This window comes from Platalea leucorodia, assembly GCF_965183815.1.
Source record: "Platalea leucorodia genome assembly, chromosome: 8".
NCBI classification, from domain to species: Eukaryota; Metazoa; Chordata; class Aves; order Pelecaniformes; family Threskiornithidae; genus Platalea; species Platalea leucorodia.
Window position 1 is genome coordinate 45,159,714 of NC_138830.1, and position 60,948 is coordinate 45,220,661.

Here is a 60,948-nt window from a genome sequence, read left to right on the forward strand (position 1 = left end):
TTTTCAAAAAATTAATTATATAGTGGAATTGTAATTCTAATTCCAACAAACCGTAAGAACTGTCATTCTGGAATTCTATTCAGGGCCATATTTTCCATAGAACAGTCATTTATTTTTGTACATGGGATGCAGTTTGCATTTGCAAATCAAATAGTATAGTATGCATGTGATTACTTAATCAAAACCACATACAAAACCACTGTGCCTGGTGATATAATGGAACTTAACCCTGTTTTTAGCATACATATTTCTCACATTGTCTGCAAGTCTTCCTACTTTCCCATTAACATGCTCATGAGTACTTTCTATTTCTCTTTCCTTGCTTAGCATGGTCTACATCACTTGTGGATCTGCTACATTTTCATTCATCTGAATTACAAAATAACACAATCATTTGGAATTTATAATATACACATGAAGTGTGTTTACATCTAGGATAGTCCTGGTCAATCAAACATTGCAATTAGCTCCCACCGCATTTTTAAATATACCAAAATTGTACAGAACAGTGATAAAGAAAGCTGATGTTTAATACCATGGTCCTATTAAGTAGTATCAATCAAGCATACTAACAAAAGAAAGCTCTCAAAACCTAACACATACTCTACCTTAAAAAAAAGCAAGACTACAGAGGAAACAAGATAAGAATAATGCCTACAACTAGTAGAAATTTGTTATGAAATTGTTTCTGGGAAAATATTTTGAATTGTGCTCATGATGTTTGGCTAGAAGAATAAGATCTTTATTCAAGATTGCCATTAATTTTTTAGCATTATCCTTCTCTCATGCGTACATCAACATCACTGCAAAATTTCACAAGGCTCACTGTCTCCACTTAACAAAGGCCAATATATCTTTTGATGTCAGGGAGACCTGCTAACAACACTCTGTATCTCTTCACATTGTTCACCCAATTCTAATAAATATTGGCAGTTCTTCTATTATACTTCACACATCTCCCCCCATGAATACACACATGAGATATGGGAGGAAAACTGGTAATGTTTAATGTATTAAGATCACTTTTTAGAAAACATCTGTACCCCAAAAGGACTATACCCCCAATAAAGCTGCTTCGCCTTGAGTTTCTCTTTGATGCATATTATTGCAAAAGAGGTACAAAGGCAGCCTTATCTTTGAGGTTTGGGACAACTGCTTCCTTTCTCCTTCGATACCAAATCTACCCTACCTGTTTTGACATTTTCACACTGCTTTCTGTCTTGAAGGAAAGAGGAGGAGGTATAAAATTTGCAAAGATTCTAGAAGTCCTTTCAAATAAAGATATTAAAACCTAAATATTAGACATTTTTGTAGAGGGCTTTAACCAACATCATCACAAGCCTTAAGATAGGAAGGTATCATTTTCAGACTCCTTAAGAATAAATCTGTCAAATATGAACTTTATGTTGCAAAAAATTAGCAAAAAGTTAGTCGTGTGCATTTGTTGGTGAAGGTAGGGTGACCAGAATCTATTGGTATATTTAAATAGTGAGTCACTTTGATATTACACTTCAACAGTAAACTAATTTAGCCAACTAATCTTGTTTATTTCCTAAATATTGTTAGTTTCTATCAGTCAGATGATTTTTCCAGACACTTACATAACAAGCATTAAAAAGATACATTTAGCAGCTACAATTGTTAACATAACAAAGGCTACAGAATCCAGAGGTTATTGCATTCTCCCAAAAGTACTTAAATAATAGCCTAAAATCTGAAGAATTACTTTAATACTTCAATAAAAATAACCCAATTCAAAACATTTTCAAGGAAACAGAGCTCCTTGCTCTAGGCTACCGAATAATGGCTGAAAGAAAGTATATAGCTTGTCACTTCTGATTAGAGAACTGTGCCTCTGTGCTTTGAATGAGAGGCATGTCTGGTAATAGGAAGTGCAGATATTAAATTTAATAAAATAACATGGAATACGATATATATGAAACTTGACCAAGTATAGCACAAAATGTAACATACATTACCCTGCTCAGTCAACTACTGTGGCCTAGCATCTAATGACAGACTTAATTTCTATTTTCCAAGGAGAGTACTACAAAAATATAATTTTCAGATTATACAAATATTTTATCAGACTACACAAAAAAAGTAACCAAAATTGCCTTACATATCTACATGAATACATAACAATAGCAGAAAATTGCTAGACTACAAAATGCTCAGCCTTAAAAGTCCACAGAAAGACATCAGGTCTTGTAAATAATTAGTTACAAAGACACTGATGCTAATACATCATGGCATCATATGACCCACAGAATATTTGTGTCTTTCCAGGTTTGAGGATTCATTCATTTTGGGGGTTTATTTGTTGGGTTTGGTTTGGTTTTCTTTTTAAGCACAATCAGGATACAGCATTTACATATCATTTATGAAGAAGGAAGTGCCTTATCTCTGTTTATGTCTTAATTCTGGCAGTCCAAAGCAAATCATAACAGCTTTGTCTTTCAATACAGTAACCCTCAGCATGTATTTTCACAATTAAATAACAAGCTTCATATAGTACTTTCCATTCCCTTTCTAACACGGAACTATGCTACCTGTGATATGACACATAAGGGATTTTAAAACAATTCCAAGAGCTAATCCCAGTAAACCCAGAATTAAAGTTCTTGTTTTCATATTTCACTTTCAAAATATTTAGAACTTTGACAGATATGACATTATGTTTTCATTAAAACAGCTGATTTCAAAATGCTGCACTGTGCAAAAACACCATAAACAGTTTATGATGAACTGCCACACTCTTAATTAAAACAATAAATCCAGTACACAATATTTGTGCAGCCTCTGGTTTGACCTTTGCCTCTTGCTATCCACTACCAAAGCTGCTGCCTCATTCTGTGCACCAGATGTAGAAGGTTTTAAACCATGATCTGAAAGGCAGTAAAGATAAAATAAGAGAAAATGTGCCATTACTCTTTGCAGTTATGATTAATTCAGTTCATATTTTACAATCTGGTTATGGAGTAAAACTGCAGACTTTACATCAAGTATTTGCCATTCAATATACCAAATGTATAAAAATGCCTGATACTTTAGAAAATGGCACAAAGCTAATTCACAACCACCACATGAAGGACAGAAATAGGAATAATAAAAAAGGGACAGTAATTAGCTATCCATCTAAAATAATGAAGCTATCTCAGCCACTTGATGGTCAGTCTTGGCAACAAATGCATCTGTTACAACAAAACAAACGAATGCTTTTCCTTATCTCTCTACCACTTGATTTCAGATTAAAATATCCTTTAAAACTATCAGGTCTGCTCCACGAACAGAAACCAAAGGTTATTAATTACTACAGCATGCTGTAATGATCACAGATTTGTTATGTTTTCCTGGAAACGAAGTCAAATGCAGAAACAACTCAAAGACCTACGTACAGGAAATGAGCTAGGATCGTGGAACACAGGCTGGTGTAGGCAGAAATCTTGCAGAAAAGAAGATTAATTGAAAAGTTCTCATTCTGAAAATGCTTATACACTTATCAATTCATTACTTTAGTCCTGCAGGCTTTACTGTATATGAAGCTAGTGGATTAAACATCATGGTCTGCTTGGTAGATTCATATGTGACACTATTTGTTGCATACTTAATATTATCCCTTTTTGTCAAAGGGAATCACTTTACCAAATGAAGCTAATATAGTTCATGATCACTTTTATGGAAAATTGACATCATTTTTTTTTTCCTGAGCATGAAAGAGGGAAAACTCTGTATGTTCCCAAATGAACAAATTCGGTATTCAAATGCAAGTCCACTCATGCCCTAAGAAGTTAGGACTTCCTTTCCTATAACAATTCCCCACACAGAGCTCTAGAGAATGAGAACCTTATTTTGCTAGTTCTTTGGTTTGCCCACAGTCAGGAACAAAAAATCTCTCCTCAAGGTTAACTTACAGAAACACGTCATTCTGCAGCTGACAAGACACTAGGTGTTTGAGGAGGCAGGGGGTGATTAGTTGTTTAGTTTTGTTTTGAAATTTTTTCTTTTTACTCTCCTATTTCAGTTACAAATTAAGAAAGAAAAAAAAAATAGGAACACACACACATAAAGCTTTCCCCAGGTTTGGTTCCTTACACAGTATTCATTATGCATTCAAAATCAAGGTGCATTGCTGCACAAAGCAATGTATCACTTTTCTACACCATTCACAGACAACATGGAAGTTCAAATTCAATGAATGAGTTCTGCAGGGACACAAAAGGGAAAAACAAACGTATATCTAGTTTCCGGCCCACTGAGAAAGTGGAAAGTATATCAAAAAAGTCAAGACATACAAGAAGAGATCCACTGCATTAAAAACTATTATCTTTGTTAATACAGGCAATTATTCCTTGGTTTTCTTTGTAAAAAGACTATAATCAGTGAGAATTAAGTGACCAGGGTAAAAAAATAAACAAACTCAACACAAAAACAATTTCAACTCCTCAAAAATAGCTTCCAAACATTTCTTCAGAAGAAAAATAGGAAACATGCAGTTATTGGAGACCAATATTTGTGTCTTTCTGTGACATCCCCCCCACCTACATGTAGGGAGAAAACTATAAAAAAAGTTCACCGTGAATAAGATCTTTTAAACTAAAAATGGATTAAACTTATGAAGAGGTATTTTACTTTTAGAGCTTCACTTATTTTATTTGCATTATCACAGGACCCACAGAAGTAAATCTAAAAAACTTGTGGAAAATGAATGACATGAATTATGGAAAGAGCTAAGAATCTCTGAATTTTAAACCTAACTCAGGCAAATTATTCGTCCAGCAACTTTTCCAGACTCTGAGATTTTCCTGCTTTCCATATTTCAAAAAAGATGGTGCGGGAAGCTACCATGCTTGTACCACCTTTGAATTTGTTAGCATGGGTAACAAATTTCATGCCTTGTTCTGCAAGGCATAAAATATTCTTACAGACTAAGTATGCAATAGGAAAAATTTTACAGATGTCCCTTTGTGATATACACAATGCCATACTTCACAAAAATAGTAACCAAGGAGGGAAGTATTTGCACACTTTCACATTTACCTGAATTCTACTGCATAAATATGAAGTCTATTTTAAGTGCTGCAAATTCCTCTTCATTTTCTTGGGTTGCTTCATATGAATATACACCATGTTTTAATCACGCATTGCTAGCTAAAAATTCGAGATTCTTGCTAGCTCATTGCTTTACAAATACACGTACTCTGAATACTGCAGATGTGAAATTTGGTGTGAAGAACCCTGACTGCTAAAACGTGTCCATCGTGACATGCCACAATTTAACCATAATAGAAGACGACCAAATCTGTTTGGAAAATATTACAGTTTTTTACATGCCAATCATAAAAGTTTTGATATTTCATTGAATGCTCAGCTCTTTACAACAAATTATTTCGAATGGCCAAACAAAAAAAAAATAAAAAACACCAAAAGTCCTTTCTTAAGCTTCTTGATTATAAAAGATATGCAAAAAATATAGTTCACCCTTACAAACACTGAACTCACAAAGAAAACAAAGAACAAGTATTTCCTACATTATAAAACCTCCATTTTTATGTCAGTCTCATAATTACAGTAGGCCCGATTCGTAACATAAAAATGTTTGAAGTTTGCCTACTTATCGCTTTTCTATAGCTTTCATGGAAACTTTCAAAGATAGGCAAAAGTCTAACTCATCATCAAATAACCACTATCATATCAAATAATCCTTTCTAAATCTCTCACACAAAATGCATGATTTTTGCACCAGATATACATATTCATAAACTCTATGCACATACCTCTTCTGTCAGAAAGGACTGGATATTTTCTTAACACAGGGAGGAAAACAGGCACACAGAGAATTCACTAGAATTGTTACAACTGCTGAGCAAGAAACACCCTTGTAAAATATTTCCCCCAGGTGGTTTGTGACTGTAGCACCAGTTGCACTCACTTAGTCTAACGAGGTTCTGTAGCAAGTGTTCGGATTGGGTGCAGAATAGAGAAATGTTGGGGGAAGAGGGAGTTGAGGTAAATGAAGATTGAAACTTTTGTCTTAGTATTAAAAAAAAAAAACACAACAACAAGCAAAACACGAAAAACATCAAAGAGTCTTTTTTACTCCTCCAAGTAATAAAGATTCTGTGAGTCTGGTTTGGTCCTCGGTTATGGTTATTTCACCTGCAACCTTTCAACTGTCCCTTATGACACAGCAGGATCCCATCAACCAGCTTGGTTACACAAGTGAAACCCATGTCAGAGTACCAGAACTCCTGCAGTGATTTAGCCAGTAAGGAACCTGCAGCCAGAATACTATGCAGTTGGTGGGACAACTTTCAAATAACTAACAAATCCTTAATGCTTTCCCAATACTGAAATTGCACTTACCAGTGTATCAACCATGACATTTCATGAACACTGCAGGAGAGCGCTTTCAAGATGTAATTACATTCTAACATAGCTTTTTCCAAAGCAGAAATCTTGACCCTGACTGCAGCAAACTTACCCACCAAGTTAAAACTTTCTAATGAACGCATATAAACACGTCCAAGTGATGACTTGTTTTTTTAAAGTGGACAACAAAATGCAAAACTGAAACAAATGTGCCCTCCTGCTATAGATCTATTGCAAAGAAAGCGAACATTAAAACTTCCAAAAAACGGGTGTAAGACTATTTGAACATCAGCCAATAATATATTTTGTGTCATATCGTTCTCAGAAACACCTAAAACTTTTTAGTTGAAACACGAAAACTTCAGGAACTTGCAAGTTTTAGCCCATAAAATGGGAGACATTTAACAAAGTTTCAAGACACTGTAAACCATTTTTTTTTTAATTGGAAAGGCTGGGCAAACTTAAATTAAGGGTGATGCATAGGCTGCTAGAACAATATTTGCATGCCTACAGCAAAAGAGTTCATCCTTTTAGAAGAAAACATTGTTCTACACAGCACATCACATAGGGCATAAAATTTAAATACGCTTTAAATGGGAATTTTGCCTCAAGATCCATTTCACTCCATCCTCTCATAGATGCTTTTCTGAATAATATTTTTTTATTCCTTGCAATGATTAATTTGCCTTCCTTTCTTCCTGGAGGAAGGAGTTGGTCAATTTTGATAAGATTCCTGGTGTAGGCACCCTCACATGAAATGGCTTTGCATAGCCAATTAAAGTGGTGGAGCTCTGATTCAGAAAGAATACTGAATACATAACAGAAATTAATACTGGCACATCTATATACAGCATACAGATTAACAAAGGAAAGTAAAAAAGCAGGCAGCAAAATCCTCCCCACCCCCCTTTTCAGCCATGAAACATCTGCATAGTTATCTTCTGCTGGATCACATTAACAGTGCATACACATGCAAAGAAAAGTTATGCCCAGAAGGATAAAAGAACCAAGACCAGCCATCAGGAGCCTGGCTGTATGACAAATCCAGAAGCAATCATGATTACTCCAAACTTAAAGCCACAACCACCTGAAGAGCTGAGTGAAGCCAGACAAAGGGTATAAAGTAACATCAGTCACTACAGGGAATTTCCATTAGGTCAACTGACAATCAACCAGCTGGAAATGATAATTATAGATTCAGCATGACGCAGAACCACAAGACCACATTCTTGTAACACTTTTAATGATCCTTTAAAAGGAAGAATGAAATGCATGGAGAGAAAAATACAAATTCACCTTCCCAGTCAAAATACTCATCTTACTTTTCTCCTTAGTATTATCTTTCCCATAGCACATTACTCCAACACTTCAATTAAGAGAAATTAAATTTCATTTTACAGAGAAAACTACAAAAAAAAAAATACCTGTAAAGAATTCACATCCAACAAAGGAACCAGTGAACTACCCAAAATTTTTAAACTAAACTTTGGATTTTCAGAGCTGCCCATCTCTTCAGGATTTCAACTCACTTCAGCGGACCGTGCAGATGCTTAGAACCCTGAAACAAACTCACTCTTCTCTTCATAATATATTGGAATTAGAGATGTAGTTTGGACTCCATAGTACCTGACTTTGCCTCTAAATCATAAGACCTTAAAGCAATCACTTATAGATCACTAAATTTAAAATAGTCATAATACCAACTGGCTGAATAAAACAGTTCACAAATGTTATTTCAGTCCATACATTCAGAAATACAACATCTGTTTGTCTTCAGCAGAGAGATATTCTGTGCTTGAAAAGTGCATACAATATACTATTAACGTTGCCAGAAACAAATCTATTACAACAAGAGGTCTATGTTTTCAAAGTTCTCCTGGAACTAAAAAGATGAAGCATTTTTCTTCAAAATAAAAATTAATTTCTGCAAAAAAAGTATTAGCAATTATATAAAACTTGTGGACAGATATTAAATGTGCCCAATAGCATAAAATTTCTGAATTATGTATTTCCAAAGTTCTCCTATGAGCTGAACTTTCATACTTTCTTCTTTATCCTGACTTGAACAGCAAAAATTTAAAGAACCAGAGAAGAGTAGATTAAGAAAAATAAAATATATGCTTGAGCCACAATATTAACTTTCTATCAGGGACTCAACAAGAAAACTGGGCATGTGAAGATAGCATGTGAAAGATAGCATCCATTAAGGTTTATGCTGCAATGGCTTTAGGTTTCATAAATAACAATAAATGAGCTCAGTCAAGAGAAGTGGTTCAACAAAATTTAGAAGAAATACAGTATCCGCACATGGCCTAAGAAGTCCACCTTCCTGTGAACTCAGTTAATGCTGTTTTCCTATTATAAAAGTAAGAAATTACTATTATTTGTTTAATTTTAAAGCAGATAAGTGAGGAAAAATTAGTAAAAAGGCAGCTTGAGGAAAATCTGCATTTTCCAGACTATTCTAGTCAGGTAATGAGTCTTTTCGTACTGGGAAATGTATTTGAGGCATGGAATGGAAGAAAGAGGAATTAACTAGTATCTTCAATGAATTCTAGCACAGGAAACACACAAGTATTTGTTGGAATATATACATTATACACTGAAGCTACAGAAGTTATAAATAAGAAAACAAGAATCTTGTAGTAAGGTTGTGACTAAAATTCTCCCTGAATGAACAATCAATATCTTTATGATGCTGACCCAGGAAATCCAAAATATCATGCTTGGAACTAGAGAAGACCATTAATAAATATATTATCTTTGTAGGTAAAAGGAAACACTTTTTGTACCTCATGTGAAAGGGATTGATCCCACTCAATATTTATACATGAAACAAGTCATCATAGAGAATCACAATGACGTAAATAAATTTCACTCTGAATCCTGTTATTTTCTTCTTTAACAGCTCAATTTTTTCAATCATCTGATTTGAAATTTTTTTTTCATCAATGTGGAAAGTGGAAGTGCATAGCTGTTACCCAAAAGAACTATACAGAGAATGTTTAAAACAACGACAATTGGCTGAAACAAGGAAGGCTGAGGCACCAAATCTTTCCAATTGTGAGCCTGAATTTGTACTGCAGCACACATAAGCAGTGCCGAATGTGACCAATTCAATAAAAGTCACACTCAACTTCTGAAAATTTTGAATTCTTGCTTTGAATTCTGTGGGCAATATTCAAGAAAAAATCCAAATTTCATGGGGAATTCTTCTTGACTTATACCTGAAAAAATCTGTCTTTTTTTAGAATTAACAGAGGCTTTAAGACATCACTCCTAAACCAAATATACAGAAAAATCAGTGCCACTAGACATGGAAAAACACTGTTTAAAAAAACTCACAAAATGAGCTGTATTTCATCTTTATAAATGTGTCTTACTAAGTTCCACCACTGGGACAGTGGAAAAAAGAATATAGATACATCTCCATCTAATTTTTTATGTCTTTCTCAGTGCCACTGTAGGACTAACGTATTCTCCCTCTCAACTTTTTTTTTTTTTTTTTAATTGTGGTAGCACCACTGGGAGCAGGTGCCTTGAAGTGGGGGCACATACCGAGCCTGACCTCCCTATGAACAGCTCTGAATTCCCTGATCTTGTTATGAATATTTTTTCTTCAAATGCAAAGCTGCAAAATGCATGAAAACTAAAGTAATTCAATTAAGTATCTATTCTGAGCTGGAAGAGACCATTTTGTTAGAACCAGTGGAGCACTAGTTTAACCCTGGTGCTCAGAATTCCCAAGCAAGTCAGCACATTAAGCCAGCTCTTCAACTTAAGAACAATTACTGTCATTTATCAGCCTGAATAGCAATAATGCACAAATCGACAGCTTTCAAGAGGCAAAGAGCGAGCTAGGTGTAATGATATGCAAAGCCACAGCACTCTACATTTTGAACTGTCTTCAGCCCATCAATACATCTCCAAGTACCTACAATTTATCAATACAAATGTGGTACCCGATGAAGGCAGGACCAAAAAGATAAATATGAACAGGGTGGAATAAAAGGTTCAAGAATGTTTGAATTTTATAATGATGAAGTACAGATCACATTCTTATAGCATTTTACATGCAGTGACCTGATCACATCACATTTTATTCAGCAAGAGGAAACTAGAATAAGAGATAATCTTTCTTTCAGGTAGTTGTAAGCAGCTGCCTTGCCTCTTTTTGTTTCTCCTTTCTTTTCTATTCTTCTTTTTTTTCCCCTGCCATTTCTATTTCAGTCATGCATCTATGCAGTAGTTACACAGATATGATTACTTTTATTGAAATATATAATTAAAATATTACTTTTATCTCAAGAAAGCACAATATATACAGAAGGCATCATTTGAGTCTCACTACCTTATAAACTCATTTTAGTGGCAATTGAAGGATTAAAGGAACGCTTGAGATTATCTACTAGCATATACACCAAATGGCATTCTGCTGATGAAAGGCTCAAGAATACAGAACTGAATTCTTCTGTACCTGATCTAATTGTGTGGGTTTTTTTCCTTTTGGATTTTTTGGCTTTTTTAACATAAACAGCTTCTTTGTGAATGGAACCTTTCAGCAACTAGAGCTATTGCAATGGTCAGGCATTCAGGTTCCTTTTCTCATATAGGACCTATGCAGGCAGGTATTGGCATTTGGATTAGCAGTTAACACATACAGAGAATAAAGACACTTCTATGTTTTACCATGAGAAAAAAATATTAGGATAATCATTATTTCACCTGCAAGTCTGGCAGTTCTACCTAAAACTTCTAGTTTTATAATACCTTTTAATTTTCTATTCCTTACTTTCCAATTATTACAGCATGTAAACTGTTATATGTAGTCCTATCTTGATTCAAGATTTCAAGGTGTTCACTTGAGTTAAACACCTACTTTGAAATGTATTTTGCACGTGGGATCTTACCATGCAAGCTATTTTTCCTAAACTACTTCCGTCTTCAGAAACTTAACTATGTTACAGAAAGTACTAACACATCCAGATGGATGAGGTATGAGCAGAACTGAAAGCAGGTTTTGCCAAAGAGAAAACACAGTCTTGTAGTTAAAGAACAGAGATCAATTCTGGGGTTTATTCCTAGCTTTGCTACAAACTTCTCATATAATCTTGAACACACCACTAAAACGTGTGCTTCCTCAGTTCTCCCAGAGACAGCTCTTTCTCTAAACACAGAGGATAGCTTCTTCAGGGGACAGATGACAGTTATTGATCAATGGAAAATAGAACATCATGATCTTTGAACATCTGTGTGGTACTCCTCAGCAGAGGTCCGGAACAATATTGTCTTCAGCCTTCAGGAGACAGAATTTGCACAGAGACACAATTCATCATATGATATAGCTCAAAGTTGAGAGGATTTAACAGGAGCTTTCGCATTATTTAAAATACAATTTAAAAAAGAAATACCATGTCCTCCTGTTCTACTGTATTTCTAGAATTCATTCATCCTCCTCTAACGACTGGGGAGTGGGGGGGGATATATATTCCAATGCTCTATTTTTCACCTACCTTTTTATTCCCACAGACAGCTTCTTTTACCAACTTTTACCATCTTACTAAGTGGGCTTATTATATGTTTCTCTTTCAGACACCCTAGGTTGCCAGCTCCTGAAAATGGTGCAGAGATCAAGAGGATATCAACCCGTTGAAAATGCCTTAGAGACACCCAGATGTCTCAAATGGCAGAATATGTCAAAGTTTGGCATGAATTGAGTCTGAGGCATACTTTTCCTGTAGGCCTTCCTTATACTGCTGATAACGCTTGTTTACCAGTTTAGTAGGCTTACCAGTTAGTAATATGAATATTCAGCCAGAAGAAGTAACTCACTATCAAGAAGCCCAATGAACAGGTTCCTAAAGAAATAATGTAGGGTCATCTCATCTCAAGGGAAAAGCAGAAGAGAAACCCACCACTGATGAAGACAGCACAGTTTTGAGAACTTAAGAACTGCTGTTTTGTAACAAATGACTTCTGTATTTGGTCTAGTATTCTGATTTCAGTTCAGTTAGCAATGTAAATGGAAGAATCCACCATAATGGAAACATAATAGTATAATCTTCCAGGAAAGTGAATGGGAATATGTCTAAACAGAACACAAGGGATGCTTATTTTGATTTATATCTCTCTCTTACTTGTTACTGTGCTGGCAACACTCATGATTTCATCACAAGTCTCCTGTTACTTGGTATTCCTTCTCATCTAACCACTCCCACAGTTGTATTATTATATAAAAAAATCTCATTTTTCTTTTTTTAATTGTTTCTAACATTCAGTAATGATGAGAAAACACTGCAAGCTCAAACCCAAAAGTTTCAGAATACTAAAGGAAACAAAAAGAACTTGAAGTAAATTGTTTTAAAAAAATGTTTTAAACCGATAAAAAAGTGTTTTTTTATCTGAAATGCAGTGGTCATTGGTCTTTAATGCTCCTGTAAGTAATGGCTCTAAAGCTACAGTGACAGTAGAGAACTTTCATCTCTGTAACTTCTCCTTCCAACACGTTTGTGTCGACCTTGTTACTGTTACCAAACTCTATTGCTCCTGTCTAATAGCAGCATCAGAAATGCAAATGTACTATAAAAATCCAAGGCATAAAACATTACATTGATAAAAAATAAATAAATTATTCAGAAGAAGAGGAGAAAACTCTCAAATATATGTGTAACCTGAACAATCTAAATGACATGTTATTGTGTCAAATCCCTTTGTTCATTTCTTATGTCTAAACTGACTGAGAGTTTGTTATTGCTTCCTCTGAATTAAAAAAAAAAACTTCCATCTTTTCCTTTGAAAATGCACAGAAAGATATTCTGGAGTGAGATAGTATCCTCTACTCAAAAGCCTTCAGATTTATCTATTCCTTGGCTGAAGTAATAAGCAGGTAGCACAAAGCTCTTCATTGGAAATGTGGGTATTCTTTTAAAAGGAAGTATTCCTAAATATGGATATTTAATATAACATTTCATACTGACATGCGGATTTAAACTGGCAGGAAAGATGTTACAGCCATTTTATCCTTGTTTCTATTAACTGTATAACAAGCATGAAATATATACAGAAGATGACATGGAAGAAAAAGCAAACAATAAAATGGGAGTCAAACGCTCTCAAACTGAAGAAAACTTCTTGACTCTTGTTATTCTTCTCTTTGAAGTATCCATGCAATAATTTAGAAGAGAGTGCAGACTCACAAACTGAAAAGAATAGAGGGCAAATCAGGGCTATTTCAGGGATTCAGATCGAATGTTGATATATTTAATCACGCTATAACCCAAAGAGGAGGGTTTTCTTCAATGTCATCTTATTACACTGCAAGGGAGGAAAACAGACAGTTCAATCACAAAATCATAATGCTTAAGCAGCATGAAATCATAAAGCTAGCAACAAAACAGGTGAAGCATGCTACATTTATGATTCATATGCTTCCTTTCACCCTAGCACAGTATTGGTTTACTGATAGCCCTAAATGGCCAGTCCCTGCTGGTCTCTCCAGCACAAGAGGAGTGAGTAGTATTATCCTTTTGGGTGTACTTACTGTACTGCACTCCATCATATAAAAATAATGCACATGAATAGTTAAACTGTTTATCCAACTGTACACATAGGTTACAAGCTACCATAAATAGGGTTGTTGTTTAGACATGTACATAAAGCTCAATGCATACAAATAATCTTTACTGTCACATTCTAGATCCATTGATATTGGTATACTGCTACAATATAATTTGGTAATTTTACTTTGCTACAGACATCCCAATTCTCTTAAAAATTGATGTGAACTAAAATAACAAATTATTTGCAAAATCATCTCTATAAAAGAAAGTCTAAATGTGGACTTTCTTTGATCATTTATTTTTCTCATATTTTTTTCAAATCTTATGTGATTTTGAGATCACCAGTGTTGATTATCTCAAGCACTCAGGGGGCAAGCACATCTTGAAAGAGGTGTCTCCTTAAGATTTACTTGAGTATAAATCCAGAGTAAAAACAATTCAGAGAAAACTCTCAACTTCATGTTGTGCCTCCACATGGTGAAATAGGGACTTCCAGCGAAGATACTAAACTGAAGTTAGAACATCACAAAATAAACTGGGATGTTTCCTCTCTGCACTAAAGCTGGACTCAACAAAGAGATGAGGAAGGAATGGAAAGGACAGCTTTGCTTACCTCAGATAGACTGAAGGCTTCTTCATTCTCTGCAGCAACTCATTTGAGTGAGTACGGAATTAACTTGCAGAATTCAGCCCACCTTTTATTATCGCAGATCTTCCTGATACAAGTCAATTCCCAACAAAAGGATAATATTTTCTGGAGTGACTAAATAATCTAGAAGAAGTGAACTAGGCTCCTAAACGCCTTTTTACAAATTTTAACCATATGTTTCATAAACTAACATTTGTTCATTACCAGGTAAATACACCTGCTATACTGCTGTCTGGTGTCAATCAATAATCCATAGTATCAACAAAATTTCTAAACTGCTTTCAAGATAACATCATTGTTCTCAAAAAATTATTTGAACCAACTTTTCCTATGTAACATGAATGTAATAAAGATTTCCTTTTCCAGATGTATTTACAATATACTTTATCCTAGCATATGAAACTTGTTGCAGTCAAAAAAAAAAAAAAAGTAAAATTAATAGGGGAGGAACTAATGGAATATTTATTTGCTACTGGTATTTGCATTTCATTTTCTGAAAGCTAATTCTGAGAACGCCTTTTAGTATTTCCTACTTTGGTCCTCAAATCTCAATCAAAAATTCTTAAATTTCTCTTTTCAGCCAGAAGGTGGAGTCACTGTTTCCTTAGAAAGATCTTCATCACCCATACTACTACCCTGTTCAGCTCCTATAGCTATGTCAGCTTCCAACCACATAAATGTTAATAACCACATTAAAAGTTATAAATTATTCAGAATTTTGAGACATGGATCGTGCAGAGCACAACAGCGTTGACTCAGCTGAAAGTCTATTTTATCCGTGTGCTGGTTTTGGCTGGGATAGAGTGAATTTTCTTCACAGTAGCCAGTATGGGGCTATGTTTTGGATTTGTGCTGGAAACAGTGTTGATAATACAGGGACGTTTTAGTTCCTGCTGAGCAGGGCTTACACAGGGTCAAGGCCTTTTCTGCCTCTCACCCCACCCCACCAGCGAGGAGGCTGGGGGTGCACAAGCTGGGAGGGGACACAGCTGGGACAGCTGACCCCAACTGACCAAAGGGACATCCCACACCATATGATGTCGTGCTCAGCACATACAGCTGAGGGAAGAAGAAGGAAGGGGGGAATGATCGGAGTGATGGCGTTTGTCTTCCCAAGTCACTGTTACGTGTGATGGAGCCCTGCTTTCCTGGAGATGGCTGAACACCTGCCTGCCGATGGGAAGTAGTGAATGAATTCCTTGCTTTGCTTTGCTTGCATGCACAACTTTTGCTTTATCTGTTAAACTGTCTTTATCTCAACCCACGAGTTTTCTCACTTTTACTCTTCCGATTCTCACCCCCATCCCACCGGGGGGAAGTGAGCAAGCAGCTGTGTGGTGCTTAGTTGCCGGCTGGGGTTAAACCACAGCAATTAGCTTATGGCAAATCTTTCTAGAATATATGGGGGGGGGGGGGGGGGGGATTTATTAATTCCTTCTATTATTCTAGTTAGTATCTTTCCAGTCACAATCTTCACCTGAAGGTTTTTGACTGAGTTTTCTGCCCTGGCTTGGTGAAATTTCCACAGGAATAGAGGCAGTCTTCACATATAGTTTACTGATCACTCTTCTTGGGAAGAACTGATTGCAGCATAGTTCATCAGAGAACTGGCAATTTTGGAATAGGAGCTTGCTTACTAATGTTATATCTATTGCAAATTAATATCAAAGAGTACATCACACAAGAAGCAGTGCTAAAAAGAGCAGATAACTAGCCTTAAGGAATTCATGGTTACACGTTCTTCACATAGAGGTGTACCAAGGAAATGAACGTACTCGTACCAAACAACTTGAACATAAGACTAGAAGATCAACATGACAGCTTACACCAAGAGATTATAAACAAGCCACCAATTAACAACATACTACTAGTACTTCCTAAAATGACTCATCAGTAGTAAAAAGCTGGTTCATGAACTACAGATATCACAAAAAGACAAACTGAAGAGAATTTTACTATACATACACAAGAGGGATTTTTATAGATCTTTTAAATTTATTGAGTCACTCAGGGAATAAATGAATCACCAGTATATTAAAAAGTCTACATGAAACTAAACATTCTACACCTTAGAATCTTTTTTCTCTCAGTCAACCCTTCACAGATATTTTCTATTTTTCTATGTCGACGTTTTTTCCTAAACATGTACTGTATAGGTAACAAAGTATTTTCTGAATAGAAATAGAGAAACTCTTGTAATTTTCCAACTGAAAAGTTCCACTGAGATTTTTATATTAGAGAGCCTTAAAATCATGCAGTTCATTCATTAGAAACAATAATCTCAAAATATTTTAATAAGTGAATATATTTAATATATATGTATAAAGAGCAGGCATGACATACCTGCTCATTAAACACTAATTTTTTGGGTCCAATTAATAAAATATATATTTTAAATGAATTATTTCCTTCAAAACTGACATTGCACTTCACTTCCTTTAGGTATTGCAAACAAATATATAAACTACAGAACATGAAGTTTATTGAAATCAAGGTATTCATATGATTCTTTGACACAGAAATATGTAACAAACAATCATTAGCACTGTATGAGAAAATATGAATTTTTAAAAAATAGAGAGTGTAAAGATAGCAGCGTGGCACCAATATTGACATTTCTCATATTGAATAGCATTTTCCTGTAATAAAGATTACAAGTAGCTGACACTACTGGAGTTCTGCACATACTCACCACAGTGACCGAACACTTCTGTTTTAGAAGACTTAACATGAAAAGAAATTTACTAATCATACCACTGAGTTTGACTTCCATAACACTGTAAGCAGATTACACGTAGTCTAAAATTAATCACAATTTTAATTCATAATCACAAGCAAGTATTTCAGCAGTCATACATTACCTGACTACACCTGTAGCTGACATAACAGTATTCCCTAGCAATCTACTGTTGAATTTGTGCCCTGTCTGGCATCTACAAAATAGAGAAACCTAAAAAATCAGGGTTACCCTTGCCTTCTGGATTAGATGCAAGGGTGGAATCCATTTTTTTGCTTTAAAACATAGAAAGCAAACCACTACCAGAACTCAAATAAATGTGTCAGTGAGCACTCAGGAATGTATCACCACAGATACCCAACATGTCAATATGAGAAAAATGTTTTGTAATTACACTGTGAAGTTAAGTCTGATCACTTGTAAGTTCCAAAACCTAAATGTAAGGGGAAAATTATTACTTTTCATTGCCTCACGGTTTTAATTTAGACATGTCTGCAGAACATTTATGCCATAATAAGACACAAACTCCTATAACTGAATACATTCAGTTCTCTCCATTTTTTCTTAAAAGTACAATACAATAAACTCTTATATACATAGCAAAATGTATTTGCTCCATTATCAGATATTTGTTTATAAAGCTTTCACAGTTACCTAACAGGTTCAAGTTTAATTCACAAAAGATGAATAATTTAGCTTCTGAAACTTTGTGTTACTTCCCATAAAAGACATTCACCCACACCTACAGTTCAAAAGGTTTAATCTTTTATTGCAGCATTACCAAGGGTCACGATGGTAACTCCAGCCAAGTAAGGAAAACAGCACTGCAATTAATTATTATTATTTACAGTATATAGTAGTAAATTAATTGGGCAATAAAAGGTCCTGCTATGATTTATCAGAGTATTAAAACCTCATTCACTGGATTTTTTTTCCTACTGAACTACTGCATTTGGTTATCATAAAGCAAGCTTTTTACCTTTTTATTTTCATTAGGTGATCTGGTTTTGGAGAAAGGAAAATGGAATTCTTGTCAATGTTAGTGAGAAGAGAGTAGAAGTTATGTTATCATTAGAAAAACAAAAATTGAGGGTAAATATTTTAAGAATATTTTCTTCATCTTACATTTATGCAACTGCAGAAAATCCACCAAAAGATTGTTCAGGAAGTCCAACATCTGGGAAACTTAAAGAAAACCTAGAAAAAGACAAGAAATACAAAGTCCAGCTTTAAGAAAAGGAAAATAACTGGTAACCAGATAGGTTTTTCTCATCATTATTTTTCATAATTTATGAAAAAGTATTAACTGACAACAACATCGCATTTGACTGTCAAAAATCAAGCCTATTTCTGCTTCATCACCATTCTTCTAGAGAATTCTTCAGATATAAGCCATCTCTATTAAAATGGAAAAATGTAAACTAACATCTGGCAAACCTTTAGATAGCAACATGCTCATTATTATTGTACAAAAAATTAATTAACTATTTTCCATTTCTTATCATTAATACTGTTTTTGGAACTACTACCTTTGTGCTAAAACTGCTAAAGCAGCCAATATGGTACAGAGATGCAAAGACCTGAATTACTGAGCTCAGCACTTTTGCCTGCATGTATGATGCTCACAAATACATTATGTGTAAGAAAAAGAATGTATTGTTGCACAACATTCTTAATTGCATCTCTCCCTGCAGGACTCCATCGAAACACGGCATGTTGTATCTTTATAAAAAAATATTTTGTAGAAGGAATTTAGAAAAGCAGAGAGCGAGTAAACAGATAGCCATTGCACATATAGTCACAATGCATTATGTATTTAATAACCTAAATTTTTCAGTAGAGAGTGCAGTTTTTTAGTAAACCTAAATGGACATTAAGTCCACATGCTTATATGTAGCACGATCTTTACCTGCTCTTATAAAGAAGATAAACTATTAGCCCTAATTACAGATACTGTTTCCAAGCTCACAAATACTGTTTACATATTCCTTCATTTAAAGACATATTTAGAGTTCAATGCTTTCCAGATTTGAAGTTATTTAAAAGTTGGAGAAGGCGGAGGTTTTCTGAACTAGGCTTCCAGAGGAAGGGGGTGTTTGTCCTCTGAAAGCGCATTATCAGTGTGCTTCCTGGGGGAGAGGAACAAAGACCATGGTATGTGCAGGGCATCTTCCTGAATGGCTTCCCAAGACTGCTGTGGGGACATCATCTCTCAATCTGATAATTTGCCAAAGGTCTACGCTATTTAGAACATGCATGTATAGAAAGAGAAAAAAAAAATATTAAAAAAAAATAAAATTCTGACTTCTGCAGATAGAGTGGGTCCTTGGGATTTGTGTGCAAAACCACACAGAGACAAACTTGCCATCCCCTAGCACAGGAAGGTTTCCTTTAATTTCCATGACAGCAGTTGGGAACAAGCTTTTGTTCAATGCTTACAGGAGGATTACTTCACAGTTTTCCTGTCATCACTGTCTTCGTTACCCTTGAAACAGGCGGGGGCAATCCAAACAGCACATTTGCAGTGGTCCAAATGGTGCACTGTCAATCTATGACTGTTGTGAAGCAGTTCCTTCAAATGTCATACTGTCAAACACCTTTTAAGTTGGTTTCCCTTTTAAAACCCTAGCTTGGGCAGAAGGGAAAGCAAAGGAGGTGCTGAAGAAGAACCAGAATGGAGATGCTGATGGTTAGATTTGTATTGATCTTCCTAAGGTTTCTGCTGACATTCAGTGGAAGCCTTTCCACCATACCTGCTCACCCATCTACTGTCCTCAATACAAGATATTATTACAGTATATCAGGTGGAGAGAGCTTGTAAAAGCATCTGATTTTATCTCAGTCAATGCAGAAAAAAGCCCTCATTCTCACAGTGCTGATCTAGAAGAAAGTATGTCAGCCTTGTTACGAATTTTATGGAATCATAAAAAAAAACTCACTGCATCTTCCTAGACAAAAAACAAGCTCATTAATATCAGTGGCAGTCTTACATGAATAAAGAAATTAAGAGGTTATTAGTACGCTGCGCGGGGTGCCCGCGTCCACGCTTTCCCGCGGCTGGCTGCAGGGCAGGGTCTGTCAGGCGGCGTCGGGGCTGCCGCGCGCCCGCACGCAGCCGGTTCCAGCCGGTTCTGCCGCCGCCCCAGCGCGGGGCGCCGCCGAGCGCCTCAGCGACGCCGCTGGCGCCTGTGCGGAAACGCATTTGAGAAAGGGCGAAACGGTGCCCGGCAGCGAGGGGCAGGCGTGAGGAAAAGCGCGAGGAACAGCCTGCGAGCGCCGAGCTGGGAGGGGAGGTGGGGTGGAGGAGGTGCTGCAGGGGCCAGAGCAGGAACTCCCCTGCAGCCCGTGGAGAACCGCGGGGTAGCACCCAGACTGCAGCCCGTGGAGGGCCCCCCGCCAGAGGCGGCCGGTGTTTCCTAAAGGAACTGCTGCCTGTGGAGAGACCCACACTGAAGCGGGGGAAAAGCGTGAGGAGGAGGGAGCAGCAGAGATGAACGGTTATCGACTGACGGCAACCTGCCGTTCCCAAACCCCTGCCCTGGTTGGGGCTGGGGTGGGTAGAGGAGCCAGGAAGGAAGGAGTGAAGTTGAGCCTGGGAAGAAGAGGAGGGGAGGGCAGGAAGGTGTTGTTTTAATTTTGTCTTTGTTTCTCACCACCCAAATCTATTTTATTTGGCAATAAATTAAATTAATTTTCCCCAAGTCAAGTCTGATTTGCCCATACTGGTAATTGGTAAGTGATCTCCCAGTCTTTATCTTGACCCACAAGCTTTTTCATCTTATTTTCTCCCTGTCCTGTGGAGGAGGGAGATAAGAGAGCAACTGGGTGTGTGGCTGGCTGCAGTCCAAGGTCAACCCGCCACATCCCCAGGCTGATGAACACTATGGATGGGGGAACGTGACAAAAAGGGGGGGGGGGGGGAAGTTAAGGCAGTAAATATAAAAAGAAGGGAATATTATATTTATTTGAAATCTTATCCCTACCTGGATTATTATTGACTTTAAGTTCTGCAGTCAGTCTCTGATATATATTTTGATCACGCATCCATACTGTCAATATTTCAGTGACACATTTGGGCCTCTGTACTCGTTTAGTTCTATTCTCAGCATACAACTGGAACCCTAAATATAGTCCTAGTCTGTCTATAGGTATGCAGTGCAGCTACAACAGGCATGCTTTATTGTAGTAACCCTTTCTTCTACTCTTGAATTGTGTAAGCACTTCGAAGGATCTATATCTACAAATGCTCAATTTCTTTTATTGTGTCAAATCTTTTATATATCTATCTATTTGTAAGGAAAGATGTGAATGAAACTTTATGGATATTTGAGAAGGCTACATAAGGAAACATGCTTTCTAATAAATATTACATTTATCTGACAAGGATTATATATAAAACAAAAAAAAAAAAAGGAAACTAATAACATACTTTTAAAAACCCACAGTATTTTCAGGAGATATATGCTGAATACATATTATGACACCTCCACTATGCTATACTTTTGCACATATCTTTTCCTGAGATGCATCTAGTAGCCCTGAAATTTATTATCAATTAGCCTCCATTCGCACTAAATTTCTTCCAGTATCACACAGTTAATTTCTGGTTACAAGCTCTGCTGATGCTACCTGTACTACCAGGCCCACCATCTTCCCCAACATATTGAAAAGTGACTTTTTTTTTTTTCCAGACAGCTTCCCCTCTTCCCCACCAATTTCACACCTCCATGCCTACTTTCCTTAAATAACCATAAAATTCAACCAAGAATGTTCAGTAAACTTCTTGTCCATCAGTAACGACACTCCTGACTGGCTACTGAAGAGTACCGGTCTCGTTCTTACCACACTCGGTTTGTGTAGCAGTTCTGATATTGATCTAACAGTCCACAAAAACACAGCTTTCAATGGTTACAATTGAGCAAAACACGTCCATTCTGCAATTATTAATACTATCACAGGCAGATTAATTTCCTTTTGATGTTCTTCTATCAGGAACTCTACTTTGATTCATTGATGTCACGGAACAAATTAGTGCAGTACATAGCCAAGCAGTATGATATTAAAATCGGACATTATTCTGCTACTGATATCAAACAATAAAGTAGCAGATGCCTTTTTTCTAGAAACGGGTTTCATGTCAGAGTAAAAGGCTGCACAAACCAAAATTATTTCTTTTTCTGGAAGTTGTTGTTGTTTGGTTGCATATCTGGATCAAAATCTTCAATGTATGAAAAGACTATATTTTACGATAAAAGGTCAAACGTTCAATGGTATACAGAAGATAAGAGATTTCATAACCTTTTATGTTGTGGCTCTTTAGCTTCAAAGTGGCAACAAAACATAACACTTGGTGAAAAAACAAACACTGACCAACTTGTGTGTACTTTCGGGCAAAATATTTGCCAAACATTCAATTTTAGTAACATTGCCGTTTTATATACAAAATTTACTTATAACACATGCTACACTTGCTCTGAAAGGAATTATCTCTTCATAATTAATTAAAAGCAATGATATTTACACTGCCATCAAAACTGGGTTTGGAAGATCAAGCATTTGTGTTCCAATATTCTTCATTTCTACGCTAAGCCTGAACTTGGTTTTCCAGTGAGTTAAGACGAATGTTACGATTTTGCCATTTGTTTCAAAGGGAGGTAAATGGGATGCAGTGTCTTCCTTCAAACGTGTCTTCCTAGCATACCACCAGTGTCGTAAGGACACATTCTACCTCTCTCCATTCAGCATAGCTACTCTCTGCAGAAATTGTCACAGTATTTGAATACCCAGGCTTAGGGACAAGTTTCTTTGTTGAGGAACAGACCAACCCATAGCTGATACTGCTGGTAAGCATATGCACTGGAAGGAGGGGTAAAAGACCATTTAACAAAACAATGTTGTCTATGACTACTTTTAAATGGATGAATTAAACAAAACACAAGGCACAAAGGTTTGTTTCATGTTGCGTTTAACACTGAAGGACAGGTAACGAAATGCAGGTTTTATGCAGCCGTTCTTGCCCACCAGCAGACGGCTGGAACATCGGATACAGCAGAATCTTTGAATTTCAGTTGCACAGATGAGGACAGTATATGTAACACACTTCCTGTACATCAAGTGGTCAATTCTATAGCTATAGCTTCATATAATACAGTTTCCAGGGGCTTAAGAAAATGAGCAAAATAGGGCCACTTACTTTGATCTGAGCCCATAGGAATGGGAAGGAAAGAACAGGCAAACACACTTCCTTATTTAGTAAAAACAGAAGAGTCAAAATATAGAAACTAAAGAAATCCATAGAATCTCTAGAAAGGAATAACACTTCATTACTTCCTAAAAGAACGCCTCAATAGAGAAACATGAGATGCTGCCAAGTGGATTAGCTGCAATACAAATCCTATTGAACAGAACAGGCCTTCTAACAACTTGCAATTTGCATTTCTCCATGGAGGACTGGTGATTAGTTTTGCATTAATTGCAGCAACCTGTTAATACTATCCCAGCCAGGTTCCACTGGCAACCAGAATCACTTTTTTCATTACCAATTCTTATTAGTTGTTGTACGTATTTAATGCTAACATTATCAGCCAAATCGAGTTTTCCTACTGCTCTCATTAATACAGGATCGTTTGAAGGGTTGGACTACTTATGAAAGAGGTTTGGGGGGGCTGGAGAGGATTAGCCATAGTTTGTATTGTCTCTCTTTGAGAAAGTATCTCTACTTAGGTATTTCCAGTCTTGCAAACTCTGTGACATGATATGACCTTTTAATATTCCCACTTGCCAAAAGGTAGACGCTTAAATTCACTTAGAAGAGTGAAACCGTTGCCAGTAACTTAAAAAAAAATGTTTTTAGAAAGAATTTTCTCTTTTGTGCAAAATGTTTACCAAATTCGTATTACTTTTTGTATATTCATCTCCAATTCTAGCAAAATCCTTGGAAGAAATAAGTGTCCAAACATGCACAAACACAGGATAAATTTTCAAGTTATTTTCTGAGTTGCTGTGTACCTTTCTCTCTTCCACCCCGCAAAACACCCCAAAAATTGTATTCACCATCATTTTTAACGTAAATGATGTTTAGAATATATCATATTTAATATAGTGAAAGCTTTTAGTAAGGCTAAACTAACAATGAGATCTCCAGTTTTCAGAGATCAGTTTTCAGATCCGTTTCTTTTTTATCAAATTAAATGAATGACCAGTAAAATTGTAGGCACAGAAAATGCATTCTGTATTCACTGTAATAGTGAAATATTTGGCTTTGCCAGCAACAGACCAAGTACTCTATGTAGAAAAGGATGTGATTTGCTCAGTTAGCTTGGAAATAAAGTCAGGGAAAAAGAGCAGAAGCTTTCAAAACAGAGAGAAGTACAACTTAGTGCTGTTTTCCCATAAAGCTGCAGAATGCAGGTCCCTTTCAGCTGTTAAAAGATTGAAGAATGACTCGGAGTAGAACAATAATGTCAGAAGAACGGGGAAGTGCACACTAGACAGCCATAAGAACTTCATTTGACTTGTATTGGCAATTGATTTAAATGGAATTGCAACTACCCATCAAGGTCAAGAGTGCTTTCTTGACATTAGGGACCTCTGTGTCAACTGTAAATGTACAATGGTCATCTATTTTTTACAAACGTGTTCCAATCATTATAAATCATGTTTCAGAATGATTGTTTTAATGTTCTAGGTAATGTGATTTTACCAAACAGTCGTATTGCTAACCGCACAGTGTGCAATATATTCTTTGCTATACAAATTATTCCACAAAATAATAAAATACCCTTTATCAGACACTACACGGCTTAACCGAAAGAGACAGATCACATCAGGTACCTTCGATTTCAGTATAGCAACGGTACTTTTAAGACAGCAATGTTGCAATTTCAGGACAACAAGGTCTTACAACAAGGTCTCGCTTAATATTAGTGCACGAACATTAAGCAAATGCTAAACTAACAGTTGAATAAATCCTAAAATTCTGGCTCCAGGTCAAAATCTCTGGAATATTCTGCAACATCTATAATAGATTCTTCTCACACTGAAGTTGAGGACAACCTATTTATTTGAATTTTGTATATTTGCAAAGAGTCCCCACTGTGACAATCGTCATTTTTTTGTTTCTCCAACAAAATGTGTGTTTATGGTGCTCTAAAGACAAATAAAAAGCACATCTCTGCTTTTGAGATACTGATAATCTAGGTTCCTGACCTACAGAGATGAGGGGTACCCTCTAAACCTCATTTCTATATATTTCTATATATTTCTATATATTATATATATAATATAATAGAATAGAATTTTTATATAATGATTATTTATATATAATATATAATATTATATATTTTATATAATAATTATATAATATTATAATCATGTATATTATATAATATAAAATCTATAATGATATAATACTATATATTATATTTATATATAATTATTTTCTATAATTATATATATAATATAATTCTATATATTTCTATATGTTATATATATATTTCTAAGAAATTAGTTTCCATGTTAACTATGTTCAGCTCATATATATTGTTGCCTTACTTTTATTTCTGAGGTAACTATATTTTGATGATAAAGAGCCAAAAGGTTAAAATCGGCAAGAAAGAAGAAAGAGGATCACAGTGAATTACATTCCTCACATGAATACTGTTGTTACCTCAGTTATTCCGGTGCTTTGTCACTCACTGCATTCATACCTTTGGAAATTTTGTAAAATCATAGAAATTAGCTTAAGAAACAGCAAAGTGTGACAAAGAGAAAACTACAGCACAGCTCAGAAGAAGTAAAAGACCGGATCTATGTCTTAGTGAAGTAAGAGTATTTGCATTGGCTTTAGTAACCACTGGCACAGCCCAAACAGCATTCATGCCTTGTAATCTCCATTTGGCTTGTGGTTTGTGATTCTCTACCTGCTTTAAATCTAATAACATGTCATTCTGAAGCTGTAATTCAACTTACATTTATATTTTTGTTTAGATACTTCTGTACTTTTTCATATTTAATATTTGTATTTCATGAGGAGTTGAAAAAGTACAAATGGTCAACAAACAAAACAAGTGAAACATGGGTAAAGAATATAAGGGTAAACAGGTCTAAATATCATATCTTAGTATAAACATAAAACCCTAAAGATTAAATAAACCCAAAACGTAAATAATCAATATAACCTTATTTTTCATTCAATTACCACTTAATTATTTTAACTATTACATAAGCCATCTTTAATCAGTTATTGGGACTCCTTTAGCAGCAATTGCATATAGGGTTTCCTTCAGATCAGTTTTTAACTGATGTGTGAACACATCACTAACATTATTTTTCTGCATTTGTTAAGGTGACTACTTTTGAATGTTGTTTCTTCAACATCATTAGGGTGTATAATGGATATCTCTTTTGACTTCTAGTCCAAACTTGCGTTAGTCTTGCAGAACAGCAATACCCGAGCGGCAGTGCAACCCACACAGCAAGATCGTTGTGGAGTATTACTACACACCAGTTGGCTTCCCAGCCAGAAGTTGTTTTAGAAGTTTGTAAAAACACATGCTTTTAACCTTTTCTTCTAGTGCCTCCTGTTTTGACTACTTAGCTAATAATAATTTAGTGACCTAATAGTAATTGACAACATAGAAATGCATAATAACCATGTCCTGAAACCTGACATGAGCAATATTATATCACCCAATACACAGGCTTTCATACAACTGTTTCATTACCTGCAAGCTTCTTGGTGATGAATATGCTATTAAAAGGTTTTTTTTTTTAATTTTCATGTTTCTCATGTTGTAATTCTCCAATAAATTTCCCTGACTTCCAACATAAATAAGTTTCATTATTCCTCATTATTAAAAGAAACAAACACATTCTCCTTCAGTGAAAGGGTGTCATATAATTAGATGACCTTCCTACATAAAATCATGAATGAAAAAGGACCTGACAGCTTGCAGGAAAATATTTAATCAGACATTAGGACATTAAATATAGTTAGTCAAGACACAAGACATTATTGTACTAACAAATGCTTTCAGAAACAGTCTTTTACAATACAAGAGATCAAAACAGACTTTAGTTTTACTACACCATTAGACAAGTCCCAGCTTTCCAACAATTTATGACCGATTTCTTCATTTGGTTGCTTTAAACATGCTTTTAAAACATACTTGATAACTAGTAAAAATTGTATACAATGCAAATGACATTTCAGATAAGTTTTATTGACTTAATGCTCTGGTAATAAAATTATAACAATCAGTATTATTTTGATTTATTGCAAATTTTACTTTCACCTTTAATGGACTTGGTGTATGGCAGAATTGAATGTAATGCTGCTGCCACCTCAAGGTCACTACAGAAAAGTGTGATGGTTCATTTCGGTCTACTCCTATCTAATAAACAGTAGCAAGATTCAATAACTAAGAATGAACAGACTCCTTTGTTTTCATGTACTTGTTCAATGCTCACTGTGTGCAGATTCCACATGCATATTTGCAATGAAAATGTACTTTTATGTCTCTGTGTACATGGAAGTGCGTACACATGCACCTGCAGACGTGCATGCATGCACAGTGCTAAGGGTTAGAGAAAAAAATTTTTGGATGTCAAGGAACGTTCGTGAAGTGAGCCACTCATGAACAAGAATTTGACTTGGTAAAATTGAAAAGGGAATTAAAAAAATTGGTCTGGTACCTTTCCAGGGGTTTTGTTTGTTTGTTGCTTTTTTAATCTTTCAGATGAAGATCACAGTAGGATGGAGAACTCCAGTTTGTCACATTTATGTTAGTATTTTAATATATATTTTGAGGGAACAAGTGCACAATAAGTTCTGTAGCACAGATAGAAAAGTTGTGTAAATTTTCTTATTTAAGGTTTTGGAGGCCAAATAAATATTTTAAAGAAGAAAATTGGAACAATGTATTTATTGGGTACTATGAAGCGTCTGCAGTGTTGTGTGTTTGTATGGATGCTCAGAAAGTACCTAAGTTTGTACCCCTAAAAGGTCTACAGGACTATAACAGAAGCCTCACACTATCATACACATGACAAATATGTGGTCAGCTATATAAATTTTGCAAAATTTATCAAGGCTAGGTTAATGTGACTGTTACACTGAACTTACCTGAAAAATGTCACACTCTAAAATTACAATCTACTGCTTAAAACCCATCTCAAGCACCTATGTGCTTGATTAAAAAACCCTACCTGATCCCATTTGGCAAAAACCAGATTGCACTTCAAATAAAAAAAGTCTGCAGGAGGAGATCAATCTATGGAACACAAGGAAAGTTGCCTGGAGTAGCCAGACCATTCACTGAAGGACAGAGGACTGGTCTACAATTCCCTTTAACAATATGAGAAGTACTCAAAAGCACTTGTTATTTTTTTATTTAAGTTATCCAGTTTCCATGCTGAGCGGGAAACCTTAATACTTTTATTCTGGCTTATATTGGTAATTCATACTGAAATTAAGTCGCAGATATACCAGCATTTCACATCTGACTGGATTTACAAATTTTTTGTGGTATTTTATCCTTTGGGAGCTAGTATATAGTCCATACTCTAGAAGTTCTTTCTTGCACCAGAAATCAGTGTATTTTAGTCTACGATGACTGATTTAGCAAGGAGGACTTTTAACTACAACTGTAAAAAAAAAATTAGCAATTAAATCAATTACAGGAATATTAGCTATATTAGAACTCCAGGGAGTCCAGTTCTTTTTAGGGGATCTCCTTTTACACATGAAATACTAATTTATGTAATGTAGGATCTGATTCCAGTCTTACTGCAGCTTATCATTCACAAATTAATTCTCTTGAATGTGTAAAACACACCGAGGACAGTCACTGGGACATATACGAATGGCAAATGTAACAACTGGGATCAGTATGTACCTGCTATAATGCAACACTTCACATACCGCTGATTTGTCTTAAGAATGCAAAGGACACTTCTGTATTTTCACTGACTGTAACAAGAAGAAAAGAGTGGTAGTTTGCTGTCATTGTTGTAGGAGTCTTTTGTGCATATGACTTCCCCTGCTACAACAGCCAGTAATAAATCACATTCTACACTCCCTTAACTGGATTACATACCTAAGAAAGCACTGTTTGGAGTAAGAGCTGGCAAAAATATTAGTACCTATGCAAAATAATAAAAAGGGAAAATAAGAATGGACATTAAAATATAGTACATCATGTGGCAAGTCTCTATGAACTGCCTTGATATTTTCTGCATAGCTAAATAATTTTTGTCCCTATCCTAAGTGGAGTTTTCCCATGGCCAATTCAGCAGTAAAAACCAATCCAAACTTTCCTTATGATTTTCACTAATTTAAAACAGATCTGTCCTCAGTACGTGTACACAGACCACACTGCCTTTATATTAACACAGACATAAGAAAATTGCATATTCTAAGGGCTAGGAGAAGCCCTGGGTCTTTTGAAGACAATGGCAAAACACCTCTTAAGAATCACACCTACTAATTTATCATTTCCCCAAAAAAAGAAAAAGATGGCCGTAAGGCCCAGCTGTCACCTACCAGTGGGCAATAGCATTCCCACTACTGTAGAGAACTTTAAACTGGTAAAGGGACAGGCTAACTGGAAAGTCAGATTCTGTTGACTCTGAGGCTTTCACTGCCCTACCTCACTGGAGAGTTGAGTCCAAAGACTCAACAAACTGTAGCTCATCCCCTAACAATTTCTCCTGCAGTGCCCTGATTTCAGAGGATCCAATGCTCTTGATTCCATATTTTACCTCAAAATATCAATTAAGTAGAATATGGCATGGTTTGGTTATTTTTTAAATGCACTTTTTCAAAGGCAGGAGAACACTGGTGTTTGAAGCATTTCTTCAAGTCATAATGCATCCTGCTACCTTCAGTCACCATTGCAAACCCACTCCTTTTCAATACAGAATCATAAAATGACTGTTATATAGGCAAAAATAAAGATTAAAACAATTGTTACTTATTTTTTTAAGAATTTTATAAATTTTTCTCTCCTGTTTCTTCCTTCCTCCAGTCCTATTCACACTCAGCTACAGCTCAGATCTATCTTCTGCTTTACGCTCACTGCAGACCTTCCACTGAGACAAACATGTCCATTGTGATACTTCGACCAAGTCTGTAAAAATCACCTACTAACATACTAATAGTAGTTAGGGATGTGATTTTTTGTGACATTTTTATGTAAGGTTTAATATAGAATGCAGTTATAATTGTGTTTTGCCAATATCACTGACAGAAATAAGCTTTCACTTCACAGATGAAACCAGCAGATAGAGCAGCTGCGAAAAGAATTGCTGTGCCAGTATAACTTCTATATGAAAAAGTTCCTGTTGGTATAGGTGTATCAGAAAAACACCTTTATTTATTGTAGAGAACATTTCAGTACCTTGATTTGACTCAAGGTGAAGCTTTCCATAATGTCTCACTATTTTCAGCTCACCTGGTCATAGTTTCTCTTATATACCAGAAAAGCTATGCAGGTATCCTGGTTTCAGCTGGGATAGAGTTAAATTTTCTTCCTAGTAGCTGGTATAGTGCTGTGTTTCAGATTTAGGATGAGAATAATGTTGATAACACACTGATGTTTTAGTTGTTGCTGAGCAGTGCTTACACCAAGTCAAGGACTTTTCAGCTTCTCAAACTGCCCTGCCAGTGAGGAGGCTGGAGATGCACAAGAAGCTGGGAGGGGACACAGCCAAACTGGCCAAAGGGATATTCCATACCATATGACATCATGCTGAACAAAAAACTGGGGGGAGTTAGCCGGGGGTGGGGGGCACCTGCTCCAGAAACAGCTGGGCACCTGTCAGCAGGTGGTGAGCAAGTGCACTGTGCATCACTTGTTTTGTATATCCTTTTATCATTATTATTATTTTCCCTTCCTTTTCTGTCCTATTAAATTGTCTTTATCGCAACCCATGTTTTACCTTTTTGCTGATTCTCTTCCCCATCCCACTGGGGGAGAGCGAGTGAACGGCTGTGTGGTGTTTAGCTGCCTGCTGGGTTAAACCACAACAGAAGGAAGTTAGCTTACCCTAGTTTCTACTCTTAGTAGATCACCAGCAATCTCATGTCAAGTGATTTTTCATTCTCTTGAGTGCCTCCTAACAACTGACTGGCAGGTTCTATGAAAATATAGCTATAAGTTTTACATTTTAGAGCATCTAATATTTAGAGTTTAATTTTGCTTTTTTCAGTTCTGTTTGGTTCTCTCTTTTCTCCAGCTATATAAATTCTATGACTCAAAATTCTCTTCAGTAACACTCTCCCAAAACCACAAACATGACTTCAAAATTTTAAGGAAATATCTAAGGATTCTTACACTCAGGAGTTCTTATTCAGGTCTCTTCTTCTCAATACCAATGAAAAGTTAGTATGTTAAAGATGGTGCAATGTATTCCACAGAATGGCACAAGGGGAATTTTGCAAGAAATTATATTCTCTTATTCCTGAGAAAAAGTTGTAAATATAAGTGAAGAAGATGATGAGAAAGAAATATAGAATTTTTTTTCTGTAAAAAGCAATTCCAAATAAGTGACTTACGGTCAAATAACTAAGATACAAGGGAAAGAAAGTAAGTTTGCAAATAATAGGACAGATGCTGTTAAATCATCTCTAAATTGCAATTACGTATTTTACGTATACACTTACTTGCACACATAAAATTGGATTTACGTATAGCTTAGAGGTGGCCCTGAATCATAGCGTTTAAATCTGGAGTCCAGCCTGTATCTACACACCCATAAAGCTGGGGGAAGCAGGGGATTGAATGTAGGGATTTTTGGTCTCATCTCCTGTACAAAATAAAATAGATGTGATTTTAGGAGACAGAATAAGTCGTATAAGAAAGCAGAGCCAAAGAGATTTCCCTTTAATTCACAGAAAAGTATACATAAAGTATAGAGTGAAAAAAGTCTCATCATTTGATAACATGTCGTGAAAAAATACAAGGTCTAAAGGAATGAGGGAGATTCACTGATTTGCAGTGTTAGCAGTACTAAAGTAATTAAAAGACAGATCAAGGAAAAACAAAACACAAAAAATAAGAAGCTAAAAATGTGATGGCTATTCTCTGAATATACAACATATATCAGATTTACAGCTTTTTAGCAAATACTAATAATTTAGATTTAGTAAACATATTAGTAACCATCTTCTCAAAAAATAGGAGATGCGTATCTAAATTAAATTAATATAAATCAGCCCCTAGATGTCATTGTTGCAGCTGAAATATCACTTAATACAGAACTTTCCCAATTCTGTAGTAGAAAAGGCTGTGTAACGCAAAATAAACCATCTAAAGTAATATAAACTCTGCTCAGTTTTAATGCCTCAATGCCAAAGCACAAAGACTTCTGAGGCTATAACAAAAAAGATAACTAACTCTAACTATACAAAAGGGTTGTATACGACATTCGGGTTCTGACAGCAGGTAAGCTCAATCACCTCAAAGGATGTTGCAATCTAAACCCCATAGCTTAAAACATCATACACCCCTTTCACAGGGGAAGATTCTTCGTAACTCCTATCAATGTTTGCCTCAGTACTAAAAACATTGACATTTCATATTGTTAACACATCTCTGATTCTATCTGGAACAGCTGTACATGTTCTCTCTATATATATGAAAATTTAACTATTTTTTTTTAACTCTTACAAAGTTTTTGTTTTCTACAATATCTTGTAACAACAAGTTCCAGAGGGTAATTACGCATATATATATTAAAAAAAAAAAAAAAAAATCCAAAACTTGCCTTACCTGTTTTGAAAATGCAACCATTCAACTTCACTGAGTATCTCATTAGTCTAACAATAGGAGAAGCATATTTAAACTGTAATTTATTTTCTTCATACTATTTATTATCCTTCTATATCTATCATGTTCTGTTGTATTGTGTCTCTAAAGGAAGCAATGCAGTGTTTATTCTTCCCTGTATAATTTTTCAGTACTTCTAATAATTCTTGATCTGTCTGCAATATTTTCGCTCAGAATATAACATGGTCCTATGTCATAAGCAAATAACACAGTATCATTTTTTCCTCTACCGTGTTCTTACCACTCTTCTCTTACTCTCTGTATTTTCATACATTACACACCAGGTTTGCAAACTTCTATATTTACAGGATCAGTATGTCCCCTGCATGAGGCTCCATTTCACAGCAAGGACTCGCAAGATGCCAGCATGATAAATCAAAGTAGCCAATACATATGCACCTATGTAAATATATGCAAATTCTTCCACCATTTTCTAACTGAGAAATTCCCAAAACTTTATTTTTCGTATAATAATCAATTGTATTTTATGCACTCTGCACTTTTTTTCCCAGAAACAGAACAGTTATGAGCAGATAAACCTCGTATGCAGATACAGACAATATGAAACAGATTCTGTCATCCAAAAAGAATGAGAAAAATAAGTCCAGGCTCATGCATTGCAGTTAGTCTACAAAGATGACAGAAAAATTTCTAGTTGCCAACAGTGTTGCAATGCTACTGCAAATTTCACTTTTTTATGGTGGATCTACCTCATGATAGACAAAGGCCACCTCCAGGCTGCCAAGACCTAAAACTTCAGCGAAATAGAAAAGAAAAAAAGCCTACTTCTTCACGTGCCATTCAAAGTGCTCCCACAGTGCTCTTGGTCAGTGTTCACCCAGGACGAGGTGTGCAAGCCAAGGCCTCCATTCCAACCAGTGCTCCATGCAAGATTCACCTCTGTTGTACATAGAAGTATGAAGCGGTTTGTTTAATCTCCACTCAGGAGATCCAGGGACACCATTTATATAATACATTATAATAATGTGAAAATTATAAAGCTTTTGGAATGGTTTTGGAACAGCCAGGCACGAAAGTGTAGAAAACTCATGGGCTAAATTGAATTTCTTATTGACAACTATATAACTCATTGCTGTACGAGTCATTAATGAAAATAAGCCTAGGCATTAATCTTGATGACTGAAAAGAGTTTGAGACTGAGGCCAGAAAGAATAAACAGACACCTTATAGGCAAGTTACTATATGTAGATTTCTCTTATTTTAAAAGTGTACACAAAAAAGTGTGTATACTTTGCATGTATTTACTTCAAGATAGCATCTTTGCTGATGTAGCTCTAAATTTACTTGGTGTTTCTAGACTATGTATTACTCTTTTAAATTAAGCTTATAATGTTTACTATAAAACTCATGCCACTGACATTCTGTACATATTTACAGTAATTACGAAGCAATTTTGTATAAACTTTTACAAAAACATCAACATTCTGAACCTATTATGCTCAATACAAGTGTGTCATCTCTACCACTCAGGGACAGTTGCCTTAGCCAAATTTCATTTGATTTCATGTCTCCTTCAACTTGAAAGCAATGAAAATGAAAAACATGAAAAAAACTTCGTGAATTAAGAAGCCTTTCAAATTAATGTAAAAGTGTAAAATCTAAATCTGTTTTTGTTGTACAATCATACTTACACAGAGAATGAAATCTTTAACTTAGTCCAGCTTTAATTACAATAGAGAAGAATAACAGAGTCTATGGAGACTACTACTCATTATCAACCCAGTATTTTTAATCCAGACGTATCAGATCCTAGCATATTTTCATTGGAAAAAGGAGGGTGAGAGTTCTGTATCTACAAGAGTGATTCACTTCAGATAACTGGTTAATTAAACTATGACAAATACAGAAGTGGAAACTCAGCTTTTAAAGGAACAGGGTCCATGAAAAATAATCACATTTCTATGAAAAGACTCCATTCAGTACGGCAGAAAAAGCTGAAACAAGCTGCTATTATTATTACTACTACTACATTTGACATTGTGAATACTGTGCAGCTCCAATTTTATTTTTTTAAATGAAATATAAGAAGAAAGGTTGTATCCTTGCATTTTCCCCACAGCAATTTCTTTTAAAAAAAAGTCTTACCAAAGTCTTACCAAAGTTATCTTACTAAGCCACAGACTGTAAGATATGGTTTGAGGTGTCTTAAAACTTCACACAATTAAACAGAGCTTCATAATTCAAGAAATCAAAGGAACAAAGTAAAATTAGAGATGAAATAATGCCTATTGAAAGGATGGCTAAATCCATCTCTTGAACAACTGATTTGCCAATATTTCAAATGCATCTCCTATCCCTATGAAACAATATACAATCGTTAACAAAACTCCAGGCCAAGGGACAAAGTGAACTTGCAAAAGTTTGCTACAATTTTACCAGGTTCCCCCCAAATCCAACTGTAGACCCATCCACATCAATACACTCCAAGCCCCGTTGCAGAAATGAACATTAGACTTTACTTGCCATCACCTAGCCACGAGCCACTTCTGAAACTCGTTATTCCCCAGACTTTTCAGTTTATATGAAATATGTCATAAATTCACAGCACGTAACATTTCTGGTAGGCAGCTCTAAGGTTGCCCCTGACACCCAGCGTACACTTTCAACTCCGTATTCCTGCTAGCTTAAATTGCCAAACCTTTTTGTCCGTTCTCTGCAGTTTACACATGGCAACGGTTGCATCGACTTGCCATTTTAGACTCAAAACGTGGGGCGTGCTGTGTTGTGTTGGTTTTTTTTTTTTAACTATAGGTGTTTATCATTTGAAAACTGTGCTGAAAGAAAATACTTTTCGAGAGACTACACCATTTCCTGAAGCGCATCGCGCTGCCTTGGCACTGGATACCGGAATATTGACGACTCCTGACTGACAAAGGCAAGAGCCAGGAGGTCACCTAAGCACAGGAACTGCAAGGTAAACACCAATTATTTTGAGCCTTTGAATAAAGCCACCAGCTCAGCCGCACGGGGCCATCGCCAGCGGCTGTGCGCTGCTGTCGGGTCTCCGCGCTGAGTGGAAGCTGAAGTCGGGGTGATTCACGTATCGATGGAGCCACCGACACCGCCCGTGCAGGAGCCCGGGGGCAGCGCTCCGCGGAGCGGGCCAGAGGGGCACAGCCGCAGCGCGACGCGGCTCCGCCGCGCTGTGGGGACGGAGCCGGGGCGGAGGCGAGGGGCCGGCGGCGGGGAGGCGCCCGGCAGCCCGCGCGCCCCGCGGCACCCGGCGGCGAGGAGGCGGGGCGCGGCCGCGGCTGGCCCCGCGCTCGTCTCCGTGGCAACGGCGAGGAGGCGGCGGCGGCGCGGCGGCAGCGTCCACCCGCCGGTCACCTGACCCGGACCCGCCGGTCACGTGATACGGTCTCCATCGTCGCCATCTTGAAGCGGTGGCCGGGGGTGAGGAAAAAATTTTTCTTTTCTCCCTTCACTAAAGCCCAGGTACAAAGCGGGGCGGGCCCTCGGCGCCGCCGGGGCGAGCGGGCAGCGCCGGCGGCCGGCAGGTAGGGCGCAAGGCGCGGCGGCGGGCGGGCAGGCAGGCAGGCCGGCCGCGGGGCGGCGCGCCGCAGCCCATGTGCGGAGCCGCGGGCGGCTGCGGCTCCCGGCGGTGCCTTCCCCGGGCCGGGCCCAGGCCGCGGCCGCCTCCCTCTCCTCCCCTCACCGCATCGCCTCCCCGGCGGGCCAGCTCCCCGCGGCTCAGGCCGCCGGAGCGGCGGGCGCTGCTGCTCGCCCGCCCTGGGGCGCCGGGCCCGCTGCTCGAGGGCCGCGCCGGCGGCACCTGCGCGATATAAAGCGGGGGCCGCCCGGGGAGTGGCGGCAGGTGCGGGGGCGGCCGGCCCAGGGCGCGGAGGGGCAGGGGGGTCCCGCGGGAGGGTGTCGCGGATCCGCGGCCAGACGTCCCCGAGCCGCAGTCCCGGGGCAGGGGCTCCGCTGTCCGGGGGCGGCAGTTGGCAGCACAGAGCTCCCGCTGCTGAAGTTTCCCTGCCCTCAGGAGCCGCGATGTGATCAGACCGGCCTCCCGAGTGCGGCGTTGTGCAAAGCGGTGGTTGGCTTTCCCTAGTCCTGGAGGCATTTCACCCTGTCTCTGCCGGGCTCTCGAGGGCGTGTTTGACACAGGTGGAACCGGCAGCTCCAGCGCAGAGGCGCTTTCCTCTGGTCTGGATCTTCCCCTTCGGGCCCCTTTGTCATCCCCAGGCCCCGTATTTTAATTACCGGGTGGGTTGTGCAAAGGGTTCGTGCTGGCAGAGCAATTTGCCAGACTGAAGTTTTATGCCATGGGAGATTGAATCATCTTTGTTCTTAGTGAAAGGGAAAATATCTGCCTATTTAGCATTACTTACAAAGTTTTAAAAGTACCGAGTATAATTTAGGGTAGCACCATGTGCTTATAATTTTATTTAACTCATTCTCAGACTGAAAATATTTCAAGTAGACATTATTCCTTTGAGCACTTCATGTAATGTTAAATCTGCTTTCAGGGGGAAAAGCGCATTTGTTTACTTTTCATAACGGTTTTCAAACGTATTACAGCCAGTATGAAACAAACAACAAAGTATTTTTGTACAGCTAAATAGAATGGTTTTCAAATAATAACCTTAAACTTCTTTAAAGTTAATATGTAATTGGAGATATATGAAAAGGATAAATTTTTTCCTGGCCACATAGACAAGAGTTAGTCATTCAATATACTGCACCAAGCAGATAATAGAAATTGAAGCAGAAAATGCACATTGAGACATCTACTGTTTTATATTTAACAAGTTAAATACTTGGATGTTTCAGTTTAGTAGTAACTCTGTGGATACGCACATTGATTCCTGTTAATAGGATGATACTGAACTTGAATTAAATAAGCAGGCTATTTGGTATACACTTATGTCAAATGATCCTTCTTTGTTTTAAATGTATTTATTTTTTAATTTCTATCTCCTCCAATTTATCTACGATTGCAGTGCAGTATTGATAATTTTTAATCTGTTTACATAGATCCAGCTAAAGGCATAAGGCCTTAAGTTGCTTAGTTTTCTAGTTATCATGGATCCAACTGTCCTATGGCTTTATTTATATTTTATTAAATTTTCAATTTTAATGTAGATTTTAGCCACTACCAAGTAAATATTCTTCAAATTAACACTGAAAAATAGTAACACTGTAGAGAGTAGTCTTGTCTTTCTTAATGATTCAGAATTGACAATATTGCTGCATTTTCAACTTGAAATATTTTACATGAGCATATGAAGTGTGAATGATATTAACATTGCTTATACTGATAGTTCAGATGATAACCGGAATTGTCAGTTGAATGGCAAATAAAGGTAACTTGAATAGTTCTGCCCAGAATTTTTCTGTAGTGGGAAAGGGGCACCACAGAACCCATTCTCATATGTCTGTTCATTATAATGCTGTATACTAAAGCCATAAGTAGAAAAGAGTGGATTTCATGACTCTTTAGGACCAGTTCTGGAAGTTCTGGTTTGGCCTGTGTATGTTTCTTGGGGGAAAAAAAAAAAAAAAATCCACATGAAAGAACCTGGGATAAGTTTTCAAGGATGACTGATAAAAGAAATATCTGACATCTCTTTATGTTCTAAATTTTATATATAGTATATAGAAATATATATTGTGTATAAAATATATGTGTGTATATATAGTGGAACTTGAATAGGTTATTTTTAGACATTTTTTCAGGATTAAATTCCACTATAAGTCTTTCTGTCTGGCTCCTCCACCCCTTACCCCACAGCTTTGCCCACATCACAAAGTATGTTTTCATGTAAATTTATACATATTGTCTTCTAATTTAACCTCCAACAGTACCACATTATTGCCTGTGTGTGCTGGTTTTGGCTGGGATAGAGTTAATTTTCTTCCTAGTAGATGGTATAGTACGGTATTTTGGATTTAGGATGAGAATAATGTTCATAACACACTGATGTTGTTAGAATGTGCTCGTTTTGGCTGGGATAGAGTTAATTTTCATCATAGTAGCTAGTATGGGGCTATGTTTTGGATTTGTGCTGGAAACAGTGTTGATAATACAGGGATGTTTTAGTTATTGCTGAGCAGCGCTTACAGAGAGTCAAGGCCTTTTCTGCTTCTCACCCACCCCACCGAGGAGGCTGGGGGTGCACAAGAAGCTGGGAGGGGACACAGCGGGGACAGCTGACCCCAGCTGACCAAAGGGACATCCCACACCATATGATGTCGTGCTCAGCACATACAGCTGGGGGAAAAAGAAGGAAGGGGGGGACGTTCAGAGTGATGGCGTTTGTCTTCCCAAGTCACTGTTACATGTGATGGAGCCCTGCTTTCCTGGGGATGGCTGAACACCTGCCTGCCGGTGGGAAGCAGTGAATGAATTCCTTGCTTTGCTTTGCTCGCATGCACAACTTTTGCTTTACCTATTAAACTGTCTTTATCTCAACCCAGGAATTTTCTCATTTTTACCCTTTTGATTCTCTCCCCCATCCCACCAGGGGGGAGTGAGCGAGGGGCTGTGTGGTGCTTAGTTGCTGGCTGGGGTTAAACCACAACACTGTGGTTTATGGTTAGAAATGTTTAAAGGAAGTGTAAGTGGAAATAGTTATTGCCTTTAGCTTCCCCTCAAAACAGAAAAAAATTACTCTTCATAATTTTAGCACCTATTGATTTTCCCTACAATTAAGGTATTGTAGAAAAAGCTACAATTAGTAGCTTTTCTAGAAAATTACATTTATAATAAGAAGTATGATTTGACATTTGAATGGTCTTTCATACAGTCATAGCAAAATGACTGATGCAAGTAAATACCAGAATTACTTTCTTTTCCTAACATTTCAAGGAAAAAAAATGCTTATTTTTGTAAATTATGTTGTTGCAAATTGTTGTTTGCTTTAGGAGACATCAGTGTATCAGAGTATGTATGTTAGGAATACATTTTCGTATCATATCGTGGCTTTTAAACATAAATATGACAGTTACTATTGATTGGTATATTTAAGTGTCTAGCATTCAAATGTGTATTCCTTGCAAAGAAAAAGACAATAGCTGTAACAATGCTAATCAGCCTATACTTGAAAAATATTTATCTTGCCCTTGTACAACTTGGAGGCAGGCAGTTATAGGCTCTCTTGGAATTGTTCTGTCCTGCTGTATTGAATAGCATCTATGCTGTCCACTAAATGTCGTCAAAATCTTTGGCTATTTATATAGCCATCCTGAAAGTTTTTATTAAGTTAGTGGCATTAGGCTTCCATATTTAGTAGAGGGAGAAATCCGAATAGTACTGGGTTGTATTTTTATTGTTGTGCATGTATAAATTTTAATTTTTTATAAAACGCTTTTTCCTAGGTATTATGGAAGAAGGAAGCAGCGTTGCACTATTGATGCCAAATATTGGGGAACAGGAAGCTGTGCTGATTTCTGAAACAGTCATTGGCCCAACACTGCAGAACAGTGAAGATCAGAGAAAATGTAAAACTGATCCACTAATCCATGTTATCCAGAAACTAAGCAAAATAGTTGAAAGTGAGAAGTCACAAAGATGCCTTTTAATAGGGAAAAAACGTTCCCATCCTAATGCTTCTGCACAGCCCTTTGATGCAGACGGTCTTTGTGAAATCCCAGCTAAAACGATTGAGCTATCTGTTATTGCTACTAAAAAGACTGAAGAGTTGCAAGCAGGTTATTTTGTGACTGAATGTCTTCCACAAAGCAAAAAAAAGGTGACGTGCTACCAGTGCAGTCTATGTAAGTTTCTATCACCTTCTCTCTTAACACTACAAGAACATATAAAACAACATGGGCAGAAAAATGAAGTGATATTAATGTGCTCAGAATGTCATTTTGCTTCCAAAAGCCAAGAAGAACTTGAATCCCACTTCCAAAATTACCATGAGAATGATGGTAAAAAGAGCATCCAGACAAAAGTGCAGCAATGCGTAAATGTCGCAAGTTCATTTTTGCAAGGGCCAGTGGAAGGAAGTGTCAAATCAGGGACTGATCAGACAGGAAATCTGGAATGTAAAGATATAAATCAGTCTACTCATCTGCCTGAAATGGGTAGGAGAAAATGGTATACTTACGAGCAGTATGGCATGTACCGGTGTTTAATTTGTCGGTACACCTGCGGTCAGCAAAGAATGTTGAAAACACACGCTTGGAAACATGCAGGAGAGGTTGATTGCTCCTATCCTATCTTTGAGGAAGAAAATGAAACTACCAACTTGTCAGAGACAGTTGTAACTCACACACCTCATAGCATGGATACAGTTGTTCTTTCTTTGGAAAACAATGAACTTGATATCCATAGTGAACCTTCTCTTCAACTTCAGATTTGCAATTCTGAGCAACTGTCATGTAAATTGCCAGTAGGAACAAATGTAAAAGAGGAAGAGATGTTAAATCAGTCTCTAGTGCATTCTCCTGCTACAGAGGTTTTAGAGGAGACTGTATCAGATACAGAACAGGATAATATGATAACTGATAGCCTACTTTCATCAGCACAGAAAATCATCAATTGTAGTCCAAATAAAAAGGGTCATGTTAATGTAATAGTAGAGCGTTTGCCAGGTGCTGAAGAAAGTGTCTTACAAAAGCCTTTCTTGATGAACAATGACATGGAAACAGAAAAAAACTTAATCTCCGAGGAGTCCCATGTTAGTTGTGAAGAACCTGGTGAAGTTTATCGTTCGGATGAAATTCAAGAAGTAATAATAGGATGGAATAATACTGAGAAGAAAGATAATGAATTAAGCTCTAATAAAAACGTAACAACTGATGAAAACGTGCCTCCTGCACGAAGAAGGACAAATTCAGAGTCTTTACGCCTACACTCATTAGCTGCAGAAGCTCTTGTTACAATGCCTATCAGAGCTGCAGAGCTAACAAGGTCTAGCTTCAGGACTCTGACTGGAGAAGATGCGGTGAATGCAGGTGCAGGGCAGGGAGAAGCTGATGGCCCATGCGTGGCTCATTCTAAAGTGGTATCCTCACTTAAGAATCCTTCAGAGGAGTTTAGTGGCTTAAACCAAAATGAATGTGCAATAGTTGAGATACAGAAAGAAAGGCCAGAGTTATCGGAAGCACCAATTAAAATGGGCATCAGTATGTCACTACTCACTGTCATTGAAAAACTGAAGGAGAGGACAGATCAGAATGCTTCTGATGATGACATTTTGAAAGAATTACAAGACAACGCACAATGCCAAAATGCAAATGATGCAAATATTCCTGGAAGTAACCTAGTAGAATATATACCTAATGTAGATCGACCCTACCGCTGTCGCCTCTGCCATTATAGCAGTGGTAATAAGGGCTACATAAAACAACACTTGAGAGTCCATCGTCAGAGGCAGCCGTACCAGTGTCCTATCTGTGAACACATTGCTGACAATAGTAAGGATTTAGAGAGCCACATGATCAACCACTGCAAAACAAGAATGTATCAGTGCAAGCAATGTGAAGAATCCTTTCATTATAAGGTAAAGTTCTTTCCTGTGCCTGTCTATAATAGCTAAATAACCTATTTTGCTACTTTTTTAATAATTCGTGATCCCTCTTTCTAACTTAATTCAGTCTGACATCCTGGCTTCATTGTCATTACAATTGGGGATTACTGCCAGCAGCACTTTCTGAATATATAATTCAGCTATAATTATTCTGCCTTACCCACTGAAATAAACTTGCTTCCTCACATAAGTTATTTTCCTGAGAACGATCTTATGGACGTGTTAATATCATGTTGTTTTTCTGCCCACGTGTAGCAACTACAGGAAGAAATGGAATCATCAGAGAATTTAATAGTTGAAACTTTAACAGAATGTTCAAACGTGCCCGCTAGTTGTGAGTGTGTGCAAAAGTAATCGTGGCATTTGAGGGTAACATGAGACACTTTGAAGCAGAAACTCTTCTTTTTTCCTCTGTTGTGTTGGGCTGGATGTTCTGTAGAACTTAGATCTGAAAGATTACACAGCAGAACAGAATAGTGTTCTTCCGCCATTTATATAATCCTTATTTCAAGCATTAGTGCTGGTGAATGTGTTCCTATGTACACAGTTCAGTACTCAGGAATATAGAATAGATAGCATCAGTATCTAGCTGTGCAACTGAAACTCTTGTAGGCACTGGTATTTTAAATTTTCCCATATTTACCATTGTTTGGTCCTAGTTTGAAAAAATGTACAGCTAGGGTAGTAAAAGGCTCTCTCTCCCCTCTCCTCTCCAAGCAAGTAGAAACAGGAATAACATATTCTTAAGTCACTAGGCTATATGAAAACTTGAGTCAATTTTCACACAAGCCACCCTCTGACATCTAATCTAATATTGCTTTTGGAGTATAGTGATTCTGGAGGAAGAACTGTTTGCCACTTGTCTATGGGAATGGAGGAAGAAGGAAATTTATTTTCTAAATGAACACAAATTATATAATCCTCTCAGTCACTCTCATCAATCCTTTACGTTATTAATTAATGTTATTTACTTTGTTTTGTTTCTCGTAAAATTACCTGAGGGATAATATGTATATATGTTAACATACATTTTATAACACTTGTCTTTAAAACTTCAGTAATGATGTCATAAATTATTGCAATATTTGAAGTGAGTAGTGTATGTTTGTAGTGTATATTTAAATGTGGGAAATTGTTTTTTCAGAGCCAACTGCGAAATCATGAAAGAGAACAACACAGTCTTCCAGATATTTTTTCAACAGCTACATCTAACAAACTAATAGTTTCCAATGAAGCAGATGAAAGAGAAGGTACTGTTTATGTTTACACCTGAAATTACAAAAAGTCACTCATAACGTTACTTCTGTTTGTATAAAACTGGTTTTAAGATCTCGTTCATGCTGAAATGTCTTCATGCCTGTTCGTAACCTTATATGTATGTTCTTTTCAGTGTGCAAAACTTACCACAGTCAGTTTTGCGATATCTTACTGACGTTATTGGTAGGTAAGACATTTTTGGCCCCTGTAATTAGACCTTGTATTTCTTCTTATTAAAAACAACTGGTATGGAGTATTACTCCGAATTTTTAAGAAAAAAATCTTTTTTTCCTTCCTTCAGCAGCTACAGTATTTTCCAAATCACCTATAGTAAACAAAAGAAAGCCTTTTTTTAAACTTACTGTGGTAATGTACTTTGCTGTCAGCACATACATACAATAACGTCCATTCTGTGTTTAGAAATTTCTGTTTAATTATGGTAATGTCCAAAATGAGTCATTTGGTTTAGCCCTAGAGAGGGAAACGTAAGGCATTCTAAAAATGCAACCTGTATCTGTAATAGTTGCCAGGGTAACAGTAGGTATGCATTTTCTAAATGTTTGTTTAACTGTGTATCTGCTTATAATTTAATAGTGTTTGTTTTAGCAACAACAACAACAAAAACCCAAACCCTTGGCATGTTAAGGTAGTGAAACAGGGGAAAAAATAGCCAAATTTTGAAGTTTAGGCAAAAATGTGGTCTTAAAATCTTTGAATGCAGCCTCTTCTCTGGTGAGTTAAAGTTACTGAAAATATTTACAGCATTTTTATTCTGAAGGCAACACTGTAATTATTAGTATTTTGCAATTCTAGAGCACTGTGGAAAAATACTAGTAATTATATTACTTCTGAACAACTGTGGGCTGAAGTATTTCCATTTTGTGCACATAGCTCTTTTTTGTCCTAACTGTGGCCTCTTTTTTGTTTAGATAGCAAAATGTGCACTATAATAGTACTTAGATTGCGGTTGAAATTTCTGGGTTCTACTCTCACTTCTACAGCTGACCAGTGAGTGCGAAAGTAATCATTGAAATTAATGCAGCTACTTGTGAAAAAAGGTACTAACCAGCATGAGCCAGGGTGGACGGCTTGAACCGTTAATGAGTTGTCCAAAGCGACATGGTACATGTCAGAATAAAATGAGATCCTTAACTCTGGACTTCTGTTGTCTTACCTCATGCTGCCTCTTTTTCTGGCTCTCAGTATACAAGTTAGAAACTTAAAAGTTAATTACCTTATCAGCCTCAGGTAAAATGACTCTTCCCAACTCCTTTTTGCTCTCATCAATGCAGAAGGCATTTAAACTCAGGAAATTGATCTGTAGTGCTTAGCACTTCCCTAAGACCTAAGCCTGAGAGAGCCATCTGAAGTCAGGGGGAGACAGGAAAAAGGCTAGGGAGGGTCTGCTGGTACTGGGAATGTTCCCCATTAGGTAGTGGGGGTTTTTCTTCAGAAGAAATAGCATAAATGTTTTAATGGAAGTGATAGCAAAGAAAACATTGTTAGTTTAGCTGGTTAGAAATATCTATGAGCACAGCTTGGACTATTCTGACGCCGTTTTGTTTGTTTTAAATCAGTATTTTTAAAGATGTCATGATACAGCAACGCCTGAAACATCAGATTTTGGGCAATACTGTACCTTTTGAACTAAAGTCCTGTTAAGGTAACTGAAAAACAAGATGCCTATCTGCTTTTGAAAATATTATGTTTTAATAAGGTGGTTTTAGAGTTTATATCCTGATCTTGTAACTTAACTTCCATGAAAGAGGAGCTCCTGTTCGAGAAAACTGCCTGCTTTCAATTTAATTACTTTAGAGATTTTTTTAAAACATTTTTTGCTCATTATTGTCTTACAGAAGCGTTACCGCCATGCACTTTAATTAATTGTTTGCCCCACATGAAATTTAGTAATGTGGCTTGAATGAAAACAGTTCTACTTTTCTACTTTTAAACTTTTATTAACTCATACTGTGGAATGCTTAAATTATTTCAGAACCAATTTATAATCAAATTGCAACACCACTGCAGTACAGCAATCTCTTGTCAAACAGATGTCATCCCTATAAAGCGACACAAAACAAAGAAGTTTATGGCAAAGCATCTGTTCATGTGAAAGATGCCTGAGCTGGAACAGTTTCCTATCTTGTTTATGAAATAGTCCTAACAGTCTCTTTATTCATCATGGTTGTACAATAAATTAAAAGGGAGCATTATGACACTGGATATGATCGGATTGTAAATGTCTAATAATGAAGGAATAGGGTAATAAGCAGCATTACAGGAGCACCTGTTACTACTGCTAGAACAAAGATCTGTCATTTCCATGTTCACTTTTAAGAGACCTGATATCCTCCACCCAGAAAGCAAAAAAGGCCCCAAACCCACAAGAAATAAGCCAGTGGAGGGGGTGGGGGACACGACTGCTACTTTGCAACAGTGAGAGATTATATGATGTATTATAATTTATGTGCATTTTGTTGAAGGAATAAATATAAAGTAGTGATTGGTATAAATAATTGTTCCTAAGTGTGTGCTACTGGGCGGTTAGCCACTTATAACTATGCAATGGATAATATGTTTGCATAATGCTTTAAAAATCTCATTAGATACTGTTTGTTTTAAGCTGCCTGCCCAATAAAATACCAAATTCATAACAGAAAATACATTTGGAAGCAGTTTATTCTAGAGCTGCAGAATTTAAGATGGAAAACCAATTCAAGTAGAGCATGCAATAGCTTAACTTTCACACAACCCCTGCTTTCCCATAGATCTGCAGCCCAGTAAGTGTCTTTGTATTCATTTGAGGTCTTCTACATAAATGTGCATTCATAAAAGTATAATGATAGAAATACAAATTCCAAAGTCTCCAGGTATATAATTAAATTGTTTTGATAACTTGCATTAAAAAAAACCTAATAAATTCTACTATATGAGCATATTGTAGGAAAAATTCTGAAATATTTTGCTTTAAGTTTGACTTGCAAAGAGTGCATGTTATATATTCCATATTATTTTTTATAAGAAAGCTAGAAGAGTGGGCACTGTGTCATGTTTTAAAGTAGAAAATATAAAATTTTTTTTTTCTGTTGTCTTGATACACACAGAATTATTCAAATTTTATTTCAGACTGTCTTTGTATTCAGATTGCTATTTTATTTTATATGACATACTATATATTCTTCAGAATAACCCTCTGGGATTATCAGCCCTGCCTAATTACTTTGCATCTTGAACCAAAAGTGCTGGATTTTGAAGTTAAAGTTTAATTAGTGGTAATTTTCCATTACTGTTTAAGTTAGCTGTGTGACTGTATCCCTCAGAATAATAGATCTAAAACTTTTCTTGACATAATTCAGTGCCCACCTGTGGAAAAAAAATCAAAGTGAAAAGTTGAACTTCCATTTTGGATGACTCGTTCTACTGGTTTATTCTGCAGTGTTTCCTTAAAGAGTTTTAACATAAAGATTCTTAATTGTTGCTTTGATAATGAAAAGATTCAGCCTGGGTTATTGGAGTCCAGCATCATCAAGAAGAAACTCGAAGAACAAAATTATCGTTACAAAACCTGTTCAATATTTTGGACTCAGGGACGGAACTTCTGTTTTCACGATAAACTCTACAGTTCCTCCTGAGTTCAATCTACTTGTCTCATTCCTCTCTTCTCTCCCTTTTAGCTAAAAAGAATTGAAATTCAGGAGGTGATAAAGGAGGGGGGGTTGGTCAGTTTTTATTACTCCAAACTGGAGAGACGTTCGTGGTATTTGGACTTAAGCAGAGACGTGTCTAAAAAGTCTACTTTCCATCTTTTTGGACAGTCACTTATTTCAAATTTCAAGCTTGTCTGTCTTTTCAAACTGCAAGTTGGAACAGTGGCAGACAGACCCTCCTCTCAGTGTGACATGGACCTTCAGGGCTCTTGACCCTGACAAGCCTTCAACAGAATTCTTCAGGATTCAGAATAGAGTGATCCCATTTGGGAAATCAGAACTTACATTTTTCAGGGAGGGGAGTTATTTTTGGATTGGGGAGGAGCTGGGCAGCCTGGGAAGCAGATCACCTGCTGATATTATCAGAGTTCTTAAGGCAATATCTACTAAAAAACATCCAGCTAATACACCCTTTTCTGTTCCAGCTAGGGTCATCTGGTGTATCCTACTGGTAGTAAACCCCTTCACAACACAAAGTAATGATTTGTTTGTTCTGGAGATGTGCTTCATATGAGCATGAAGAGTTTCTGAAGTCTGTTCTTGGAAGATTTGAGCTTTACTTTGTCTCCCACACATTATTTATTGAATCTTATATTTATTTTGGTTTGGGGGTGTACTTTAGTAATGATCTTTACCCACCAGAGAAATTCTCTAAGGATCTCTATCAGAGTTTCTTCAAAGCCCATGTACGTAACTGAGAGCAGTGGCTTGGCCGTTCAGCCAGCTAATAAGAATTTGGTGTAAAGACAAAATGAACTTCAGCACCTTACTTGCACTTGAGGGAAAAAAAAGAAGTAGAATTACTTAGGCTAGTGAAGAGGTAGGATGCAGAAAGAAAACCCTTTGATTTTAGTTTGTTTCTTTTGGCAGTAGTGCTGATTTAAACAGCTCCAGCATCGGTGTTCTTTCATGTTTCTGCTGTTACCTCGTTTGGGGAGTGCGTGAAGGCTGCACGATAGGCTGGAATGGGAAAATGACCTGCATAAAAAATACCATCCCTCTTCCTGAATGTTAATATTTTAACCCAAATCAGTTCCATTATTCAGTGAGGGAGCAGGGATAGGGCTGTTTAAGTCTACACACTGACATCTCAAAAATATTCAAACTGTGTGCTTGCAGGCACACATTTTCCTATTTTAAATTAGTCATTAGCCCTTGTCTCTGCAACCATTAATTTTTCAATAGTCTCTTTCATTCTGGAAAGAAAAAATGATTTTTGTTACAATTGCTTTTTAGTAATTTGGAGAAGTTCCAAATTATTTCTTAACACATCTGGTCAGTATCTATTTTTTTTAATCATCTCAGATCCTTCTGCAAGTGTGAGTATATGTGGATGATAAAGAGGATTTAGATGCTTCAGGGAGGCCTTTTGCTTTTCTTTTGTATGTTTGCCAGTTTAAAACTTGTCCTTTCTCAATGCCCATCTTTTCCCTTGATTTGATCCATTCTGCAAAGCAGTGAAACTGCTGGGTTCAGCAGTTCCCACATTTTGTCACCTTTTGCTGTAACACAGGATTTTAACCCAGCTGCAGGAAGAAGGGAAGTGTCCGCGTCGAGAGAAAGAATGTGTTTTTCTAAAATTTTAGTAATTCCAGTAAATGGTAGGGCGAATGCAGAACAGCATGGTAAATAAACTATACCTTTATTATCTCTGTGTCCATTGCCAGTTTGTTCCACATACTTTAAAAGTATTAAATATTTATAGATATTTAAAAGTATTACTTTAAAATGTCTATTCATGTTTCATAATTCAGTTGTGCTGAAATTGTCATCTAAGAACTCCTTACAATGCTGAATGCAACTCCCTAAAATAATGGATTTTGTTTCATATAGGAAATAAGTCTTCAGTTCAGAAACTGTATAGATGTGATGTGTGTGACTACACAAGCACAACTTACGTTGGTGTCCGAAATCACAGACGAATTCATAACTCCGATAAGCCATATAGGTAAGTGTCTCAGTTATTGCTGGCTAATGCCACTTGCCTGGTTTACTTGTTTTAACTAAAAAGGTTACTTAATTGCTCATGCAATTTTGAAGGTATTGTTAAAGAATTTCAGTTACATAATTTTACTGCAAATTTGAAGAAGCCACACTTGCTGGTCGACTCATGCTGTGTAATTAAGATTTGCTAACTTTTCCAGGATGCTTCTTTTGCTATAGCAGACTACTGCGTGTTTTAAGCACTCAGATGTGGAAAGGGAAATAATTACATTGTAATATTGAACTATGGCGAATAGTAATATATTTCTCGAACTCCTTGCACACTTCAAGTTCATTTCAGATTTGCTTTATTGCAAAGTGTTCTCCATTGTCATATTGCTACTTTGCACACTGGCTTCTAGAGTGTGGCAAAATTCTGCCCTTTGTCTTGTTGCCAATCCCCTCATCTTTTTCACAGGTTTCAAACAATATTAACACACTCACTTAGGATCAGAATTTATAACTTTTCTACAAGGATGTTATACGGATTTATATCGAAACTTTGATATGTAAAATCACATGTAATACTATAGTTCAGGTTCCCAGCAGAAAAATAAATCATGCATTTTTCTATTGGTTGCTGCATAAATTCCTGCAAATTCAATCTATGCTCATTCAGTGTGGATCTCTGTCCCTCTCTAGTGGCTAGAAAATAGATCCGAGTTAATAGAATTTTTGAACTAATATACTTCTATCTTTTTAATACAAATTCTGGAAACTCAACACCTTGAAATGCTGAGCTCAGCCAAGGACTTTCTCTTTTGGATAAACAAACCCGGAAGATGTGTTGTATTTTGATTTGTGCATTATAATGATATCCCAGAACACTAGCAAAAATTTGCAAGATGTTTGCTCAGAGAGCAACTGTGGAATACAAATAGATTTTTTTTTTCTCCTCAGAATCTTCCCTGTTGCCATTATTTGTTAGTTAGTGGGGTTGGAACAGCAGATACTGTAGAGTGGCTTGTGTATCGTAGTTTTCTGAATTGGTGTTAGCCAGCCTGTTTGATTTAGGAACCCTTGAAAATTTTCCATTGGTGATATAGACTGCTGCATACTAAATTTAAGCCTACTGATTTGGCTTGCTTTTCTTATTATTTTTTCATAAACCCCTTAGACAAATCTGCAGACCTGGTAGGATACTTAAGCCGCAGCCTAAAAACCATAAAGATCCAGTATTTATGGTATTTCTCCTTCTGAAACATGTATTCCTCAAGCCTTTCATAGTATCAGATAGCAACCTACTATGTTGCTGCCATTTTTATAACTGTAAATATATTTTATTATTTGTTTGACAAAAATTGCTGGAAATTAAACTGTATAGCCTCCAATGATACATTTTTGTAGATTTGATAGCTTCTGGATTTTAATACTGCACAATTAAGTCCTTTCAAAAATAAAGTGAGTAATCTCAAGTTAAGTATCCTGCAGTCTCAAACTGTTTCACACTATAGACCAGACTTAGTAAATATTGGACATTTTGCCATTTCAAAAAAAGAAACAACTGAAGTCCTAATAAATACAGGGAGTTTTAGCTGAGCTTGATGGCTTCTGTTTCAATATGTTGTATACAGGAAGCTTGTGTGGTAGCATATTGATATTTGTGAATAGCATAGTATTTTGTATAATACTTTGGGATCTAAATCCAGGGATCTAAATCTAGATCCAGACTGTTTTATGTATTGTTTTTATACAAAGAATTTGTGACAGAAGTAAAAAAATAAAAATTCAGACACCATGATGTGACACACTTGTCTTAGGGCACTTGAATCTAAATGTGAATCTAAATAAACTTCCCTTTCAGATATAATGGTCTGAAACGTAGACATTTTATTACTAAATAGATAGTTTGGCTTTTAAAATGTCATGAGAAACATGGCTATTGCTTTAAGTAGAACATGTATTATTGAGGAACAAGACTCACTTCTAAATAGACTATGTCCCCTATAGCTCTTATGGTCATATTTTGCCTTCGTGTAACATAGCCAAGCAACTTGCATCTACATCTCCCTTATGCTTCGTGATGCTTACCAACTTCAGTAGAGGTGCACAAGACAGATGTCAGGAAGGAACATCGTCCATATGCCTCGTGATTCTTGCTCAAAGGTGGAGGCTTTTTTGGGCTGCAAAAGATTCTCACAGTCCAAAAATTGAAAGTTAATGTCATCACTTGGACTTCTGTAAATATTGTTAGTCTTTAACTGTAGTCTTTCCAGATACCTTTGCTTTCTCATAGATTTTTATTTCTGGAATAGTGTTAGCAGTTAATTGCCAGATTAGTTTACTTGTTGTTGTCTCTTTAGATGTCGAGTATGTGACTTCGCCACCACAAATATGAATAGCTTGAAATGCCATATGAGGCGCCACCCCCAGGAGCATCAGGCAGTGCAGCTAATGGAACAGTACAAGTATGTAACTTCTAATTTGGCAAAAAGCTGTGATAGTAGTGATTTTGTTATGTGAAGATACAAAGCAGAGTTCAGATCCTGTTATTCTCCCTCCTACATTCATTCTTTGTTCCAGTGACTTTTTGGTTTGGTTTTTTTTTTTGAGAGAGAGAGAAAGAGATTCGATGTGGCATTCCCAGGTGATGTTTGCGCTGGCTAATTAAACATGTCCATGACCTCCCTCTGGTACAGTATTCGGCTTTTTCTTTCCAGAATGGGGTGGTTGCATATAAACTGCCTATTGCAAGTAGTTTCTGGACCCTGTTAATTAGCAAAGCATGCATGGAACTGTGTGGGAGAATGCATGTGCCCAAACCATGCCAGGGACACTTCTAACATTAAACATTATAGATTGTGTCATGGTTTAACCCCACTTGGCAACCAAGCACCACATGGCCGCTCGCTCACCCTCCCCACCCCTCTGGGCTAGGGGAGAGAATCTGAAGAGCAAAAGTAGGATAAAGCTCATGGGTTGAGACAAGAACAGTTTAATAATAGAAATATAATAATGATGATAATAAGAATAATAATAGTAATAATAGTAATAATGAAAAGGAAAACAATGAGAGAGAGAGAGAGAGAGAGAGAGAGAGGGAAACAAAACCCAGGAAAAACAAGTGATGCAGCCGCTCACCACCCACTGACTGATGCCCAGCCTGTCCCCAGCCAACTCCCCCTAACTTATATACTGGGAATGACGTCATATGGTATGGAATAGCCCTTTGGCCAGTTTGGGTCAGCTGTTCTGGCTATGCTCCCTCCCAGCTTCTTGTGCACCTCCTCGCTGGCAGAGTATGGAAAGCTGAAAAGTCCTTGACTTAAGCGTAAACGCTGCTTAGCAACAACTAAAACATCAGCGTGATATCGCATTATTCTCATGCTAAATCCAAAACACAGCACTGTACCAGCTACTAGGAAGAAAATTAACTCTACCCCAGCCAAACCCAGGACAGATTGTTAAATTCTGGTACCCAGGAATGTTCTCGGGCTTCATTTAATATCCTAGTCTAGGCACAGCCTTTGCATATACGTGTTAGTTAGAATCCAGATTGGGATCATGCTGCCCTAATTAAGAATTAATATGAATAGTCATTATGTTTAATTGATGAGTGTCCTTTATAGTTTGTCTATAGATATATGAGGGTTTTTTTTATATATATATATATATATATATATGAGAAAGTTGGCACAAATATGTGCAATCGTTTACTACTAACTTGCAACAAAAAATAAAAGCTGGGAAAGGAAAGCAAATCAGGAATATTCTGAACATTTCTTAGTGGAAGACTTTAAAGGCAATAGGAAGAATCCAAATAAATCACATTCACATAAGGGTTGCTTCTCAAGAAAATCTGCTTCTACAACTTCAAAGTCCTTCCACTTCATTTTTTCCCCAAAACATTCCTAGTAGCGTTAAGTTCTATTTGCTCTGCGGTCACGCTTCATACAGTATTGCTGAGTGCTCTTAGTACTACTAGAAGATTACTGAAAACCTCCACACTTCGGTCCCTGCGTCCCCATGGAAGTAGTCTATCAAAAACTGCAAGGTAATTGTTTCCTCACTAGATCAATTTAGGATACACTTGAACAGTACAGTTTATTAATTCAACATAGGTCAACCAGTAGGGTTCTACTACTAAACTCAATGGTAAAATAATTTTATTTCTCTGGGAATGTCTTGCATATACTGTAACTATACATTAAGTATATGATCATAAATTGTAGTGCATCAGGCTAAAAGCTATTGAGTTTCTGTGTCTTTGATGTTAAAGCAATCGACAGCATTTGGCTTGTGATATTGTTCTCAGCAACGTAAATCTGATTAGTAAATCACCTGAGTAAATTAATTTACTTCAAACAATGAGACTGTAATTAAAAGGGGATAAAAACAAACACTGAACTGTTGCTTCATTCACTGTGTTACCAACCCACTGACCAAGCTGTGTTAGTGGCAGAGAAAAATCATATATATAATAAGACTAGTGGAATACATGTGTATATAGGATGGAATTAAGATTATTTGTTGATCTTTGTGTTTTGCAAAAAATTATTTTGGCCTAATTTTATCTATAAATTAACTATAAGGTCTACCTTTTATCTTATTTTTAATGATGCCATTATTTTGTAACAGCCTTATTAGAAATATTAAGATTTTCAACCTGAGAGTGAACTTGCCTATATTTGAAAGCATCCATTTTCTTTATAAGGCTTCAAATTACAAGGAAAAGAGAAACATAGGCTAGTACATTCCAAATCAAGTAATAAAGTGAGCTGAAAGGACATGCCTGTTGTTCCCCAGCAGGACAGAATTATCTTGCTACATAAGCAAGGTAACATACCATGCCTTCGCCTAACTTGTGAGATTTTTGCTGCTCTCCACAATCTTTTGCTGAGCAGAAGTAGTTTCCTTTATATGATTATTTGCAAGGCATTTAAGGATTATATCCTACTGTCATTAAAAGAAGTGGTAAAACTTTACTGAATTGTAGTATGTAACATGGTTTTATGTAGGCCTTCTTGTGTTTCCAGGTTATATTTCTGAAAAGGTCTTAAAAATTTACAAAAACTTCCTAGTATAGTCGTCATTTTAACAGACTCACCATAGTGTGACATATTGGGATCACATTGCTTGAGCAGAAAACATTTTACTCTCATTGAGGAATGAGATAGACTAAGATGCATTCCTAGCTGTAGTTTATTGGAACGAGGTTGCCTTTGATTGATCCTGGTCTTTTCTGTGTGATTTGAGAAACTGAAGACTTCCAAAGTAAGTCTAAGGGGTAGCTAAGCAAAGTAGCTTCCTTGTCCAAAAGACAAGGAGCTATGTCGTCTTTACCATGAGTAGTCTTCTGCTCTGGAGTGATGTCATGCAGTATCACTCATCTCCTTCATGCTGAGATGACTAATCTATCATCTTAGAAAACATTTGTAAAAAAACTCCTCTGTTGTGTGTTTATGTATGAAAAAAGTCCTGTGGCATTTGATCAGTCTTGGGTTATTTGTGTCCATAAATATATGCTACATCTCTATGTAAATAGGATTTATTCTTCAGGGTTTTATTCTTTACTGTATAAGACAGCGTCTCATAGGGAAATAGAAAATTTAGTCTTGTGGTGCCCGAGCTGATGGAAAAACTCTATGGACAAATTGTCACCTGTCTGAATCTCGATCTGTGAATATATTCAAAATCTGACTGGACACCGTCCTCGGCAGACTGCTCTAGCTGAACCTGCTTGAGCAGGTGGATTGGACTAGGTGATCTCAAGAGGTCCCTTCCAACTTCAACAATTCTGTGATACTTAAATAAACTGATCTATGCTACACCAGGAAAGGCTTTATTAGTTCAATTAAAATTATCAGTGCTAATTACACAGCTTCTGCTTGGTTCAGACCAATGGCAAAGAGAGCTCACTACCAGCCTGCCAGATACCACACTGATGTACTCCATGTTTCTGCAGTCATCATAACTATTGCATTTTTGCAGTATTTAAACAGTTTTAACAGGCCAAACAGATAAGGTTTTAATTCAGTTGTTTAAGAAGTCAGAAAAAGCAAACTTAAATTCTCAGATCCTAAAAATAGCCTTACATTTCAAAATGAAACTTTGTAAACTAGCTTGACCTAGTTATGAAACTGAAAAGGGGGACTGTGGAGAGAATTGACATAGAATTATAGAATCGTTTAGGTTGGAAAAGACCCTTAAGATCATCGAGTCCAACCGTTAACCTAACACTGCCAAGTCCACCACTAAACCATGTCCCTAAGCACCACATCTACATGGCTTTTAAATACTTCCAGGGATGGAGACTCAACCACTTCCCTGGGCAGCCTGGTCCAGTGCTTGACAATCCTTCCGGAGAAGAAATTTTCCTAATATCCAACCTAAACCTCCCTTGGCGCAGCTCGAGGCCATTTCCTCTTGAAATTGTGTATCTCTCTGTTTACTCATCCTTTTGGAAGAACTAATCTATTACTAAACTAATAAAATTTAACTTCTAAATGTTTCTCTTTTTCCTTCTCCACTTTTTTTTTCCTAGGTGTTCTCTCTGTGGATATGTATGTAGCCATCCTCCATCCCTGAAGTCCCACATGTGGAAACATGCAAGTGACCAAAATTATAACTATGAACAAGTGAACAAGGCTATTAATGATGCAATTTCACAAAGCAGCAGGTATGTCTGATTTACTTTCAAGCCCTATCATCGAGAATTTTCAAAGGACCCAACTCTGATCCAAAATAAAGTTCCCGTCAAAAAGCAACAACTGTACCTTTTGATATTTTTTTCGGTTTTTATTATTATTTCAGGTTTCAAGGACAGCTTCCTGACAAAACCTTATTGGAAGGCACAGATGAAAGTACAGTACCTATACTAGGAAGTTCAGACAACTTGGTGTCTTTTACAGAGTCTATTAACCAGACTACGAATGAAATTTCAGGTTCTGATGAAAATGAAAAACCTAACTTGATGAATACCTCATGCAGTTTAGAAAAGAACTCCACTCTACCCCATCTTGGCACAGAATATTGTGTTCTTCTCTTCTGCTGCTGCATTTGTGGTTTTGAGTCTACCAACAAAGAAAATCTGCTGGATCATATGAAAGAACATGAGGGTGAGATCATAAACATCATTCTAAATAAGGACCACGGCACAACTCAGAGCACAAACTAGGTGAAGCAGTAAGTTAAGGAGAGGGTTTCCTAGAGTGAATATTTTCTTTCTTTGCTAATTTTTGCCTGAGAAACTTGCTAAAGAGAAGAATTGCGAGCAAAACTTGATTTGAACATCCTGAGTCCTTGTTTCAGTAGGAGTTCAATATTTTAACTAGGGATCGATGAATCATTTAAGAGATAAGTATAAGGAGTGGGGAACAGAACGATCCATTTGAACCTGTTATTTCTCTCTATGGTGCCAAGAATGTAGGATTGTTGGGGTTTTTTTCTTTTATTGTCAGGTACTAGTCAGTAATAATGCATTAGTACAGTATGTTAAAACCCAAAGGTATCAAAGCTTTGTATCAATTGAGAAGCTTTTTTCTTCCTCCCTGTTTGTTGTTTTCCAAGTATTTCAGCAAAGAACTTTTTTACCCACTTTTTTGAAACTGGCAACAGACCAAATACAGATTTTACAATACGATCTCATAAGCCCCACTGCCTGGATTCTGGAAAGTAGGGAGAGGGGACGTGGGTGAGGGCATGTGTGTGCTTGCATGCATGCATAGGCGTTTCATTTTTCCCAGTCTATTTTTAAGGCCTTACAAACTCCCAAGTTGTCCTTCAACAAAGACTGCTATCCTTTCTATTGATTTAGAGCAGCAGGAGCTGAGGAGCCTAGAAGCATTTTGCTAATACCTATTTTTCTGATTGGATCCTAACTAAAAAACTGTTATGTTTTGAATTGATAGTGTGTAAAAGTTCCTTTAGAATAATGACCTACTGTTTCGTAATGGTTTTCTTGATACATTCAGCAGAACTATTTTTTTTTAAAAAAAAAGCTTATCTTATGTCACTTTTAATTTGTGGTGATTACTTTGCAGTATGTCTGAGCAATGTTTTTTAATGAGAACAAGATACTAACAACAATTGCCACAAAGAGATGTAGATTAAACCTATGTAGATTCCTAAAGCTGTAGGTGAGCACAAAGTGGGACTTTGAGAAATGCCTACATGCTTTGGAGTTTTTTGAAATCCCACTGGCTGTCTAAATTTCCCATTTGTCTGGCAGAGCTGTAACTGTAGAAATAATTCAGTGAAAGATAAGAGTAATCTTCCTGTAGAAAATCATATTTAAAAAAAAAAAGGCAAACAATATTTTAAGCAAAAGCTGTCTCCAGTCACTTGTAGAATAAATTTTACTAGTGCATATAATATGGATTCATAAAGGGAATTAGGGATTACTTTGTTTTCTAAGAAACACATAGAAATCTCTCCCTTTTAAAGCCTTTAGCTTCTAAAATTACAGTGCCTTTTTTTTTTTTTACAGTTACAGCAGTTTGCAGTAGAAGACATTCACCTATGTATCAGTTTGGAATATTATTATACTGGCTAATTACCTGGCAACTTTGTTGAAGTTATTTATAAAGTTGGCTACTTAAATTGTTTGAAATATATGCTTCAATCAGGTGAAGTAGTAGCACTTCCAAAGGAGCCCTTTAGCAGCCAGATTTAAACTTTCTCGTTTGGGCATGTATTTTTGCTTTTAATGAATGGCAGACGCACAGAAGCATGCCTAGTTCCTGACATGGGGATGCAGTTACCTGATTTTTAGTAGCTCATTACTTAAAAAATGACTTACTCTTAGAAAAATAGTATTTTATGGTTACTTCCTATTTATACATTTCTGCTAGCAGAAATAAGCTACAACTGTAAATCTAAGAAGGTGGCATATGTAGCGTACAGTCCATTGCACTATCGCTGACTAGAAACGGCAAACCGGAAAAGAAAACAAGTCTTGTTGCGAATTTATGAAGCGGCACAAAATCTAAAGGCCAGGGTAAAGGCACTAAGATTCCAAGTACATTTGATGATTTTTGTTTTCAAGGATTTCCTCATTTTGACTTGTTCTTTTGGGTTAAATATCTATTATTTCCTTTATAAATGAGATAGCAGAAAGTACACATTTTACTTTAAAAATTAGTCAGGATATGTCAAAGCATTTTTGTGTCAGGTATTTAAGATGTTTTAAATACATATGTGAAGTAAGTATACATTATTTTCAGTTAAAAGTTATTTTTCATATTCCTACAGATGGATTTTACATTTGAAAAATATAATTTATTTACATGATCTCAAATTCAATTAGAGATAGTAAACTTTTAATGGGATATTCATACTGTCTTATTGACACCAATATTTTACCTTCGATATAGAATTCATGTGAAAATAGTACATTATCTGGAATACATCTCAACTTTCTGCTTCAGAGATCCCATTTGTTGAAAAAATTAAAGATACAAAGAGATACGTAGTAATGCTAAACTACAAATCAGTATTCACAGAAACAATATTTTGCCACATTGTTATTTTTGTGTAAAGGGATAATTATTTTAAAGTTGCTCAGCTGTTGAAAGTTAAAAAGGTGAAAACCTTGCATTCATAAACTAAGAAGGAGATGGCAGTGAACCAAGACTTAAAAAGCAAGTAACCTTGAATCAAAATTAACAGTTTTGGTGCAAGCCACACTTGCAGCATTGAGTATAATGCGCCAGGACTCATTGTAATGGGATTACTAAGCAGGATGCGTTTATGCCATCTTGTTGCTTTTTTCTTTTTGACCATGTGTTCCTATAAAATCGTAGAAAGTTAGTTGCCTCTAAAAACCATTATCAATCCTAGCAAATGCCAACAAATAATTCTTTCCCATATGCACAGAGATGTATTTTTTTTAACTGTCTCCGTGCTGCTTGCCATTAGTTACCCACTCACAATTCCTGTGGACTTTATCACAAGTTCTGCATGTGAAGTAATTATAGACCTAGTTTTTCTGAAAGCAAATTATTCCTCAGGTTATCTGCTTTAGAAAGTGTACGGTTGGCTTGGTTGCATGTTATGTAAGGGTTTTTAAGCACATTTCAAAGTCACCAACACTGCGGTCTTCCCCTTTCTTTGAGCTTTTAAAATATTTTCAGATCTTCTGTCACAGCACTATCAGATGATCAGCTATTCACTTGCTGTTTGTTTAAATTAGATTTTATTCTGTGATATGAACTATAACTTGCAGCTTTGTTTTAAATGCCTATACTTCTACTAAAGAGAAAACTTCCTTCATACTAGACTATACTGATAAATAGGTGCATATTTCATCTTTCCAATTTATGCTTGGCCTGGAAAAATAGAGTGGGATTCAGTCAGAGTTACTGTATTTTCCTCTTTCAGAAGCACTTATTTAATCATTTTAAAAAATGTACAGTTGGTGCTCAAAGTAACATTTGTTAAGATATATTTAATAGAAATTTACATTTGCATTTGATATTCATGGACATGGGTACATGTATTTTTTTAAGAAAAGGTATTGTAACACTATGGCACTGCTTTTATAGCCAAAGTATAAAAAAATATAGAAAACTGACATGTAAAGACTGCAGTTAATTCTGATACTGTATCTTATTAAATAGGATGACTTTCATTTTATAAAATTATCCAGCACATTAAGCTGCATGCCTTAAGCTCTCTCTAGGATTGTGTTCCTGATAGATGACTGTTTGGAACTATGAAGCAAAGTCTGTAGTACTACTTTAACTACCTTCTGAAATACTGTACAATGTTAGAATAATTTATTTTGCTTTACAGGAGTTTGTCACGTATGGACTTTAATATTGTATTTTGGTAATAAACTTTTTTTGTTAAACACTCTAGTCACTTTTATTTGACCTGTATGAAATAAGAATATGGAAAATTCAAACACTGAACCAGTGTTTAGAGAGATGGGAATCTGTTTAAATCAGAAAGTATTTGAAATACTTTACTGCCATTTCTCACTCTTGTGTCAAGTTATTACAGTTTTAATACTGTTAATACAAGTTTTCTAAAAGTAACTGTCGTAATGAAATATGAGACTACTAAGTCAAAATACTTGTAAGACTGCATGCAGTTATAATGGGACAATGCTGAAGGCCAGAACTGCGCTTTCAAAATTCATAATGAAGCTAGTGGGAATTTTTTCCCTAATTTCAATGGAGTGAAAGCCTTGTGCAGCTTTTTTCAGGTAAGTGATTGACTCTTGCTTATCCATCACATAAGCTAAAACATATCTTGCAACCTAATTTTAAATATACAGCATATTTCTTGGCCTTGCTGGAGCTTTTCTTCACAGCTTTTTCAGAAAAAAAAATAAAAGTCTAACTCAGTTGCTGTTGCTGGCCAAGGAGAGAAAAGAGACAGTACCGCCAGAGTAGCCATTGCTGGTA

General features: G+C 36.7%; 1 protein-coding gene across 7 annotated transcripts; it reads left to right on the forward strand.

Moving 5' to 3' along the window:
• The first annotated feature begins 36,484 nt into the window (after window positions 1-36,484).
• ZNF507 (zinc finger protein 507) lies at window positions 36,485-60,389 on the forward strand. 7 transcript variants are annotated; one of them, XM_082320222.1, is made up of 7 exons: window positions 36,485-36,561; window positions 40,492-42,623; window positions 43,795-43,900; window positions 49,448-49,562; window positions 51,901-52,005; window positions 56,082-56,216; window positions 56,351-60,389. In XM_082320222.1, exons 2-7 carry the CDS (start codon window positions 40,497-40,499, stop codon window positions 56,712-56,714), a joined length of 2,952 nt encoding a protein of 983 aa, XP_082176348.1. In that variant the 5' UTR covers window positions 36,485-36,561; window positions 40,492-40,496; the 3' UTR covers window positions 56,715-60,389. The 7 variants fall into 7 exon arrangements, with proteins under 7 accessions (XP_082176348.1, XP_082176347.1, XP_082176349.1 ...); XM_082320221.1 differs by having other exon boundaries at window positions 36,513-36,665; XM_082320223.1 differs by having other exon boundaries at window positions 36,517-36,603.
• The last annotated feature ends 559 nt before the right edge of the window (window positions 60,390-60,948 follow it).

Excerpts from the sequence above, each read along its gene's own strand:
- ZNF507 (XM_082320220.1), top strand. The coding sequence starts at position 39,481 with ATGGCTGAACACCTGCCTGCCG. Across the intron at positions 39,503-40,491 it reads GGCTGAACACCTGCCTGCCG|GTATTATGGAAGAAGGAAGC; the intron begins GTGGGAAGCAGT and ends GCTTTTTCCTAG. Across the intron at positions 56,217-56,350 it reads GCAATTTCACAAAGCAGCAG|GTTTCAAGGACAGCTTCCTG; the intron begins GTATGTCTGATT and ends TTATTATTTCAG.